The following is a 72,089-nucleotide window of genomic DNA, read 5'->3' as shown; positions in this document are numbered from 1 at the left end:
GATCACCTACTACTGCTGCTGCTGCTCCGGAAACTCCCCGTCTGTAATTCCCACAATATACTTAATCATACACTGCTAACTGTCCTTTGGGTAAAAAGACCATTTTACCCCTGGTCTAGCCCTAAGTCAATTCGAAGTCAACTTTTAGTTGACCCAACTCGCCGAGTGGATCACCACTCGTCGAGTCCCTGTCCAGACTATTGTCCTGGGTCCCTGATTCTACTCGTCGAGTTGGGCTATGACTCGACGAGCTCACCTTCTAATCTGTCATTCAACTCCTTCATCCTACTCGCCGAGTTGTATGAACAGCTCGTCGAGTTCATCTTCATCCGAAGAACACATATGCTAAGACTCGCCGAGTTGTATGAACAACTCGCCGAGTCCGTTCTTGATCTATGAAGATTGCCTTGGACTCGCCGAGTCAAGGCATTGACTCGCCGAGTCCTAGCATGGGTGAGTTCAGCTCCCAACTCACCGAGTCACCCCCTGTGACTCACGGCTCAACTCGACACATCATGAAGGGACCAGTCCAGTAACTCGCGACCAGACTCGTCGAGTCACATATACGACTCGCCGAGTCGCAACCATGCATCCATCAAATACGCCGATTTGCTCAATTCCAGTCCATGCCATTCACAGATCTGGGCTTCTAGGACACAAATCACACGTAAAGTTTCCAACTTTACGTGTAGATATTCACCAATATGGATTTTAAGGCTCAAAGTGTACCAAAAGAGGTAGATCTAGGGCTTTCATGCAATATGACCCCATAAAGGCATTAGATCCAAGTTCCAGGGACTAAATCATGCCTAGATCTAAAGGCTAACAACTTATTACAACCCACAAAGCACAAACAAGCTTGGGGAAGAGCCCAAGAAGGACTCCTATGAAGCTAAAAGAGATTACAAGCTTGAAAACAGGGGGAAAACGAGCTATACCTCAAGGAAAACGTTGGGATGACACAAAGATGCCTGGTCTTCTTCTCCTCTTCTTGATCTACTCTTCTTTCTCCTCAAAATCTTCAAGAACACTCCAAAAACACTTCAATCTCTCAAGGAAATAAGGGAAAAGCGAGGTTGGGAGTTCTGGGGGTGAATGGGGACGAGGTTGGGGGGAATGAGGGTTTAAATAGGGTGCAAACCCTTGAAATTTAGGGTTTCATCAAACAGCGGTGACTCACCGAGTCCGGGATATGGACTCGCCGAGTCGCCAACTTAAACGTGTCCTGAGTCTCGTCCCTACTCGGCGAGTCGGACCTTATGACTCGCCGAGTCCAAGGCTAAAATGGGGAAATGCTCAAATAAAATTCACATACCGGAAACCAAGTGCTACAAATCTCCCCCACTTATTTTAGACTTTGTCCTCGAAGTCTGCTGCTCGATCCTGAAACAGCTCAGGGTAATGCTCCATCATCTCGTCCTTCGGTTCCCAAGTCCATTCCGAACCCTTGCGGTGCTGCCATTGCACCTTTACTAGTTCTACCCTCTTGTTTCTCAAAGCCTTTGACTTCCTGTCAAGTATTGCGACTCGGCGCTCAATGTAATTCAAGCTGTCATCAACCTGAATATCCTCTAACGGTACTACCGCTGAATCGTCCACCAGGCACTTCCGCAGCTGCGAAACATGGAAAGTGTTGTGGATCTGACTGAGCTCGGCTGGCAGATCCAGCCTATACGCCACCTTGCCCACCCGGGCTACAACCCTGAACGGCCCGATGAATCTTGGGCCCAACTTGCCCCGCTTCCTGAATCGAATGACACCTTTCCAAGGTGAGACTTTCAGAAGAACCATATCTCCCACCTGGAACTCCAAGTCCGAACGCCTCCTGTCGGCGTAGCTCTTCTGCCGACTCTGCGCAGTCTGCAGCCTACTACGGACCTGCTGGATCAACTCAGTCGTCTTGAGCACCACTTCGGTGCTCCCTATGACTCGCTGACCGACCTCGCCCCAACAAATCGGGGTCCTGCACTTCCTGCCATATAACATCTCAAAAGGAGGTCGATCAATGCTCGCATGATAGCTGTTGTTATACGAGAATTCCGCTAACGGAAGATACGTATCCCAACTGCCCCCAAAATCTAGAACACATGCCCTAAGCATGTCCTCAAGAGTCTGAATCGTCCTCTCGCTCTGCCCGTCAGTCTGAGGGTGGAAAGCGGTGCTGAAATGGAGACGAGTACCCATCTCGTCGTGGAACCGCTTCCAGAATCTAGACGTGAAACGAACATCTCGGTCCGACACCACCGATACCGGCACTCCATGACGTGCCACAATCTCCCGCACATAGATATCGGCTAACTTTTCCGCCGATATACTCTCCTGAATCGGAATAAAATGAGCACTCTTTGTCAACCGATCCACTACTACCCATATTGAGTCCACTCCACGTGCGGTCCTGGGGAGTTTGGTGACAAAATCCATGGTGATATCCTCCCATTTCCACACGGGAATGTCTAACGGCTGCATCTTGCCGTGAGGTCTCTGGTGCTCCGCCTTGACCTTCCGGCAGGTCAAGCATCTCTCAACATACCAAGCGACGTCCCGCTTCATGCAGGGCCACCAATAATCAGGTCGAAGATCTCGATACATCTTCGTTGCTCCTGGGTGGATAGAAAATCGAGACTTATGAGCCTCGTCCATCAATACTTGTCGTACCCCACCCCATTACGGTACCCACACCCTACCATGAAGCGTCAACAAACCCCGACTGTCGTAATCAAATGAAGCTACTCGGCCCACTATCCTCTCACACTTCTGCCTCTCCTCCTTGAGGCCCTCCATCTGAGCCTCCTTGATCCGCTCTAATAACGGAGTGATCACTGTCATCCTCTTACACAGATCTCTGATAGGGGTCGTCGACACCTTGCGGCTCAGGGCGTCGGCCACCACATTGGCCTTCCCTGGATGATAAAGGATCTCACAGTCATAGTCCTTCAGCACGTCCAACCACCTCCTCTGCCTCATGTTCAAACTCGGCTTATCCATAAGATATCGCAAACTCTTGTGATCCGTGTATATAGTACAGCGGACCCCATAAAGGTAATGTCTCCAAATCTTGAGGGCAAATACAACTGCCCCCAGCTCCAAGTCGTGGGTAGGATAATTAGCCTCGTGAGGCTTCAACTGTCTCGAGGCATAAGCTACCACATGGTCTCGCTGCATTAATACTGCTCCCATACCTGTGATCGAAGCATCACAATAGACTACGAAGTCCTCTACTCCCTCTGGCAAGGTAAGGATCGGAGCCTCGCACAATCTCTGTCTGAGAGTCTCGAACGCCGCCTGCTGTTTAGGCCCCCAACGAAAAACCACCGACTTCTTGGTTAGTCGGGTGAGCAGCACTGCTATCTTGGAGAATTCCTGAATGAATCTCCGATAATACCCTGCCAGCCCTAGGAAGCTTCGAATCTCAGATGGAGACCTCGGGACCTCCCACTGCATCACGGCCTCAATCTTGGCCGGATCTACCAAAATACCCTTCTGGTTGACGAGATGACCAAGAAACTGCACCTCGCGCAACCAGAACTCACACTTGGAGAACTTTGCAAAAAGTCTTTCCCTCCTCAAAGTCTCCAACACCTCCCGCAGGTGCTCCTCGTGCTGCCCCTGTGTCTTGGAATATACCAAGATGTCATCTATGAATACTATCACCGACCGATCCAGCATCGGTCTGCACACGCGGTTCATGAGATCCATGAACGCGGCTGGGGCATTGGTGAGCCCAAATGGCATCACCACGAACTCATAATGACCATACCGGGTCCTAAAAGCAGTCTTCTGTACATCCTCATCTCTAACCCTCATCTGATGATAACCGGAGCGTAGATCGATCTTGGAGAACCAAGACGCTCCCTGAAGCTGATCAAACAAGTCATCTATCCTCGGAAGTGGGTAACGGTTCTTCACCGTTACTTTGTTCAACTCCCGGTAATCAATGCACATACGATGCGACCCATCCTTCTTCCTCACAAATAAGATCGGCGCTCCCCAAGGCGAACTGCTTGGCCGAATGAAACCCTTGTCTAACAGCTCCTGAAGCTGTGTAGACAACTCCTGCATCTCAGGGGGAGCAAGTCGATACGGTGCTTTGGCTATCGGAGCCGCACCAGGAACTAGGTCGATCCTGAACTCAACCTGCCTCTCTGGAGGTATCCCCGGCAAATCCTCGGGAAACACATCCGGGTAGTCACGAACAATAGGAACATCATCAATCGTCGTCTTGCCCTTCACTCGGGCATCCAAGACGTAAGCTACACAACCGGCGCAACCCTGCTGAACGTAGCGCCTTGCCCTTGCGGCGAAACAAAAGGTCGGTCCTCGCTGGGGCCTCTCTCCCTGAATCACTATCTCTCCCCCGCTTGGGGTCCTGACCCGTACTAGCTGCTGCGCACAATCTATCACCGCCCCATTGGGGCTCAGCCAATCCATGCCTATAATCACCTTGTTCCCATGCAACAGAATGGGAACCAAATCTACCAAATAGCGCTCCTCGAACAAACGCAGCACACAATCTCGGAATATCATCGATGCACGCACCGATCGATCGTCAGCGATCTCCACTTCCAAAGGGCAATCTAACTTGCCCGATGGCTCATGAAACTTCTTGCTAAGTGCAAGGGAAACGAATGATCGGGATGCTCCTGAATCAAATAACACTTGAACTGGGAGGCCGTTCACATGGAACGATCCCGTCACCACATCGGGTGCGGCGCGTGCCTCCTCGGCAGTCAACTGAAATGCCCGACTCCTCACCACTGGAGCCTCTGCCTTGCCCTGCCGACCATCCGTGATCCACAGGGTCGCTGGAGCTGGCGCCTTTACTGGCGCCGCAACTGTCAACTGGGGGCAATTGGCCTTCTTGTGGCCCCTCTGGTTGCAGTGAAAACACAGCAACTCGGATGTCTGAATAGCTGAAACTGGAGCAGTACAATCCCTGCTAAAGTGCCCTGTCTTGCCGCACTTGTAACAGCCTCCTGATCCCATCCTACATATCCCCACATACGTCCTGCCGCATTTCCCGCAACGGCTCGATCCTGAATGACCTTTCGGCCTACCGTCTGATCCCTTGGGCTTCTTCCCCGAAGCCCCTCCTGCCTGACCGTCCTCTAGTTTCCGTTTCCGGATGTGCTCCAAATCTATCTCCCTCTCCCTAGCCCTGGCAATCATAGAGTCCAGGGTAGGGCAAGCCGAAAAGCTAACATGCTCCCGAATGTCAGCTTGTAGCATATCATGGTAACGAGTCCTCCTCATGTCCTCGTCACCAGCATACTGGGGCACCAATAAAGCCCTCTCCCAGAACTTGGCGGTGATCTCCGCCACAGTCTCCATCGTCTGCCTCATGTCTAGAAACTCTCTGGCCATCTGCTGAAGCTCGACCGCCGGTGCAAACTCTGCCCTGAACCTAGTCACAAAGTCCGACCAGGTCATTGCCTCGATAGCTGAGGCTCCCAACGAGTCACCCACTGACTCCCACCAATCCCGGGCTCGGTCTCGTAAACACCCTGCTGCGTACCTCACCTTCGACCCCTCGGGGCAGAAGCTAGTCAACTGGGCAGACTCGATATCTGCAATCCACCGCCTGGCGACAATGGGGTCCTTCACCCCATGGAAATCTGGCGCACCACTGCCCCTGAAGTCCTTGAAGGACAGTGTGCGAGATCCCGACTGGCTAGAGGCTAAATCGCTCCTGAATGCCCGTAGGCGATCCTCCATCAACTCTATGATCCCTTCCTTGATCGACCCAAAGAGAATGGGGGTCGACTCAAGGATGCCCCTGGTGATCTCCGACGTGATGAACTCACGTAGCCTCTCGTCAATCGGCTCGGAGCCTGATCCCGAACCTGACCCCTCTCCTGAACCGCCATCTGTCGGTCTCGGTCGAAGTACCACCATTCTGCAAAACATCATAATAATCATTAGTGATACCGCTACTTTCTGAGGGATCTCAACTACTTACAGGTTCCCTGGTCTCATCTTGGCCTTCCTTGGTTCGGGTACGGATCCTCTACTTTCAGTAGTACGGGCCCATACTACCTTCCACATCTATCCGTACCTTCTCCAAGGAATTCCTCGACTCCACCAGATCCCCTTCACTACTGCTGATCAAAGCTATACTCATCCTAGGCTTGCCCTAGGGAGATCTCTAATTCTACTCTAACCAGCCCTCAGCTGCTGCAGGCCTCATTATGATGCCAATTGGCCATTACTCGAATGCCATCACACGTGACGAGGCTCAGATAATCCTTCGAGTACCGGACTCGTCCCTACAACGGTTGGACTCAAACAAGAGCTACACAGTAGGATCAAATTCGGCACTCTAAGATTATCCAATCCTGATTACATGTGATGTGACGCATTCGACTAATGGCTAACTCCCATTATTCAGAGTCCCACGAAGCACGAAGCAAGCAGCATTCAGACTAGGGTAACAGTCTCACTTAACTCTATCCACTGTCAGGAACTGAGCTAGCATATAGTGCGAAGCTCATACTACCAGGCATAACCTATTCAGGCTATCCTACTTACTGTCTACTCCTTAACTGGCATGCAATTTCTCACACAACTGAAACACAAATAGTAGGCACATAAGGCATCACTCCTAGATCCTTAGTCCTATTCTAGCATGCGGTTCTACGAAAGCTGATAAACATAACATAAACTTGTATGGGTACTATGGGGAATACTTACTTGAGCTAGGCCGATCGCGCACGTCACACACTTCGCTCTTTCTTATGACTCTTTTCCAGGTTTTAGAGAACATTTTCTTTTAGAAATTCTTTCAATCCCTCGATTTGAGTTCAGACACTCCCGAAGGCGTGTCCGAATCCCTCAAACCAGGGCTCTGATACCAACTTGTAACGACCCAATTTTCATATAAAAAATTTTTTTGTTTAAAAACATTACTTTAGAAAATATTAATAACTAAAACATCATCCGATCATCCATAATATAACTGAACCATGTCCGAAAACCAAAACATACAACTAATCGGAATATCAGAGTATCAATCCCAGAAAGCTCGTAAATGCGGAAACCGAAGAGAGTGTGTGTGTGTGTGACATGCTGCTACCGCGCCGGCTCCTTTCCCCTAGCTGAGGAAGTACCTGAAACCAAAACTGAAACCGTAAGCGCAAAGCTTAGTGAGCTCCCCCATAATACCCCATACCATACAAGCATTTAACAAATACCATGCAATTAGGAGATACGGGCCCCGCCCACACTCGTGAAGATACGGGCCCCGCCCACACCTCACTTTCTGAGAGATACGGGCCCCGCCCACACTCGTGAAGATACGGGCCCCGCCCACACTTCGCTATCTGGGAGATACGGTCCTAGCCCACACTCCGTTCTCGGAGAGATACGGGCCTCGCCCACACTCAACCGCCAACTCTTATCATGCAAGTATCGCACAGACAACAAGTGTAAACAATGCTATCATACTGGCATATATCATAATCAACTCAACTAATAGATACGGGCTCGGCCCACACTATAATACTAACTTCTCATCTATACGGGCCGGCCTTGGTGCCTTAGACCCGTTACTACTGGAAGGAAACTCACCTCGAAATAGCTGCTGGTCTGTGTGGGAATTGATCACCTACTACTGTTGCTGCTGCTCCGGAAACTCCCCGTCTGTAATTCCCACAATATACTTAATCATACACTGCTAACTGTCCTTTGGGTAAAAAGACCATTTTACCCCTGGTCTAGCCCTAAGTCAATTCGAAGTCAACCTTTAGTTGACCCAACTCGCCGAGTGGATCACCACTCGCCGAGTCCCTGTCCAGACTATTGTCCTGGGTCCCTGATTCTACTCGTCGAGTTGGGCTATGACTCGACGAGCTCACCTTCTAATCTATCATTCAACTCCTTCATCCTACTCTCCGAGTTGTATGAACAGCTCGTCGAGTTCATCTTCATCCGAAGAACACATATGCTAAGACTCGCCGAGTTGTATGAACAACTCGCCGAGTCCGTTCTTGATCTATGAAGATTGCCTTGGACTCGCCGAGTCAAGGCATTGACTCGCCGAGTCCTAGCATGGGTGAGTTCAGCTCCCAACTCACCGAGTCACCCCCTGTGACTCACGGCTCAACTCGACACATCATGAAGGGACCAGTCCAGTGACTCGCGACCAGACTCGTCGAGTCACATATACGACTCGCCGAGTCGCAGCCATGCATCCATCAAATACGCCGATTTGCTCAATTCCAGTCCATGCCATTCACAGATCTGGGCTTCTAGGACACAAATCACACGTAAAGTTTCCAACTTTACGTGTAGATACCCACCAATATGGATTTTAAGGCTCAAAGTGCACCAAAAGAGGTAGATCTAGGGCTTTCATGCAATATGACCCCATAAAGGCATTAGATCCAAGTTCCAGGGACTAAATCATGCCTAGATCTAAAGGCTAACAACTTATTACAACCCACAAAGCACAAAAAAGCTTGGGGAAGAGCCCAAGAAGGACTCCTATGAAGCTAAAAGAGATTACAAGCTTGAAAATAGGGGGAAAACGAGCTATACCTCAAGGAAAACGTTGGGATGACACAAAGATGCCTGGTCTCCTTCTCCTCTTCTTGATCTACTCTTCTTTCTCCTCAAAATCTTCAAGAACACTCCAAAAACACTTCAATCTCTCAAGGAAATAAGGGAAAAACGAGGTTGGGAGTTCTGGGGGGTGAATGGGGACGAGGTTGGGCGGAATGAGGGTTTAAATAAGGTGCAAACCCTTGAAATTTAGGGTTTCATCCAACAGCGGTGACTCACCGAGTCCGGGATATGGACTCGCCGAGTCGCCAACTTAAACGTGTCCTGAGTCTCGTCCCTACTCGGCGAGTCAGATCTTATGACTCGCCGAGTCCAAGGCTAAAATGGGGAAATGCTCAAATAAAATTCACATACCGGAAACCAAGTGCTACATAAGGGATCATATATTCCTCCATTCTAGATATCATATGGACTGAGACATGGATTATAATCATTCTCTCTGTCCATTTGTTGTTTCCCGATTTCCGATTTATGACGACTGACTAATTGAACAAATCAAATCAGTCCTGGCCCGGCCGAGCACTTCCATTTGTCATCATCAAATCATCGAGGGGCCCACAGATATCGCTTTTATCCCGAAGGTAAAAGGAATGGATAAACTTCGACTCATACGGCTTGTTCTACTACTTGTTGAATCATACACAAAGGCACGTTTTATAGCACCGAGTTACCAAATGCGTTTTCGTGCAATCAATGTACAACCAACTCATAGTAACAACTCATATCTCTAGGTTTGAAGAATATAAGATATTATCGTCTCATGATCACTCGTGATAAAATCCATGAAGTGATTCCAATGAGCGCGGGTTGAATCCAATACTCAGAACTTATGAGCACTCATGAGTGTTGTAGCCCTTTGTCCAACACCTTAGACCTCTACAAGCCAACCCATGACAGTCTTAATTCATATCTACTTCCAACATATGACTGACTGTGGATGGTTTAAATAACTTAGTCATTCCGTAAGAATAACCTAGTTTATTCGGGAAGTCAAAACATGCAAAGTGAAACACAATAATAATTGAATCCAATATGGTATCAAAACCTATGAACATAAATAAAACACCTTTTATTTATCACCATATGATTACACATTATTCATTGTATACTGTTTCAGCTATCAACTTTATTCTTGAATTTAAAACAATAGTTGTCCCATGCTTCAAGCATGTACACTATGTTTTCTAAACACTAGTCATGCCATACACCAAGTATGCATACTATGTTTGTCTATGATCTTTACTTTGTGAACTAGATCAATTGAACATAACTTCAATGATTCTCTTTTCACACTCCCAAATCCTTACTGCAAATGTAAGAATTCCAAATTCATGCCATTTACTGAAATCTGTTAGATTCTAAACTTATATGCATTGATCCTCTTGTAACGATTATGCACAAATTCACAAAGACTTGGCAACAATCATTACAGAGTATTCCAAAGGAGATCAACTCCTTGGAAACATCCTTCTTGCATTAAGTTTCCTTAATCTTACACAGATTGAAAATTCTAACTTTGAAACATTTCCAGATTCCATTTTGACTATCACTTCTGAACAAGAGTTGCTTCCTTACAGATTATGTCAATATGGTCCTTCTAGAATTATCACTATACTTCCAGCTGTCCTTGAGCAACCAATCTTTGGTAAACCTTAGATTGTCCTCGACAATTGTTTAATCCTTTTAGTCATATCCAGTTCTAAACCTTTTCCCTTCTTAATGCCCCAGGTACTTGGAAACTTTTAGAACGGATAACTATAGCACATGTAATCGATCCTATATCCGAAGCATATGGGACACGATTCATGATGTCTCACATAAAGACTAAACCCGTCTTTTGCTATAACATTTCCATTTCAATTTGCCAAGTTCTCATAATTCAGATTATGAAAAGGGATGCCGTAATCATAATCGAATTTAAGAACGCAAATAATGGACCCATATACAGAATTTCCTTGGGTTTTGAGCCATTCCAACATGAAATTCATATATATATATATATCCTTGACTAAATGATTATAGCCTCATGATCTAAGCTTATAGATTTGAGATGAAGTATAGTTTCCTCTCCCTTAATTATAGCAAAACAACTTTTCCCAATTGAAACCTTTTGTTTTCTATAATTAACATTGCTAACTTGCAATACTTATCATAATTATCATGCTCCCACTAACATGATGATTATTAGCACAACACTTATGCTCCCACTAGCTTTGATATGTACTCAGAAATCAACTGACTTTCTTACCAAAGTTCAGATTTCTAATACCAGATTGTTTTGATAAAACTTTATCAAAAACATACACCTTCCCTTAGATAGCACACTTGTGTGTCTAAGCATTTATGAAGAGGGATGCCGTAATCATAATGGTTAGACCTTTTTGCCACTTCTCACAAGTCCAGGTTAGTGTGCCGGTAAACCACACACGCTCCACTAACGACTTTAAGAATGCAAATATCACAATTGCTATCTAGCTAAAATCTACTTAGTGAAAGTGTTTCCTCACCATCATTTTCATGAATCGGAGAGAAACCTTATGACACTTAGATTTAATGGTGTATGTGTTCTTATCCATGTGAATTATCAAAACCATAGTCACAAGACAAGGATAATGACAAATCCAAACTCATATGGACTAAACTCAATCTTAATTTCTTGCCACTTGGCATCTCAAGGGCCTGCCATTGCTTCCAAGTTGTTGTGCAACAAGTTGAGAACTCTAAGAACTCATATGCAAAGCCAACTTTGATTGGAATGGGCACAGAATATGTCAACACGATACGCTATAAACATTAAGTCGTGTGCTAGTGAAGAACTTCAGGTTTTATTCTTGCTTAGTTCTTGAGACTTTCAAGACCTTTAAGACTCCCACTGTCCTCTTGACCTATAAGACTCCCTTGTCAAACATCCAAGAGATAGTGTGGATTCTAACCAAGACAAACACTTCACACAATTGGCCTAAGTTGGTCTTTGTTTTATCCAAAACATCACAACTTACCAATTTCAAATGTACAAGAGTAGAAAACTTTTACTCTTACATTTGACTCGTGTTTTTAAACCTTCTTTAAGACATGTCACTCAAGTTACAATCTTGGAGTATGACTCTAAAAATTGTTTTGGAACGAAGTATGACTCATCTTCTTGATTTAACCATTTCAACAATTCAAGTCCCTCTTCTTAGTCATAAGAATGCACTAAGATTTCCTTAGAGAACTAATTGTTCTATGGTTTCTTAATCATTAAGATGATCACAAAAACTGATACTAAAGTACTCTCCCATCTTTTCAGATTTGAGAAACTTTTATCCTTCTACCTAATTTGATTCTTCTTATTCGCTCTGCCTTACATTGGAACCTTTTCCAATGTCTCAGAGTTACACTTAAGCTTGTAAGTATAACCATATTTACTAAGCTTTAGTAAACTATGACGAATAGTCTTATCGATCTTTTGTGGTGGACTTGACCAGTGCACAAGAATGTGTACTCAATCCCTTAGTCCTTCACATTACTCACACATCCATGTGAACAAGTAATTAGTCTTAATTTTCCAATACTTGAAAGTTCTCATTCATCATGCTATACACCTTGCATGATTCCAAGTTCCGGTCTAATTGAGACCTGGGTGATGAGAATCTTTCCTTTATTTGGTAAATTTAGACATTACCACAAATGAAAGAATCAATTTCATATTTCCACTCTTGCTATTCATGGAATCATATAAACAACAATTTTTCCTCAAATGCCATTGTAAGGATATTTTAAAATAAATAAAATCAAAAAATTTCCTTTTATTGTAAAATTCTGCGGAAAAACTTATCCTTACAATCCATATGAAAACTTGTTGTTATCTATTCCTAAGCAATATCTCATAACTCCTAAGAAGTAGCTCAAGAATCCGATCTTCAAACTACGCGATAGAAATCCATCTACGCGATCAGATTCAACATATTCTTTCTTTAAGTTTCTTCACTTTTCTTTGATTCTTAAACATCACCATGTGACCCAGTCTCATCATGTATCAAGAATCTCAGAATAGAAACTTAACAGAGTTAGATAGTGGACTTTACCTGAAGTAGAGTCAAACTTATTGACTTTAACATCCTTAGGTAAACTTGGCAGCTTCGCAACCAATGTCCCTTCCTTTGGCAATATAAACATATGGACCTTTTGATAATGGTACATGAGACTATCACAGACTTAGTTTTTTCTCTTTACCATTTGGTCAACCGAGTTGACTATGGCCGATCCCTTTCCACTGGGAAGAGAATGCTTTTCTGGATTTCCTGTGTCACTATTGTCTATGTCCATCAAGTTTTAAGGAAGTTGATCTTAACAAATAGATAAGATCATTAAGGGTCTTGTCATAGTATATTTCATAGGTGTCCCAAAGGAACTCACTATGTGACTTAGAAAGTGATTGAACCACCAACTTTCTCAAGACTTTGACACCCAACTCTCCCGGATTGTCAATATGTGACTACATCTCCAAGATGTGATCACACCTAGACCTTGCCTTGCCAATAGTGCTTGAGTAACCTTAAACTTTTCAAGAACTTGTGGGTTAGGGAGAATAATAGGAGGAGGAGAAAGAAGTATGATATCCATGGGACATCATCTTCATTAGGAAAGCTTGTTTCAAGAGATTTGGGAAGATCATAAATGTCTAAACCAGACATGTTTTGGGAGATATTCAAGATAGTTGATTTTAAGTCCTTAACATACACCCAATATGAAATATTAAGGCTAGGACCCAACAACCTATTTTATAACTTAGAAGAGGGATGCCGTAATCCAAGCTATAAAATATTTGAAGGTAGGTGAATGACGATTCACCAATTTCCACCAAGATAAACGAAATGTATTATTAGGTTTTAATTGTTTTTGAAACTCCTAGATCTTTTGAGATTCATTGAACTGTTCAATGGCATGTTTCAATCTCGAGTGTGCCCTTCAGGTTTTGTGACTGGGATGCCGAGGATCACAAAACAAGGTGTGAAGTAACCATGCAAATTACTTGGTACCCTTAAGTGTTTACCCCTTAATCGATGTGCCGGTTAACCACACATGCTCCATCGATACTATGATAAATATTAAGTCACCCTTTACCTACCTTGTTAAGTCTAAGTTAGTGTGCCGGTTAACCACACACGCTCCACTAACGACTTAGACAAAGTGTAAAGTGTAATTTCATGGATTAGCACCTTATTCACATTTTTCCTAAGTAACTAAGATTGGGAATTATTAACAGTTTAGTTACTTAGTATTTATCATTAATACTTTTAATGAAGGAAGAATTATAGTCCTGTCAAACCCGTTCGGCTAACGACCCTCCACCAGTCAAGCAAGCGGTGGGTGAGAGTGGAAACCCATTAAGTTGCCATTTTATAAGCAACAACCTTATACCCACCTTATAGACCGGCTTCATGAACGAGGCGTACTAGCGGTAAGACTGACTTTACTCTTATACATATATACATTATTAACTTATAGTATTATAAAGTATAAGGGTTGAATTTTAACTCTTAAAATTCTAAGGGCTAACTTGGAATTAAAGTATTCATAAGAGAAAACTTTACAAACTCCAAAAATTGAGGGCAAGTTTTAAAACTATTAAAAACTAATTAATTCCATAACTTATGTGTTTAAAGTAGTTTTAATCCAAAAACTCTTCAAGTTCCATAACTTGAGGACAAGTTATGGAAGACTTTAAACTAATAAAAGAATTATCTTTTCTTTATTTTATAACTTATGGAATTAAATAAGGTTATACTTTTTTTATTATTATTATTTAATTAAGAGACTCTTGGTCCTCCATAACTTGAGGACAAATTATGGAGTCATAACTCCAATTAATTAGAACTAGACTCTTCATTTTGTAACCTTTGCCAACTTTTATGAGTTTTATGAAAGTTAAATGTGACTCTTCATATAACTTGAGGACAAGTTACAAAAACACATTTTAGAATCAACTCTTAGATTAATTTGGATTGAAAACAACTATTTCACTCAAATTTTCTATTAATCTAAGCAACTCATAAGAACGAGATAATTCAAATCAAACTTTTTCATGTAATTAGTCTAAACCTTAAACTAATACAAAACATGAATCTATTGACAATTATCTTTGAAATTGGATTAGCATGAACATTACCTCTTCAAAAAACAAGTTTATAAGTTCAAAACAACTTAGGATAATGTTCCTAGTCCATTTCTAGCCAAAAACCTCGAAAATATGCTGTCTGGGGGTCCAACTCGTCGAGTGCATGAACCAACTCAGCGAGTTGGATCGATTTGATCACTTTTTAGGCATGGACTCGCCGAGTCTGATGATCAGACAACAACAATTTCGATTTTTTAAGCAGTTTTGCAAGTGTAACAAGAAAACAAACCTAGGCTCTGATACCACTGTTGGGTTATGAGCACTCTAACACTCCTATGGTGTACATGCAACCCTATAAACCTTGGATCTATGTTTTCTCTATTATACATGCAAATAAGAACATCCAAGGTATTATCCTAATCTAGCATACAAAACAATGACTATAGCAAGATAGAATACATACCTCTTGATGTAGCTTGATGTCTTCAAGCTTTAAGAGCTTAGCCCTAATAGTGTGGAAGCCTCAAGTGGAATCACAAATCACCAAAACACCTTGGAAGACTTTAGAGAATATGGATACTTGGTTCTCTCTAGTGAAATCGACTAGCCCTTCATAGTGTACCACACTAGTGCCAATTTCACCAACCAAGGACATCTTTATATAGTATGGAAACTAGGGTTAAACCCATGACCTTTCATTTCATATGATCCATGGGTTAAACACTCCATGGACTATCCATGAAAGCTTAGCCCAACCTAAATGAACTTGGCCCATTCCATATATACAAGAGTCCATATTTAATTAGTTCATTTTGATCACTTAATTAATTCTAAATTAATTCTTGATCAATACTAATTAAATAATATGATTCCATATTTAAATAATATGATTCCATATTAACATATTAGAACTTATAATATATTAATATTAATCATAAACATACTATTCTCAAAAGATTATCCATATAAATTGTGTCGATGAAGTGCAACCCAAATGGACCATGCCGGGTTGGGTCAAGTACATACCAAATATAGTTATGGACTTAGACATTAATCCAACACTACCATCATATGTTGACATATAAACAATCAACTCACTAACCACCTACTAGTCCTCATAACGTACACTGTCCCGCTACCATCTACCCTCCATGAAATGCATAACCATTAGTAACTAGAGGTGAGATAGCCACGCGAACAAATGATCCTACTCTAGAGCCACAACTAAACAAAGAACAAGCAAGAAGTCCTAGATCAAGAGTTCTCAAGCTACCTACACGACAACATACAGTCCCTAGGGCACTCCACTATATGATAACCAACAAGAACAGGTAGACATACAAATCTACAGATCACTACTCCATAGCAACATACTAAATACCAGGATATAGATCTAACAAATCACTATAGCATAGAAACATACTAAATACCAATAATCTAATGAATACATAACTGCATATACTCAGTGGTGAGATAGACACCCATACAGGTGATCCTACTCTAGAGACACAACCAAACAGGAAATAGACAAGAAATCCTAGATCAAGAGTCCTCAATCTATCCAACATGACTATATATAGTCCCTATGACATCCCTCTACTAAAAGATAACAAAAACTAGTGGGCCGAAATTGGTATCATCGACCCACGTGTACAATGAGGCAAAACTCACTTGAATCGAAGAACCTTGATATACTGTGATATACTCCCTTTTACACTGCTTGCTCCCACGAATCTACTAACACACAAGAACCAAATAAAATCTTAATCAATAGCCCAAAATCCTCAAGTTTGACCTATGGTCAAACTTGGTCAATAAGTCAACATTCAACAAAAGTCAAAGTCCAAGGCAGTTAAGTACACCCAGTGTACTCAACATACGCCCAACATACACAGCCTGATCCCACTCCTTATTTAAGAACTTAATCCCTTAAGGAATGTTCACCCAAACTCAGGTCTAGCCTCAAAACATTGTCTTAAGTCATAAAGTTTCCACCTTTATGACTTTCCATGGCATTTGGCACGAAGTTAACTTCATCCCTGGAGAAACCTGTTTTTGACATAACACTCTATCGTCAAATGATAGGGTCTCTTATGTATCTAACGGCTAGTAGAACAGACATTATGTTCTATGTTTGTTATTGTGATAGCTTTCAAGCAAATCCAAGAGAACCTCACATGGTAGCAGTGAAAAACATTTTTTGCTATCTGAAGCGAACCTTGTCTCTCGGTCTTTGGTACCCTGCTAGATCTGGATTATTTGTTCAAGCCTTCTCTGACGCCGATATTGGAGGATGCGGTCTAGAACGAAAGAGCATAACTGGTGGATTCCAATTCCTTGATGGCAAACTCGTTAGCTGGCAGTCTAAGAAGCAAACTTGTGTGTCTCTTTCAACAGCTGAAGCTGAGTAAATAGTTGCAGCATCCTGTACCTCACAAGTAATCTGGATATAAAGCCAATTAAGGGACTACGGATTAAGTATGAAGAAAATACCTCTCTACCGTGACTCTGAAAGCGCAATAAAGATGGAAACGTGGAAACGTGAATCTGGTGCAACACTCAAAGACGAAGCATATTGCACTAAGATACCATTTCATCAAGGACCATGTTGAAGATGGAAACGTGGAAGTTCATTTCGTTCATTCCTCTGATCAACTCGCTGACATCTTCACTAAATCCTTACTAAAAACAACCTTACGTAAAATTTTACAAGGTTTGGGGATGATGGAAGCTGAGTCGGTACCGAAACCGCAAACCTCTTACTAAAAATTAGACAAGCGAAATGGAGCGAACGTTCGGTCTATTTCGGTTTTGGATTTTTCAGGGTCCGAAATGAACCAAACACTCGGCTTATTTCGGCTCCGGAATTTTCGGGGACCGAAATGAACCGAACGCTCGGCTTGTTTCGCTTCAGTTCTGTAAAGGTTTGGTTTCAGCTGTATACTTTGTAAACTTTCTTTTACGCCTTTTATTTGATTTATTTTCCCTTTTATCTTTATTTCTAGAGTTTCTAAAACTAATTTCATTTATTCTTGTTTATTTTTCTATTTTTATTATTTTTCAGAAAATTAAAAATACCAAAAAGATTTTATCTTTTATTTTTCGTTATTATATTTGTTTTGCTTGTGTGTGGCTTGTTTGTCTTCATTTCTTTACTAGGTACCAAGGATATTGTTGCAACATGATCTGGAACTAAGGTAGGTATGATAATTCTAATTTGAACTAGTTAAGTATCCCTAGAAGCATGTTGCTGCATGTAGACTGAAGCCTCTAAGACTATGAGTGAGGCCTTAATGATTTGATCTATGCCTATCGTTTCTTCCCAATCAGGCTGCTACATTCACTCAAGTCATGAGCTACCCTACTCTTCTCAAATGAGTTACGAGTTTTCTACTTTATCACTTTTATATAGCTTGGGTACTTTTGGTTCTTAACTACATCCTCTACATTCTCCATCAAATTTCATTTCACCAATGTAACCCTTGAGACTCTCAGCTATTACCACTGAGGTTTGTGGTTACACAAAATATGTGTCTATGATCGTCGATGCATACACCACGTGCTAAGTGAGACCCTAAATCCAACACCTATAAATCATTGACGGTGAATTTTAAAATTCAAGATCTCACTTGTTACCTATCGAAATCTCTTTTTATCTTTGCGTGATCTTTATGAAATTGTCTAACACCAAGGCATTTCTTCCTAAAAGATCCAGATTAGTTTCTGTTTTGAGATTTCCATTCCATACTCAGTCACAACAAATGATATCCAACCCACTTGTTCAACAAACCACATCGGTCTCACAAGTGCTTCACTCAACTTTCGATCTTATATTAAGTATCAAAGTTCGGTTGAAGATAAGCCACCCTTAAAGCCATTATATAAAAAGAAGTCTTTCGATGTTTCTTAACAAACTCTCGATCGTATTTTTCGGGGAACCATAAAAGCACTTCAAGTATTTCTTGACTTTTAAGGAAAAGATCGTATGCTTCATGTCATACTTGACATCACTCACATCTGATACACATTTTGTTCTATTTATTTATCTTTGGCACACTCTCGCACAAAAACTCTTTGTAATTTTCCAAAATTTTGTTTCATGTTACTAATGACTTATTTTGTTGTCAAATGGAGCGAAAGTGGTCACTTTGAAGCGAATGACTGAGTTATGTTTTGCTTGGGACGAAAGTTGAAGATTGTTTTGGAGCAACAATATATGGATAAGAATTTTCATCGAGTCATCAGATAAGGATTAAATTTGGGCGTGTGAATTTGAAACGGTTCCTATACCCACGCGTGATAACGTCTATCTAGGGAACCCAAGCTATCACATCGTGATTTTTCAGGCGACGTTTTAGCGATTGTATACTCATTACAAATGATTTGCTCTCTCTCCTGGAAATGGTATAAAATAGGATTCTCACACCTCTTGTACATCACTACCTTCTTGATACAACATGCGATTGTTGCTGTTCATCTTCTTCTTAACATCAACAATGGTGGAATCATCATCTCTTCAAGATCAAACTGCATCATCGTCATTTCTTGCCATCAAACCTAATCAGAATATGATCATTCAACTTACTCCATTCTTATATGATTCCTTTATGTTACATGTCGTTGAATGTCTCAAGTACTCCCCACTGGTAATTGCTCTTACACAGGTCAAATCAGTTCCCATGTCCCTGCTGTCTCAAGTGTATTCTACTGTGACGTACGACAAGAACAATGAGAGGATCTACTTTCAAATTTTTAATCATAGGGCATCAATCTCAAAAGGCCAATTTTGTTCTATGGTTAGGGCTTGTTGTCGATGCTTCAGTTATCTCTCCGAATTTCATCACCACGACTCAGCTGTTTACAATGTTCTATGAAATGGGTTATACTGAGGTACTTACCCCTTTCACAAAGTTCAAGAAATCTTGTTTACCTCCACAATGGAATGGGTTACTTAATATTCTTCACAATGGGCTCTTTGAACGGGTCGGTGGGTCTGATGGATCAAACAAGTGTTTCATGTCTATTCTATATGGTCTTTACAATGGAATCAACTTGGATTATGGTTCCTTGATCTGGTCTCAACCAGTGCAGAGTTTAAACTCCTCGACCAAACACTTTGAAATTTCTTGTGGTCACTTCTAGACCCTTGTCACTCGTCGGGCAATTAACTCTCTCTCCAGATCCCTGTCATGAAGGATGCTGTGCTTTCTTCTGTAGCAACCTTTCACACCAAGAAGATTATTGTTGTTGATCTGACAAAATTTCCTCACATTGGTTCAATTCTTGAAACAATGTATCGATGTGTCTCTATAGAAAGTAATGTGATGGTTGAGTACCAATTGCTTCCTCCCAAGAATCCACAACAATTGACTCTTAAAATGAAAGCTACTCTGGATGATGTTGAGAAGCCAGAAAAGCGAGGAAAGAAAGCAGATTCCAAGAAGGTGGAAACCGAAGGGCCTTCTTCTAAGCCAGTTAAATCCAAGAAGCGAAAAGCTAAAAAAGATGCTTCCTCGGCTCCTAAGAAAGTTAAGAAGATGGCCCGAAGACTAAATACTCTGTCACCTTCTAGCTGTAGTAATTATGAGGAGCAGTATGCTGATGAGGAAGAGGAAGATCAGCGTGAAGGTTCTCCTAGGGATAATACACCACCTCGGTCTCCAACTCCAGAAGGCACTCTTAATGATTATGATCCCACTCCTCCTCCATCACCACCGAAGACTACTGTTCAAGTTTTGGTTGCCCGAATTCCTCCATTTCCTACAACTCTAACTACTACCACTGTTCCACCACCTCCACCTGTCAGATCAATACCCTTATCTACAACCCCATTACCACCTCCCATTATTTCCCAAGCAACTATCACCTCTACAACGATCATAACAACCACCACTGAATCTCCAGGACAAGTCAACACATCTGATGTGGGGGCGAAGAATGAAGATAATCCTAAAGTTACAACCGATCCTATTTCCCCAACTCATTCTAGTGAATCCGGTCCTGTTCTTGGAGGCGCTAATTTTGAGTTTGATTCCACCTACTACAATCGATACATAATTCCAAGTGATGAAGATGAAGCTGCTCTGATGACCAAGCAACAACTGAACAGTGTTCATGAAAAGCTAGATTCGCTGATCGGCTCAACAAAGAAGTATAATGATGTCGTTTTGAAAGCGTTCATGGATACAACCCTGCAACAATATCATGATTCCATTGCTAAATCCACACCTGCTGTGGATGACTCTACTTCTTTATGCAAAAGTGCAACATCCGATATCAAAGACCTTATTCATGATTCCAAGATTTTCTTAGAATCTCTAAAAGGTCATTTCGATACAAATGCTGCCAAGGTGAATGCCTCAGTTGATTCTCTTTCACATTCACTTCAAGGGGAGCAAGTCAAGCTTGAGACGATTCGTTCTGATATTCTAACTGATAATAAGTCTTTTCTGTCGATCGTTGATTCTCGATTAAGGATACTTCAAGCTGATTTGGAATTGGAACGCAAACTGCAAGAAGATCTTGCTCAACAGACCACTACCATTGAAGTACAAAAGGTTGAACTTGATACAACAGAACGGGAGATTGCTTTGTTGAAAACCGAGCGTAAGGTTTTTCGAAGCTGTGCTGGTGATATTCTCAAGATGCTGAACAATGTGATTCATGCTCATGCTCCGATTCTTACTCTTACCATCAGGAATCAGCTAACATCCAATCTCCTTCCAGCGATTGAACTTTTACGTGAGAGAAAGGGTGTTTCAGAGAAGATTGTTCCTCCACAACAAGGGGAGAAGGTAGGTCACAAGCTCCTCCTGTTCAACCTACTGTTAAACCGAAGGTGATTGTCAAAACCGAACTGAAGGATAATGTAGCTTCATATTCTGGTAATCAAGAGAAGAAGAAAGGTGTCAGTGATGAAAATAATGATAGTGATGAAGACAAAGAGACTATTGCTGATGCCCTAAAACACAAGAAAAAGGATAAGGAGATAGATGAAAATCTTCGGGTTGCAAGGGAAGAAGAAGAAAGGGAACAAAAGAAGAAAGAAGAGCATGATGCTCTGGTTTGTAAGAAGGCTATGTTTCCTCCCTAGACTAGGGATGGACTGATCAAAGAAGCAATTGAGTTTCCAAGCATGTATTGGTTGGAACCTGTTGTCTCTTTTGATTGTGACAACACGAAGGACTCTCAATTCGATATGCTTATAACCAGAAAGGCATTTGTATTTCACTGTTTTGATTCAACAGTTGAAGTTCCCTCTCCCCATCCTCGGGTTGATCGTGATCTTATTGACTACTATCTCAAGTTCGGTCAACCTCAATATCTGACGTGGAGTGCTCAGAATATAACCACTGTCAAGGTGATGAAACCCTCACTTGTTGGAAAAAAAAATTCAATATTCAGTTTAAAATAACCATAGGATTGGGCAACTCAGTCCATACGATTTCTTTGGCGAATCTTCCTAACCTAAATCCTCACGATTGAATTTTACTGTTTAATATTTTGCTCACAAATTCAAAGGAGTATGAGCCGATCTTTGGTCATCTTAAGAGGATGCTAGCCTCTTATATTCTTGAAGTTGCAAAAATGGATCAAGAGGTGGCTCATGTTATGAGGAAGAGACCGACAGTGAAGCCTACTGCAAAGCCAGGAGATGTCAACAAAATGAGTCTCAGCCAAATTGATTCCACTCATCTTACTGTCATGTTCACAAGAGCCAAAGGTGAAAAATTTCTGTTTTCTCTTGTTGACAAGCACTTGTTCTCCACCAATTGCTTGGAACACATTCTCAATCTTATTCATCAGTGTAAGGAGAACTCTGAATCATACAAGAAGAATTTTATGGACATGATTCGGTGGCACATCACTTTTAGACAAACTCTTTTGGCCATTATACCGTGTGTGTTCAAGACTATCAAGAAGTCTACTATAGCTCAACCGACTTGAGCTCTCGACTCCATTTACGCAAAGGGGGAGATTGTTGGGTATTTAGTGTTGCGTCATGGGCTCGTTTTTGTATATTCGGATTTGGCCTGTCCATCTGTGGTTATAGATTAGGGTAACGTTATTTATAGTTCATGCATGTATGACTTAGAAATGTGGTCATTATTATCATCATTATTGCTTTGTAACCCAAAACACCTCTACAGTCGAAGTTCTTAATCGAGCTCTTCTGAGGTGTTAAAGTTTAATCATTCGACACCAGTTAAACCATTATTGTGTTCTTTATTGTATTATCTATTATGTTGTCGTTTATTATTTTGCTTGAATCTATCAATCATTAAGGAATATTATTCCAACACAGTCCCTATGGAATCCCTATACTAAAAGATAACCAAAACTAGTGGACTGACATCGGTGTCGTCGACCTATGGGTACAATGAGGCAAAACTCACATGCATCGAAGAACCTTGAAACAATGTGATATATCCATTTTGCACTTGTTGCTCCCATAAATCCAATAACACCAGAACCAGATAATGTAACACCCGATTCTGAATCATTTCGTTACTCGAGTCCATGGCCCGGTTATCGGTTATTATAAGGCGTAGGGCCTTGGGGAAGAAGAGATTTATCTTTTTGGTCATGGGTATTATATATTAGGTGATCTGATAGTTCGGTTGTGTTTCAGAACCTTGGGGAATAATCGTAATTTAGCAACGGAAGATCTTTAGGTGAGGGTGTGTTGATAGAAGTGAAGGGCTTCTCGTCACCTTTCCATGGATATAAAGTTCATCAAAAATGGACTTAGAATGAAGGAGTTATGGTCAAATGAAATTTAAGTGTTGTAGAGGTTCATCAAGTACGCGGGGCATAATCATCATGTACACAGGGAGTAATGGGTGATCAGATCGTAGAGGCCTTTTATGTACGTCGGGCATACTAAGGGGTAAACGAGGTGTACTCCATTCAGATAGAAACTATAATTTCTAGGGTTTTACCCATATTTAAGCTTCATTTATTTTTTAAGCCTTGCCTCTTATCAGCCTCCATAGCTCCTAAACACTAATCTCAACCCCTAGCCACCATCTTGGAGTTCTTAAGCTCCCATGAGGGATTTTGGAGTGTTCGTGAGCATTTTGAAGAGATTAAAGGTTTTTGAAGGATCATCACTTGGATTAGGGCTTGTAGATTCAAAAGGTATTCGCCTTTTACAACCTATTGAAGGTAAAAAAGTTTTCATCGTGGCTTCTCTTTGGATAGATCTTGTTTGGGGTGGTTTATGGCACATTAGTGGTTTATGGCACATTTTGGTCCCTTTGGTTTGTCTTTATGAGGTTGAGCATCCCCCAAGAGTTTAGGCACTAGATCTGGATGTTTTTGGTGTCCCAAATGCATAAAAATGTTATCTTGATAGTTAATATCAACCCATGCATGTGTACTAGCCTCTTTGTTGAAGTTGTAAAGTAAGAACTTGGATTTGGGACTCATTAAGCCATGCAAAAGTTCAAAGTTAATGTCTTTATGGATTAAGGCATGTTTCAGAACTAGAACTGAGCATTGGATGTTTTGGCATAAGGGATTAAGACATTTTCTAAGTGGATTATGGACATAGTGAGTACGTGGGGCATACCTCCTAGTACGCAACACATATTTAGTCAAGCCGAGGTACGTTGAGCGTACCAACTGAGTGCCCAGGGCGTACTCAGTCTGTTGGGGTTTTCTCGATATGTTGAATTTTTTGACCATGTACCACTGACCAAAAGTTTGATCTGGGTTGATCATTGGATATTTTGTGTCTTTTAGGATATTAGGCCTTCTCGGATTAGGCCCATGATGGGTTTGGGCCCAATTTGGATATTGGGCCTTATTGGGTCGTGCGGTGTCATTTAAGGATTGGGCTTATGATGCTAGTTGATTAGTCTTTGGATTTTAACAAAGTAATGCAAGGGGTACAATGGAGTTTTACCAAGAAGGTTGGTCATTGGGCTAGAATTCTTGTTTGATTCGAGAATCAATTATTGATGGAATGTTATTTTATGATTGATAGCGCGGGGATTTTAGCGAGCCATCAACCAAAGTGTAACGACGAAATTTTCAAAACAAATTTTTTCATTTTTCAACAACCAAATTTTAAATATAAAACATTCTCAAAAAGTATTCCACAATAGTTATCAAATCAAACATATCCCAAGATCACAAATCAAATCTCCTATCTATGTGTACGGTTCACGCTGGCACCTTTCCACAGTCCTCGCTAGTACCGGAAACACATAACACAACAACTGTAACATAAATGCTTAGTGAGCTCCCCAAAATACCACATACAACACATACGCCACTCGAGGCTACTGTACGACCCTCCGGCCGATGTGTCTCAGTGGGACCCTCCAGTCCCGTAACTCGTTGGACCCTCTGGTCCGGTCATAGCTCGTTGGGCCCTCCGCCCCGGTCTGAATCGTTGGACCCTTCGGTCCGGTCTATACAATTATATATCATACTTACATCACATAGCACATAATCTCATACATGGCACGCAATCTCATACATAGCACATAAGACCTTCCGGTCAACTCATAATACCACTCTAGGTAACGTATAGTGAGAAGACTCACCTCGTGTAACTCGGTAACTCGAAAATCTCGGACTCCGTGAAATAGGATCTAGCCTCCGCCTAATCATATGAAAATAAACACTCGGCATCAACACATTTCCCAAGGCTAGACCATTCCCTCTCTTAGCACTCTCAGGAGGGTAAAAAACCATTTTACCCGTCTCAAGGCTCAAATACTCTAAAGTTGACCAAACCCTAAAAGTCAACAAAAGTCAACGGTCAACCCTTTAAACAGACTCGCCGAGTGCACAATTGTGACTCGGCGAGTTCAGTTATGAAATCATGTCCTCAAAATCCCCAATGACTCACTGAGTCACTTCCCCAACTCAGCGAGTTACCATCTGCGTGATTTATGGGGGAAAAATCATCCTACTCGCCGAGTCTGTTCTTGGACTTGGCGAGTTCAAGCCATGCTCAAACTCAAATAACCTCCTGAGGTCAGATCCGTTCCTCTAACCTATAGATCTGGCCTCCTTAAGCAAAATAAACACGTAAAGTTTCGATCTTGATGCTCATGCAAAGACCTAATGGCTCTATTTGAAGAAATGGCCCCAATATGCCATCCCAAACTCTTATCTCCTAAAAACACTCTTAAAGATCGAGGAGTTAAGGTCTCTGGACCACTTTGGATCCAGATCCAAAGTCTCAACACAAGAAGGGACCATTTGCACCACAATCCATACTCTAAAGGGGCTAGAAACCCTAACTCTCAAAGATTAACACCAAACTGAAGAAGGATCAAAATATATACCTCAGAACGAAGTCCTTAGCCTCTGAAATCCACAGAATATCGCCCTCTTTAGTTCCCTGTTGCCTTGGTCACCTTCTTGTTGCAAAAACACCCACACAAAGATCAACATGATCTCTTCTTCCTCACAAACGCTCTAGATTTCTTAGGGTTCCTCCCAGGGGTTTGGTAGCCGAAATAGTGGCTATAAGCCCCTTTAAATAGGTCCCAAACCCCGGGGATTAGGGTTTCATTAAACAACGTGGACTCGCCGAGTCAGCCATTAAATCAGTCCGACCATCCGCGATCCTACTCGGCGAGTCTGAGCGCCTACTTGTTGAGTCTCTCTCCAAAAACTCAATATAAATGCATAAAATAAGATACCTGAGAGTCTGGATGTTACACAAAGATTCATCTGTGAGATTCGACAGTGCGTGGTGAGTTTCCTCACCATGTTTAGTGGATCTAAGGTACCAATTCCGACCCATGGTTTGTTATGTAGGATGCTAGCTGTCTACTCCAATAACAAGTTTTATTGATAACGAAAAGCTATCAATAATATTTTTACCGGCTATGAAAGCCTATTGTTCTTCACTAGCTATAGTTCCTATCACCAACTTGAATCTATTTGCAAGAACATCTTTGTATCAACAACCGATTATGCTGTATTTCGATTTTTATCATTCTTATCACACTTCCATTATGCTGTATTTCGATTTTTATCATCATGGTTTATAGAAAAATTGAGGTATTCGCTTGGAAGAATAATACAATTTACACCAGAGTTAAACTAAAAGATTACAGTCTTCCATATAACCAGATACACCCTATGAATTGTTATTTTAGAAATTCAAGACATAGAAAACAGTAGAGATAAGCAAATTCAAAATATTATCTGATTATTTTTTTGCCATATACCTCGTAAAAGAAAACAATATGACGTGTAGGATTGTAATTGGAGTTGGGTATGGTAGGCGTTATTTTAATTCTAATCTCATAGATATTTATAAATTTTAATACTTGAAATATCAGAAAGTATAATGATATAAAAATAAACGAAAGAGAGTGGGGCAGATGCATGTATATTGTGTGTTTCTGTGTGTATTTGAATATTGGACGGCAAATTATTTAAAGGAAACGAATAATGAAAGTGGAAACGTGTAGGGAGATAGATGAAGAAAGATCCACGTCAGTAGATGAAACACGTGTCGTGGAACAGGGGGCTTTCAAGGGCTTCTGATATTCCGAGAGCCCGTCAATCAACCTTGATAACCGGTCCCACATGTGTCCCCACTTTCCAACTTGTTCAACTTCTATACACTATTAATGTCTCCTGTTACATTATTTATAGTTTTTATAAATTTTTAGACCTTTTCATCGAAAAAGAAATCCTTATACACTTTATTTTATTAAAATTATATGTATTTCATTTTTATTAAGATCACAAACTAAAATTTTGTTAATAGCCGATAAAGTGAGAAACATTAGCCACATATTTGAATATGGTCATAAAAAAGTATGTATATATATTTCAAATAATAACGTACCTTTTGTCTGTTCAAAACTTATATAATGATATATTAGAAATTTTATGCATACTTAATTGAACAATTGAAAGAAGATACATAAATCTCATTTCATATTGATTTTTTTGGATAAAAGATTTTATTTGATTGAAATGGATACGGGTAGATCTTACCAACTTATCAAGAAGCAATCAAGTCTTACTAAAGGAGAAACGGATAGAATATCGGGTTCGGGTGCCCATAGTTTTGGACCACATCCGTGTCATAAAAGGTAGCTTATTTGTTATTTGTCTGAAGTAAACCGTGTTGGGTGCTGATTGGGCCACGTATTGGTCACCTGTAAACTTCCCACGTGGTGGTCTAAGAATATCACAGCATAAAGATTTTATGAGGCGATCAACGGCTGAGATTCCATGTTGGTGTTCAGATTTCTACGTCATACCAACTATACATGTCGGATGGGTCTTCCCGTGACGGTGACGGGCAGCTGTCCGTCCCTACCACTGCTCCAGCAGGTATAATATGATCTCTTCTCCATCCTCCTTCTCACAAAACTTATTATATATTTTTTTTCTAATCCCTCTCTATCTATTCTAGTGTTGTTCGTTTCATTAAAAGATTTCTCGTATCTCATCTTCTTCAGCTTTAATCACTCCAGTACTTCTTTGCAGAGACTGAAATTGATTGGATTTTTGGAAGTTTTGAAAACATTTGATATAGATGGCTGGTATGTGTTGTGGCGTTGTAGGTGAGACAAAGACGACATCGCCGGTTGAGCCTAGCGGTGGTCGTCAAGGGAGGCGTCGACGGATGGAAATTCAACAGCTTAAGTTCCTAGCGGCTGCGGCATCTGACGTGGTGATGCCTCCGCCTGATACTAGTACTAGGAAGCGAAGAAAGGTTGGAAGTATCGAGACGATTGAAACTACTACTGGTGGTGATTTTGGTTTACCTAACCCGAAAGAATTCCAGAAAGCAGTCCAATCTAGTGATATGAAAACGGTGGAAATCGATCCTTGTGGTCGTGGAGCATGTGGAACGTCGTCGGAAACTTTGGGAGAGGATGTGTTGGATAAGGAAAACTCTAGATTTGGTCTCACTGTTGTTTGTGGAAGGAGGAGAGATTTGGAAGATGCTGTTGCTGTAAAACCTTCGTTTTGTAGAACAAGTTCTCGTAGTTCCGACGATCTACACTTTTATGGCGTTTACGATGGCCATGGTTGCTCACATGTGAGTAATTAATCCGATTTCCCAAACAAATTTACTTGTAGAACACACTTTCTTTGTATACTGAATTACTTTTTGTTTTTTTTAGGTGGCAATGAAGTGCAAAGACAGAATGCATGAAATAGTGAAGGAAGAAGTAGTGAGTTGCGAGAAATCCATGGAATGGAGAGAGGCGATGGTAAAGAGTTTCTCACGAATGGACAAGGACATAACCGACTGGAGCAATTCTGCATCAAGATCAAACTGTAGATGCGAACTTCAAACTCCACAGTGCGACGCCGTCGGATCTACCGCCGTCGTTGCGGTAGTTACACCAGAAAAGATCGTCGTCTCCAACTGCGGAGATTCGCGTGCAGTGCTTTGCCGGAACGGCGTTGCCATTCCTCTCTCCGTAGATCATAAGGTAGTACTATATATATCGTCTATCTTACCCGTTGATTCAGGATCTATGTATCGTTGATTATTGTACGATTCCTTAACATATATATTGTTTGCTGAATGTATAGCCTGATCGACCCGATGAGCTTGCGAGAATAGAAGAAGCCGGTGGTCGTGTTATATATTGGGATGGCGCTAGAGTTCTCGGCGTTCTAGCCATGTCTAGAGCAATCGGTATGTTCCTGTTATTCGTCAAAATTCCCTTTGATACAATATATGAGATCTGGAATTCGATCGACTAAATACTTTGTGTTGCTCGTTTGTTTTCAGGCGACAACTATCTGAAGCCGTACGTGATACCGGAACCGGAAGTAACCGTAACGGAGCGGACGGCCGACGATGAGTGCCTTATCCTTGCAAGCGACGGCCTGTGGGATGTTGTATCAAACGACGTAGCATGTAGTGTGGCCAGCATGTGCCTGAGGTCACAGGAGGTTCCATCTCCGCCGCGGTCTCCCGGAAGTGAGTTGAATGTTGCCCGTGGTGAGAGCTCCGACAAGGCATGCTCCGATGCATCGGTGCTTCTGACGAAATTAGCCTTGGCTAGACGGAGCACGGATAACGTCAGCGTGGTGGTGGTTGATCTACGGAGGAACTTATAACCTCTTTTACCAGATTCTTATTTTTATTTTAAAATTCGAAGGATTCGATGTCTTGTTAACGATATAATATAAAATGTATATAGTTAAAGAAGTAATATACATATTATTTGAATCAGTTATTTTCCAGAAAAAATGATTAATCATTTATCAACCCAATAAAGTTTTAAACCGTTTAAAAACACCAATCATATTTTCTTTGTTCAAAAAAACTCAACGAACTAAGTTACACTTCCTTAAAGTTAAATAAGAGAAAGAGATGACGTGACTGATTACCGTATCGGAAAAACGACTGTTAGATCAACGAAGTTTCTGAAACGTTTAAAAAATTACAATCATGTTTTACTGTTAAAAAGAAAACCTAACGAACTTAAACAATACAAAATTGAGATTTTTTGAACAGTTTAGAACTTTGTTGAACTTTTTAAACAAAATATTTAGTTCGTTGAATTTGTTTTGAACACATAAAATATGATTGAGGTCTTTTGAATTTTGTTGAACTTTTTAAAGAAAATGTTAAGTTCGTGAGTTTTTTTGAACAGACAAAAATTATTGACGTTTTTTGAATGGTTTGGAAACTTCGTTGGACTTTTCATCTTTTCACATCGAAATTACTGTACATGGTTCAGAACAGCTTACATCAATCGCAAGGATTTACGTAAATATATTTATATGAATAAAATCATAAGAATATTAATTATATGATGTTTATAATTAAGGCCGTTCGGTGTACCGGGAACGAAGGCCTCCGTGGTCTAGCTAGCCACGGATCACGTTCGTGCACACCACCCCACTGCCTCGTGGTGGCTTGTGGTCGGGCGATTCGTGTTGGGGACGACGGAGGCGGACGACCAATCAGACCGCTTCTCCTCTCTTCTTCTCTCTTCCTATCTTCTTCTTTCTTGCAAACCACGAGGAAGTGACCATCCCGTTAGGTTGAGGAATAGTTGTGGTGGTGACGTGGAGGTGGAAGACGGTGGTGGTCGTGAAGACCATAACGGATGGTCTAAGTTTGTGTAATTCATTGGGTTTTATTGTAAATTAACACGGAATGACTCAAAGATGATAGACTGTGACGGCCCGACAACACGAGGTACGTGTCCGATGGGGAAAAAAATCAAGTATAGCTTTGAAGTTTTAGAGTTTTGACTTACATAAAAAAGAAAAAGAGATTTTTTTTTCAAGGATAATTTGGTAATTTACCCATCGAGTGATGCAAAAAAGAGAAAGGAAGCATAAATGCAAAACTTAAACTCATGATGCAAAGAGAGAAAGGAGGAAACGTGGTATGGGACACGTTGACATGTCCCCACATGAGAAATTTCATGCATAAGGAAACTTTTTTCCGAGTGTTGGTAATCTTCGACATTTTCATCATGTTTTTTTGTATGATTATAGGAAGAGCCGAAGAGGAATGTGTATGCATTATCGTTTCATTTTTCTAATTCTACACCGTTTTCTCTATATTTCCGCACGAAATTGCAACCTGCTATGCTATCTATACAACAATCTTAAAGGTATACAACTGAACATCAATTGCTGAAGTGGAAGTTGAGTGTTCGTCTATAGAGTTAATGAATCATGAAGGACGATATTGGCTGATTCCAAACACACGAAATTGAGGATTTAAATTTAAGAAATTGAGTAATCTAACCATTTTTTAATGTTTATTTGAAATAACTAGAATTTTTTTTAACAAAAATAACCAATTTTCAAGAACTCCGAAATCCAAAGAACAATTTCAAAAAAACATATCAATTTCTCCACATTTATCCTAGAGGAGTCTGTTCCAATTCTCTATTTTTACTTTTATGTTCTTTAATTGTTTTAACATGCAATGCAGACATTGTGTAAATTAAGTGTGGGGTAGAGTGTTGATTACATTAGTTACATTAGAATCCTATGCACAAAAAGTAAAAATAAATAAATAAAAAAAAAATAAAAAAAAAAAAATTGCTAGGTTAATTTAGAAAATTTTTATAAAGCAATTAAAATTTCATGCTAATATTGTGTTTGATGATTCTTTAAGGATCTAAATGTTTAGTTGAGCCAAGATATGTTATAGTGTATTTGTAGCTCACTTTATTCTAGTGAAATCATGGAACAAAAACACAACATTGTTTAGTTTGAGGGACGCAACATGTTTAGCATCGTGTACTTGAAATGTATCCAAAAAAACTTAAGTAGTCATTACACATAAGACTAATATCTTTAATCAATAAATGATGAAGTTAAAACCTCTTGTGTAAGCATATGTTTTTCTAGGTTTTAGTTTGAATGAAAAAAATGTTGAAATGTTTGAAAGAATCTACAAGTATGAATGAAAAAGAACTACAAAGCATCAAAGATTCAAAGCAAAAGTTGTATTTTTTTATTGTAATTTTCTTTTCCACGTTATTTTTTTGTATGTGTGCTTAGGGGTTTAACAAAATACACCTTGAGGTTAAGAAAGTGTTATGCGGATGGATTCAGAGGGATGCATAAAATGAACGTTGTTCAAAAAAAGTGAGCGAATGTTTATGAAGATTGTGAGTATTTAGGCAGGACCGGTCCTAGACGATTTGAGGCCTGGAGCAAAATAAAATATGAGGCGCAATGAATTTTTTTGGTAAAAAAGTGTGACACCTCGCAAAAAATTTATTAATTAAAATAATTAATACAATTAAACTTCTTTATGCATTTAACTTCATTATGTGCAATTCGTTTCAAAATCAACAATTAGTACAATTAACAAATCTAGTTTGCATCTGCAAGTCTGTAAGAGATATACATACAATATGGACGCTAACTTGCAAATTCTTCGATACAAGAAGTTCCTAAGCATTTGATTGAATTATAGAACCCAAATTAACAAAATAGTGGTAATATGTAAAACCAACATTAGGACATTTTAGCAACAATACTAATACTATAGGAAGAAAAAGAATTGCATAGATTTTACAACATACCTTGTTTTACCATGGTGACTGGTATCTTCTTGAACCCATGTTGGATGATGATGTTAGACCAAACAACGAGATTCATTCATAACAAAAACAATAACAACGTTAACTGTAAATGTGTGAAACTCTAAACACAGTCAATCCACGCCAAACATAATATATCAGTAACAATAAGAAAACGAATATTACAAAACTTATTGTTTCAAATCGATAGATAGAAGATGTATAAATGGCATATCGATAAACTCTAATATTCTATCAAATAACTCAATTAACTCTGATAAATCCATTAATATGGCTTCAAAACACCCTAAAGTGAATACTTAAAGGAAAACGATCATTAATTTAATGTAAAGAAAGATCGGACAATTGAACTTCAAAAATCAAAATACAAAAATCGATTTCTGATTTGAACAATCGAAATTAATAGGTATGATTACATTAAAAACGACCTGACCATACTTGGAAGGAGTTGAAATGACGATTTCAGAAATCACTTGAAGATTGTTGGCATTGGATAACTGTCTCCTTGTGTTCTCTTTTATGCTCCAGGGTATTAGACTTCAAAATAATTAAAAACAGAGAAATCGTTTGGGAGAACGCATCAAACCACAAATATGAGCAAAAAAAAATCACTATAGTTGTTGGGTCATTTAGTGTTATGAGTAAAATATTAAAAAATATATGGTGTACTTGTTGGGCCTTAGCTTTATTAGAAAAAAAATACGGCAAAAAAAGAAAAATAATTACATGCTAGTTGGTATATGCAAGGCTCGATCTCCGGACGCTTAGTACAAACACCACTACTATAAGAGCCTTGGATCTTTTTAAGGCATAATATATTTTATATCATTTGAAAACTATATATACAAATTGATATTCGGAGGGGCCCCGAGCTTTGTCGAGACCCAGGACGGCCGCCCAGCTTGCCCTCCCCCTAGGGTCGGCCTTGAATGGGGAGCAGGGGATGGGGTAAAACGGTCTCATGCCAGAGGTGGACACAGCATCACTACACACCGGTCGGAGTGGTGTTCACCACAATATCACAGTGACAAATCATCAAACTGCAGTATGCACAACAAGAAATAAGACTTTTAGGGACGATAGTTTTTGCGACGACATAAGGCTTTAGCGGCGACATAAGAGAATGCCGTCACTAAAGGTCCTTGTCGTCTCTAAAGTTGTCGTCGCTAAAGGAGTTCCACCGTCGATCCACCCCGAGCACATGTCATTTAATCGTGACCGTTGGTAGCTATAGAGATCCATCGGTTAGGGTTTCATCAAGTGGAAAGTAATAGCGGCGACATCATTTGCGACGACGCGTCGCCGCTATGGATAGCGATCCGGGTGAATTTGATCCTGACCCTCCATTTGTTTTTAGATCGGACAGCTACTAGGCACCAAAGAATGGCCTGTGTTTTTCCCTCCAACTTGTCGCCGCAATTGGTAGGGCATTGACACTAAAGGTGTCGTGTCCTTTTGGCTACCCCTTCGTCCCAGACGGCTCATTTTGTACAAATGCTTCATTCGGGAGGTTGGGAGCTACATGTGGCGGGACATTGGTTTTGATAAGAATACATGGAATGATGTTTCTGAAGCAGAAAGGGTTGGTATGTTCCAATATTTTTTGGTAATTATTTATAAAGTTATATATTTCATATTGTTTAATTTGATTTATTTTTAATTTCTCTATTTTTTTGTAGTCATGGTTTGATTTTTCAGCGATTACAAATGATCCTATGGCTACAACTTATTGGGCATTGCGGAACAATCGGGTATGTGAGCGGTATAGAGGCTTTAAAAATCTGGCAAAAAATCGTTTCATTGATTTTGCAAGGGATGTGGAGGCAGCAAGGGCTCAAGCCCCTACGGGTATGGATCTGCAGCGTTGGAATGCTGCTATTGACCGCTTCTTAACAAAAAAAAACATCAAAATCGATCCGCTGAAAACAAAGAATGTCGGAAGAAGCAAGTAGTTGAGAATCGTGGAGGGACTTGCAGTTACGGTAGTGTTTGTTTTAAGAAATTAAGTTACGTTAATGCTTATTCAGCCATAACATATTTTTTAATGTTTATTCAACTATAACATATTTCATAATGTTAAACAAAATTTGAATAGATTTGAAGCATTTCATCGTGCGCACGTGAATAAAAAAAAAAAAAGACGAATTTGTTGATCCTTTGGTTGAAGATCAATATGTAAGTTATTATTACTTAAAAATGATGTAAATTGTTTTTTTTTTTTTTTTTTTTTTTTTTTTTTTTTTAGTTTTAACGTATATAACAATCTTTGTGAAATACAGAATGCCGTGGTTGCTGAGGTTGTTCTACAGACTCATCACATAGCCGACTCTGGTGGTGATCCAGACAACATTGATTGGATCGCAATATTTGAGAATGTGTTGGGTACACGAAGGAGGCACGTGAGAGGCATTGGGCCTAAACCTTCTTCAGCTGATATATGCGGGTACAAGTGTTTCATCTCAATGGCAGTCACAGTCACAAGCACCGCAACCAACACATGTAGTTTTGTTAAATTGTTAAAGACTTAATGTATTTGTAGTAATATTTTGTAGCTTGGTAGTTTTGTTAAATTGTTAAAGACTTAATTGATTTTGTGCTTTGATGGTTTGATAGTTTGTTGAATTTTTAATGACTTAATGTGCTTGTGACTTAATTGTAGGATGTTGATGTGAATACTTTTATTCAAAATCCGACATTTGTGACGACCATTGGAGACATTATTCACTCGTTTAAAAACCAAGTCAATGAGGAAAACAACGATGCGAAGGACGATGGGGAAGATGAAGATAACTAGTATTTCTTGTTTTAGGATATGGAGGATGTTATTTTGGATTTTGAAGATAGTTTATGTATAATATATATTAGATGTTTATTTGAGATTTATTAGATATTTTATGGAATATGGTATGTTTGATGTTTTTATATAATGTGGTATGTATTTATTTATATATTTTTATCAAAACTGTATTTTAAAATATATATATATATATATATATATATATATATATATATAAGTTAATATTATAAAAAAATATGTTTTTTCTAAAAAAAATAAAAAAAAATAAATTAAAAAAAACATTTAAAGCGACGCCTTTAGGGACGACTACCAATTGCGACGACACACACCTCCGGGGAAGTTTATCGGAAAAACTCCAACCGATAGCCGGAATATTAATAGAGACGATGTTATTTGCGACGACAATCGTGTATTAGAGACGACAAGTATTAAAGACGACAACCGGCTATTAGCTACGAGTCAATTGCGGCGACTCGTTAGTGACGACATGTCGTCGCTAATAACTTTAGCGACGACAAACGTGATCAATTGCGACGTTTTGGTCGCCTCTAAAGGTTAGTTTTTTTGTTGTGATGACGTGGTGGTGCTCCAATCAGTGTAAATTTTCATATACAACTCAAGGATCACATTGTTAGAGCACAACTTCTGACATAAAGCGAATATGACGTCACGTGTTTTTATGTCACTTACGTGTCCAATCATATTATGAATTTTTGCTGATAAATTACAATATGAAATCAAAATTTAGGTTTCCAGATGTTTATTAAATGGTAAATATGTATATAGAAAGTGAAATGTTTATACATAAAACTAAAAATCCGAGGTGGTGCGCATGTGAATGGATAATGGTGAACATAGTCCACCCAGGAGGATGGTGATTAGGACACAAGTCAGCATCAGGTGCACCCACGTCTACCGGTTCAACCCCACGGTGTCACTCTCTGTGTGCTGGATTACAATCGGAAAACTAGTCATCATTCCATGTGGACTCCACATATACACACATCATATTCTTCCAAGTCAATATTACCTTTATCAATATTGATTTTCAACCACGAGAACTAGAATAAGGTTTGATTCTACATTTGTAATATTTTATTTTCTTCTTAGTTTGATTAAATACTGTTTTTCTTAAAAAAGTTGAAAATCTAATTTACTGAATTTTTTGGCATGTTTTAGTTAGATTATTAAATATACAAAACATAAAACAGCAAAATTTGGTATTTGTCTTCTTTGAAAATTTTGGGCATATGATAATTTGATGGGTTAGTTTTTAAAATATATATATTTTAATACAATCTAAAAAAGTGTTATGAAAAATAAACTAAACTAGTATTTAATTCATTCCCTGCATTGTGCCGGAGAACTCTTTTTTTAAATAATAAAAACGAAAACTATAAAAAAATTATGTAAGAGATCAAAACATTACTTTGATGTACGGATTAATTCATATATACGATGTGATTTACGAATATCAATAGTCCACGTATAGCATGAAATGATTAAAATATCTAAGATGGACCACAAAAGTATCAAAATAAAGTTTAGAGACCGACAAATATAAAGTTGAAAGTATATCTTAAGAAAATTAATAAAACGGAAACTATAAAAAAATTATACGACTGATTAAAACGTATATTTGATGCGTGGGGTAACTCCTTCACAATTTGTGTATGGATTGTAATTTACAAATGTTAACAATCCACGTATATCATGGTAACGATTATACAAACACAAAAGTATGTGAATATAGTTTTGATCCGAAAAATTATATATAAAGAAGGTGGACGAAAATAATATTGTTAAATGTATTTTCATGAAATTAATAAAAACTAAGACAAAAAATAATGTAAGTGGTCAAAAGTATATACATTCTAATATGCTTCTAAAATTACTCACTAATTCTATATATATATATATATATATATATATATATATATATATATATATATATATATATATATATATATATATATATATAGGGTAAAGTGAATATACCTAACAACCTTATATAAGCTTAGATACCTAACCGCATTATACTACATCGTTTTGCATTATATTTCCATTGCAATCGTCTAAGGTTTTTAAACTTCAACCCTTAACTTGATTTACTTCCAAGATTTTCAGACATTCACCATTATATTCCTCCTACACCATTTGATTTGTAACGGTAGTATATGAAGCCAATCAAGGGGTCTCCGATAGAAAGACATCATTTGAAGGAAGATAATTGTGAAACTCCAAAGATTTTGGAAGTAATCAAGTTATGAGGTTCAATTTTAAGAACTTTGGGTGATTACAATGCAAATATGATACAAAATTACGTAGTATGATGTGGTTAGGTACCTAAGCTTATATAATGTTATTTTATATATATATATATATATATATATATATATATATATATATATATATATATATATATATATATATATATATATATATATATATATATATATGAGACTTAAATATTAACCTTAAAGATACCATTAACCCAAAAATACATTGGTCAAGTTTTCATTTACTTGATACAAATTTTAATGTTAAATGTTTAAAATAGTTTGTGAACTATCCAAATAAAAGTGAAGAGTATCATATACATAAAATTCTTCCTTCAGTATATTTTTATTTTTAAAATTTAATGTCATTTATGAAAAATAAACTTAAAAAAATAAAATTTAGATTTTACAGAAATATCTATTTTATAATGAATTTGTTATGTTTATAGTAGCCATCTTCATAATCTATCGATAAAACATAATATTCTTAAACAAAAATTAAACATTAAACTATTTGAAACCTTAATACTATAAACATAATTTTTTATTTATAAATTTTAAATAAATAACAAATTAATTGGAGTTTAAATAAAAATATAAAATGTTAAGGGTGTGTTTTGAAATAGTTTTATTACATAATGAATCCAACGAAGCATGAGTTGTACTAAAGCATGGGTTGTACTGTTCACAGACTTCACAAAATAAAATTGTTCGTTATATTAAATAAATAGACGATTTACCATCTATATTATGTTTAGAAAAATAGTATATATTAAAGTATTCTTGGCTAAATAATTATAGCACTGCAGTATTTCCATGAAGGTCCTAGTTCGATTCCCTTAGGATCGACGGAATCGTCCCCGTCCTTCCCACTACCCACCAAACCCTTTGTGGAGGGAGCCGAACCTGCCTAAACCCCATCCCTCCCAACCCATCTTCCCCATGTTCCTTCTCTTTCAGCGGTTTGAGGAACCCTCAATACCCTCTCTTTCTCTCTTGCTCTCCTCCCGCTCATCCCTCTCCTCCTGTTTGGTCAAACCCGCTCACTCCAACCCTCTACGATTCACTCCTCCCTTTAGTAAGCATTTTCTCATTACGTATCTTCATTTTTATTATCTGACATCACAACCACGTCATCCCAATTAATAAAATGAAAGGAAAAAAGAAAACCTAAAAAATATTTATGTGAAAATAATCAGAAAATTACATATGTAAAAAAAAACCTAAAAAATATTTATGTGAAAATAATCAGAAAATTACATATGTCGAAATCAAGTCTGTCCATGAGGCTATCACTTGTTGGCAACAGGACAACCAAAATGACTACCCCTCCAGACGGCCCAATCCCCGTGATTAGCAATGCCAAGCCCACATAGCTCAAGCAACCAGTCCATGTATTGTTATCGACCCAAACTAGTACTTTGATAACAGTGTCATCGATCATGTATCCCCTGAACTCAACAAGCTACAACTTACAGAACCATAGGTCGGGGATGACAAACTTCAAGTTGGTAATGGTAACAATCTTCTTATTACTCATTCTGGCTCATTATCATCACTGCATTTACCATAAGTTTTTATTGTCCCTCGCTTAACCAAAAATCTCATCAATGTTTCACAACTAACAAAAGATAACAATGTGTACATGGAGTTTAGACCTAACCATTTCCTTGTTAAGACATTTCAGGGACAACCTCTCATTTGCAGGCACGTTCAACAAGGACTGTATCGATTGTCACCATCAACAAATAACTCAACATTTACAATGGCTCTATATGGTGTGCGTATATCCATGACTGGTTGGTACAATCGGCTTGCACATCCACGTGAAGCTATTCTTCGAAGATTGATATCTACCTTTAATCTTCCCACATCCACAAATGACTTACCATTTGTCTGTAAACCATGCTAGTTAGGCAAAGTCACAAACTTCCCTTTTCTACTGCTCATGTTTCTTGTACTCAACCTTTTGAACTAATCTATTCAGATGTATGGGGTCCTTCACCCATGTTTTCAATAAATGGCAATCATTACTTCGTTTTATTCATTGATGACTTCACTAAATTTGTCTGGATTTATTTTATCTCTAACAAATCTCAGGCTTTGCAAACATTTATCACATTCAAAACCATGATCAAAATGCAGTTTGGATGTGACATTAAAAGATTTCAATCAGACTAGGGAGGTGAATACCGGTCTGTCTCCTCTTATCTTCAGTCATGTGGCATTGAACATCGCATCACCTGTCCCTACACCCCTGAATAGAATGGGGCATACAAACGTAGAAACTGCATAATCATCAAAAAAAGGTTGTCTCCTCTCGCTCAATCCTCTCTCCCACATGATTTTTTGGAACACGCTTTTAAATCTGCAACATATCTCCACAACCGCACAATCATAGCTACTCTAAACTACGTATCCCCTTACTCTAGAGTCTATAAACACACACCTGATTATGCTTTCCTACGAACATTTGGATGTCTGTGTTATCCATTCTTATGACCCTACAACTCCAACACGATTGACTTCCACTCTCTCCTATGTGTCTTTATAGGCTACAACGCCTCTCACAAAGGTTATTTTTGTCTATATCGCCCAACCTCACGAATTTACATCTCACGTCATGTCATCTTCAATGAATCAGTATTCCCATATAACACAGATAATTCACTTCCTCCATCCATTCCTTCCTTTTCTCCACCCACATGATCAGACATTAATTTCCTCACTCATGCTCCTCCTTCACCGACACCACCACCTATATCCCCACCTATATCTCACACCACAGCCCCCATACCACCAAACTTATCCTCCCCTTCCTCCTCTAGCCTATCTTATCAACGACCCACCATAAGCTCCCACACCAAACAACATGCCCCTCGTTATTTCCATCCTGCTGAAAAGACTCGACACCAAATGGTGACTCATGCTCACACCAACTCCCTCAAACCACATACCTTAGTCCATCTCATCACATCTCCACCCCACACTGAACCAAGTAATATCCCACAAGCTCTCCAAAATCCCACTTGGTTAAATGCAATGCGATGTGAATTTGATGCTTTAATGTGTAATAAGACATGGACCCTTTTCCCAAAACCCTCTAACAGTAACATTTTTTGTTGTAAATGGCTTTTCAGGATCAAGTGACACTCCAATGGTACCATTGAAAGGTACAAGGTTCGTCTAGTTGCCAAAGGGTTCAGCCAAGAGGAGGGTATTGGATTTTTTTGAGACATTCAACCCTGTAATAAAACCAACAACCATCCGTCTCGTGATCTTTATGGCTCTATCTCACGGTTAGTTCATACGTCAAATCGACATCAACAATGCTTTCTTGCATGGTGTCTTATCCGAAGAGGTATATATGCAATAACCTCGTGGTTTTGAAGACAGGTCTCGACCAAATCACATTTGAAAACTCCATAAGGTGTTGTATGGTCTAAAACAAGCTCTGAGAGCTTGGTTCAATCAACTCAAAACACACTTGAGCACCCATGGGTTTCGCGCATGCCATTCAGACACTTCCCTATTTGTTCACAAATCAAAAAGTGTAACTGTCTATGTCTTGGTGTACGTTGATGACTTAATCATTACAGATACAACCCCCAGTTCATCCAACAAATCATTCAAAATCTACATCAAATGTTTGCACTTAAAGATCTCAGTAATATCCATTACTTCTTAGGAGTGCAAATTACCAAAACAACTTATGGGCTCACTATTTCGCAAAAAAAAATACATATAGGATCTTCTCACACAGACCAAAATGCTTGACTCCAAGTCTGTGTCGATACCTGCAAATCCATCCACCAAGCTTGTTTTCCGTGGCGACTCGTTTCCGGACCTAAAATTGTACCGTCAAATTGTAGGATCACTCCAATATGCTAATATAAACCAGACCCGACATTGCCTATGCAGTGAATCGCGTGTGCCAATTCATGCATGCTCCAACAACTCTTCATTGGCAAGCCGTCAAACGTATATTAAGATATCTCAATGGTACCATGCATCATTGTCTTCACTTTAAACCTCACAAACCGGAGTGCTTACTAGCCTATTCCGACTCTGACTATAAGTTGGACTCTAATGACAACCATTCGCAATACGGATTTGCAGTTTTCCATGGTCCGAACCTCGTCAATTGGACATCTAGGAAACAACGTGTTGTTGCTAGATCGAGCACTCAAGCGGAATATAGAGCTCTTGCATACACAACTGCCGAACTCATCTGGATACAACAACTTCTCCAAGACTTGCATATTCCACTTCTAAAACCTCCAATCTTCTTATGTGATAACTTTGGGGCCACATTCATGTGCAAGAATCCTGTGATACGCACAAGATCAAAACACATCACCCTTGATTTTCTTTTTGTTCGTGAACAGGTCGACTTCGGAAACCTCAACATCTGCCAAGTATCTTCTCTAGACCAGTTGGTTGACATATTTACTAAACCATTGGGCAAAGATCGAGTTACTCAATTACGACACAAGCTCCAAGTCCAACCTGCACTTGAGCTTGTCGGGGGGTAATAACGACTACTTAATCAAGTCAATTAATCAATAGGAATTAGTCATTAAAATTGGTATTGTTAGTCCTAGTCTTAAGGATGTGTTCATCACATGCCTTGTACTTGTGGAAATTAGGTTAGCCTACAATTCTTTCTTTGTATATAAATATTTGTATCATTCTTCAATATAATACAATTGAAATCATTCTCAATCAAATAAGCTTCTCTATAACATGTTTATGAAATATTTGTATCATTCTTCAATATAATACAATTGAAATCATTCTCAATCAAATAAGCTTCTCTATAACATGTTTATGGCTAATCTGAGTAACAGTTGAGCAAGACGACACAAATATTTATATGATTCGTGTCCGACTTAAGCTTTTGTGATCCATCAACCAATCAACCTGAATACAACACGATTGTCACTCCACCCCACCCCATCCTAGGAACCAACCATCGATAACCTAGATAATGGGTTTCTGTTAGAGAGAGTGTTTTTTTTTTTTTTTTTTGATCTCTTATACGTGTATATTTTGAATTTGGATTTCCTACTTTATTCTATGTTGTGTTGTGTCTGCTGACCATATCTTGTTGGAGAATAAAACTTATTTTATTCTCTATTGTAAAAAAATATTCTATTCTTACAACAAATATCTATTGCAAGATATAGAAATTGACATGTCATTTTGCAAAATGTCAAACACGTTGATATGCATAGAATCTCTCATTATCAACTTACGATGCTATTATAACACTAAGAGAAAATGTTCCATTAATATGTCGGGTTTGAACGACCAAAGAAGCAACATGATCTTATCCAAAGCTAATGTTTGGCAATTTTGATCAAATTAATCTCTCATAACAAAGACTACTTTTCCTTTTCCATCGTACGTGGCATACATTCAATTTGAACTTTTCTGTTGTGTTGCATCATACAAAATATTGACCACTGAGGTTCAGGTTCCCATCAAATCAGATAAAATCATTTTAAAAGTTAAACTTCAAAGTAATATTATTAACAGTAATTTTCTTTTTTCTTTTCAAATAGCAAATTAAGTATTAGCCTGTCAGGTGTCCTTCGATAATGGAATACAGTATTATACCATTATACCTTTTCATTCAAATATAGAATTAAGGAATATGTTCTTAACTTTTAAAAGTTATTGTCAGGTTTTGCTCATAAAATTAATGGAAAATTGTTAAAGATTTAATGGTAAAAATTACATTTCATCAATTACGATCTTTTAAGTTCTTTAAAACAAATTCAGAAATTTGATGTAGACTTTTGACAATACAGAATGTTGATCGTTGTTGCACGTCTCTAGCCGCTACAATAAAATTGTGATCAAAACTGCTATGTCATCCGCTGTATTATGCTATAAACAGTATAAACCCTTTTAAATTATAGAGTAAATTACATGAATGGTCCCTATGGTTTGGGGTAATTTGCTCGTTTGGTCTCTAACTTATTTTTTTAATTCGGAATGTCCATATAGTTTGTTTTTATTACATGTTTGGTCCCTACTATTTATTTTTGTTACATGCTTGGTCCTTGTTTTATCTAAAAATACTATTATTTAAATAGGAAAAAAATCGTAGGGTGGGTAAGGTAAGGTGAGGGGGTGAGGTTAGGGTTGTGTTTATTTAAATAAGTAAATAAAATCAATGGCAAAATAGTTTTTTTAGGTAAGATAGGGATCAAGTGCGTAAGAAAAACAAGCAATAGAGACCTTCAGAGTTATAAAAAAAAAAGTTAGAGACCAAACGTACAAATTGCTCTAAACCATAGGGACCATTCGTGTAATTTACTCTAAATTATATTACCTATGTTCCATATTGACTTACATATTTACGGTAGAGTTTTTATTTTTGAAATCTTTATTTTTCATAATTAATCCTAAATATTTTTATTTGTATGTTAAACTACTTGATGAAACTTATAACATTCAAAACACAATCTATTAATATATTTTGTAAGTATTATACATCAAAATCAAAAATATTTAAGATCAAAGTTAAAGAATAAAGATTTTAAAAATCAAAAGTATAGAATAAATATGAAACAGAAGGAGTATTTATTTATTTATTATTATTTTTTTTTGGAGAAAAACTGTTTGTTTTTTTTTTTTTTTTTTTTTTTTTTTTGGTAAAAATAGCCATTTAGTTATATATACATTACCACCCTAAATAACCCATCTTCTTCGCAACTTTCCTCTTCATAATCTATAACTTGTGTTTCCTCTGATTCAAAAGGAAAAATGATGATATGCTTTGGACTTGAAGATCCATGAAGACTTTTTTGGGGTTAATCCAACATTTGGGTCCAATAGCGACTTCATTGGATGGGTTGATCCATAATTGTACCCTACACCGAAATTTATCGTAACAGGAAAAATGATGATATGTTTTGTACTTCCCGCTAAATGGCCTAGAATGTGTGGAAAGGGGCTGATTTTGTTACCTATTGTATTGTCTTTTTTTGTTAAAAAATAAAAATAAATAAATAAATAAATAAAAAAGAAGATCAATGCTTGTTAACCTTTATGACGATGTAACTGTTTAACTTGTAATTATGTGCCTTGAGAACATATGTAGAAGTAGAACCCTATCCTAAAAGGTAACAAAACGACATTCCCTTTCACCTTCCATTCAATCCCAAATCAGCAAATAATTTGTAATATCATACATAACATAACTATTAACCACAAAATGAAAATATAATACACAAGACCTCATTATGCTACACTTTAAAACCCGTAAAAATAAATAAATAAAACCCTGAACCTTTATCTGTTTATCCTATGTAGTTTTTTTACCCGAAATAAATAGAACAACAAGCACTTTGCTTTCAAAAAAAAAAAAAAAAATCACCTCGGCAGATTTTTGTCACATGTCAAAACTCTATAACTTGCATGGGGCCCTTCCGCCGTATCCCTAACTGCCACACGCCACCCAATGGCCTTCCCGATTTCTTCAAGCTCATCCATAACCGAAACCGAATCACGAATGTAAGCACGTCCCCCAGGTCTCAAAATTCTATCCATCTCAATCATTATGCTACTAATATTGCACCTAATAATCACAATAACAATAATACAACATTCACATTACTCTATTTATTTTAACCAAAAAGAAAAATTATGGTGGTGACTAGTAAAGTAGTAAGTAGTAAGTACCTTTTTTGCTCAATTGAGAAGAGGCCAGCTGCATGTAACAGATCATAGGTTCTTGGGTATGTATCAAATGGCTCACACCTGTCATTCAAGGTCATCAATATCATTATTATTATTATTATTTATTGAATAATTTTACAAGTATTTTATAGTTTTATACCAATCATGCATAACTCCAATGAGTCCACGATCATAGATGACAGGCAATGTATTTGGACCACTAACAGGAACCACATTCATCACCCAACAATCTAGTTGGTTGCCAATTAACGCGGCTGCAAAACTGCAAATTAAAAATGGAATTAAGGAGAGTTATACAAATGAAAGGAAAAGTTAAAAAGACGGAAATACCCTCCATAGCCGGCTCTCATGTCCATCACGTTTCTAAGTTTGTAAGTATTCCAGCGTAAAGCTCGTACATAGCTTTCTATTATTTCTTTCCAGTATTTTGATTCCGCTTTAAAAAGATCATTTCTTGACACGTAAGCATCAAGTTTTAAGCTTTGGAGTCTTGCGGGTGGATTGTTTAATCGATCGGGCCAATCCGTAATATTTGCTCCGGATCCATCTTCTGGTAGTCGAGAAATACACGGCTTTAACTCAACATACCTTAAAGTCAAAATAAGTAACCACGGTCAGGTCAACTTTGATCTTGATCAAGAAAAAAATAAAAGAGAAAAGAAAAATTACCAAACATCGTCTGGATCGTCTTTTTTATCACATAATGGTGGTAGGGTCCCCAATTCACGACTTAAATAGCAAGTATTGTTCAGTGGTTTTTGCCATATAGCAATGTACCCTTCTTTCTTCACAAGATTCCAGCATAAACGAGTTGTAAGGTTCATCATCTCTGTGAGTATGTATAAAAATGAAATTAAACAAAAAATATATATAGAGACAAAAAAAGGTTCATTATTACCTTCCCATTGTTGTTCAAGAAGTGGTTCGTGTTTATAAACAGGCTGTGCAGCCCAAGCAAAATACCCTCCTGATCTCAGCAATCTGTTGACCTCAATTAGCAAAATCCCATCTTCATCATCGAATGTAAACAAGTGAAAGAAATTAAAGTACGCCCAGATTGATTGTTGTTCAGTAATCTAATTCAAGAAAGTTATACCATCACGTGTCCAATTGACTCTACATCTTGAGCAATGAATCAAGTCAAAAGCTTGACTTGGATATAAAAGTCTTCTTGTTGCAAAAGCTGCTATCATTGCAGGGACACCACGTTCAAGTGCAAATTGGATTTGATTCTCGTGTACATCTTTTGGGGCAACAGACATTGTGAGTACGTTTCTTGAATATAGATATGCACCAAAACTTGCTACACCACATCCAACATCTAATGCAACACGGGTGTGATTTCCAAATGCAATTTCAGGGATCATCTATACAGATACAAGTCTGTTAGTTTCATTATAAAAAGATGAAACAAGAGTGGGATTTCTTTATTGTTATTATACCTGTGAAATTTGATCCAAGTACTTGTCTGCACCATGAATGAACTGTGTGCCACCTCCAGGAAACTTAAATTTATCTTTGTCTACAGTGATCCAGTTTTGACCACCCTTGTATTCAGCAAGCTGTGCATGTGGGACATTACTGTACCACACCTGTGTTCAAGTGCAAAACAGACGAATATCCTTCATAAGGAAAAAGAAGATGGAAACAGAAACAGAAACAGAAACGGAGACCTCATGTGAAATTGTATGTAGAATTTTAGATTCACAGCATGTTATGCAAATCAGAAAACTAAAGAACAAGATTACCTCATCACGACTTGTTGGCCAAGGAATGGGGGCTTTGTAACCCTTGGGCGGAGGTACTAAGCAATTTAATCCCTTATCTTTCTCTGGGCAATGTCGCTCGAATCTCTCCCCTTTCTCAGTTGATTTCAACTCCTTAATCGCATCCACGTTGTCCAAACATGGTATATACTCCCTCATACTCACCGGACAAATCTCAAATTTTAGAACCCTAACAGTCCCTTGATCATCTTCCACCGCTTTCGTTTCATTATTGCGGTTCTCTACCACATCGGGATCATACTCCCCTACCTCAAACTCATCCTTCATCACCCCATTCTCATCCACTACACCTAGCCTCTGCACCGCCGGCGGAGAAAGCAATGGTTGTGGTGGAATTGCAGGTAACGTATGATCTGCTACTGTTTCTACCTCTTTTGTGTCGTTGATTAAAGACTTGATATCAAAGCTTTTGTTATAGTTTGGCGAAATTGAAATCGAAGGGATTTTTGCATTTGGGTTGGAGTTCGAACTGAAAAAGATTAATTGCTGATAAGTATCATCGGACCAATGCTTACCTAGGTAGAAAAAAGCTAGCGCGACGAAGGCAAATCCAGCCGTTTTCACAAAAATTGGCGATTTTAACGAACCAAATCCCTTCATCTTTGTAAGCATTATCCTCAGATCTAAGCCCCTCCCCTACCTGTGAGTTTAATACATGTAAACGTAGACTAAAAGCTCAAAGATCTATGTGTGTGATGAACGCTTTTTGGTCAACATAATCTAGAGCTTCGACTGTGCCATCAATTCAGTGAAGTGTTGAAGTCGCTTTCCCTCTCTTTCTCTCTCTCCTTCTGTATAATATATGTATATATATTTCTGTGTCAATAGTCAATGAAGTGCCTTAAACGACGCCTGAATGTATGTATAGGTGTCTGTGCATATGTGATTTTGATCCCGCTGCGTAGCTCTCTGTGTAGTGCCAGGAAGACGAGGAAGACGGCGAATGAATCCACTGGGTGCATCAACATTAAGAAGATCGCATCTAGACTAGCTAAAAACAAACTAATCATAATTATTAATTATCAACTAGATTTATACATCTTGGACCCCGAAACTCTTACTACACTTCATTTAAGGCCCTTTAGTTTATTGCTTAGGCCTTAGGACTTATGAGTGTTTAAAAAAAATGATACTATAATTAAAAAATTGGTTTATTAAAGTAGATGAAAATAACTTCATATTAATCTCAATAATTAATTGCATATTTTTCTTCACATTTTATTATTTTGACTAGTTTATAACCCGTGGAAACCACGGTTACAAATTAAAATTGATAATATAAATTAGAAAATTAAATTATTAAAATAAACATATATTATTAAAAAATAAGGAATTATAAAAGAAAAATATAAACATAATAAGTGTAAACAAATTTGGTAAATATCCTTTAATGGGTGGGTAATATTGACATATTTTGATATATTTTATTACTATATAAAAATATAAAAATTTATGAGTATTTATGAATATGAGTGGTAAAATGAAATTCAAATTGGAGAACCAAAATAATGACATGTGCGTATTATTGATTTAATGGCTTGACACATGGCGGAATGAGATTAACCCTATTCATTTATTAGATAGGGAGATTATATATATTGAAAATCAAATTCTATTATTACTTGTTCAAGTAACATCTTTACAAAACATCCTTTTAGTCTTTTTATTTAGTTATACGTTTTTTTTTAGGTTTTTAAATGGTTTCGTTTAGGTTGGTTGAAGATCCATTAAATACTATACATGAGATTGAATATTTTGTATATAACACTATACATGAAGTGCTTAATCCAAATTTCGTGCCCAAAATTTAAAGCATAACCATGTTTAATTTTTTTTAATGAAGTTAAGTTCAATATTAAAAACCTTTAAATCAATAAACAACTTAGTTTTCGCAGTATAACAAGTGAAAAAACAAATAAGAATCAAGTTGTGTCGCTAAACCTTTTTGTATGGTAAAAAACCAATTCTTTTGAATACTATATCCATAGATCTACAGGATATAACATTGTTATGCATGATCTGTTCTACCCAATTAAAAAGTTTCACCACATTTGGCGTGGGAAACCAAACATATCAGACACAAATGGTATGAACACATGTTGATTTTCCATGCATGATTTTTCATGTTCTGTAACTTTGCGTGTAACAGCTTTTAAAGCATCTTGTCTCGCCTTGAAACCCCCATCCCTCAAGCCCACGAGATGGGATACCCTGGTAAGGTCCACACATGCATGTTCCCTCAAACTCATCTGAAAATCAAAACGTCAGTTGATCTAAGATTGACATTCCTTCTATTGGGTCGATTAAGAAATTCACAGGTACCTCTTTCTTAGCGAAAACTCAGGCACACTTAAATATGTCAAAAAAAACATCCATAACCATATGGTGCTTGTATTTAAACCCCGAGAGTTCTTTACAATGAACTGCATGCTCTCCGAAAATGTTCAAACATGCCTTGCGGCACACCAGACATATCTCGTCAGTTGGGAATCTTGGGATCATGAGCTGATATTTTAGGATAGTATGATACTCCATATGGAACATATGTTGGCCAAGCCCATCTATAGGGATAGGTAGAAGAAAATCTTGAGGTTGTGGTGCTTGTAAACACTGCAAAATTGCTTTCTGCCGAGCCAACATGTCGAAATGCACTTCCATATCCTTGACAATTTTACTAAAAATGGCACTCGCCAGTGTATTCTGGGATTTATAGGGGACGGTGTCCTTAGTAGTAAAACTGCTAACTTCAATATTCGGAAGCTTGTTACGAAGAAAAGCCAAGACACAATCATAATCAGAATCCATACTATATATACCGCTATCCCATAAGTTGTGGTATTGCAATATCCACGATTGGGCCATTAAGGCAACAAAAACTTATTGTTGGCCAAACCCATCAATATGTTTTACTTCTAGTGTGAAGCATTAAACTTCCTATTTATCGTGATGGAAAGAATGGTTAAATGTGAGAGCATAACATTAGTTTAATTTATTGTGTTTTTACAATAATTTTACATAGTAAATGAAGTAACAAACAAGATAATTTATTTTTATTTTTATTGAATGTTTATGTGATCTAAGGTTTTTTTAGTACCTTTTTATAATAAAAATGTGAGTTAAAGGCCAAGTGTAACATCCCGATTTCTAGGAATGAAGTTCTACGGATTTTAAGTAGTTTAGATAGCCTACTCGACGAGTTGAGAGGCCCAACTCGTCGTATTGACACTAAGAAGGCTGCGTGAATTATATAACATGGACAAAATAGTTGGTTATGCCAATCAATTTCGAAGTTTCTTGATCTAATCAACTATGTCTTCTAGTCTGTTTGGAAGGAGAACTCATTTTCATTTCATCTTGTGACTCGTTCTCTTCGATCTTCTCTTTGATTGCTTTTGAAAACGTCTTTTTAACCTACTCGACGAGTTGAAGGTTAAAGATGAAACCCTAATTTTTAGGGTTTTGCACCCTATTCAAAGGCCTTAACTCTCATTGTTGGCCTCCCTCATCGTCCCTTCAATCCAGAGAAACCCTAAATCGTGCCTCATCTTCCATTTTGAGTGTGTGAGAGTTTAAAGAGTGTTGCTTGGTGTTTTTCTTGAAGGGGTTGAAGTTGGTGGTGCATAGCTGAAGAGAGAAGTTTTAGATTCGAGATTTTCAGTGTTGTTGCAGCCACTTGGAGGTATAAAGGTGTTATCTTGATCATCCCCTTGTCTAGATCTCATTATTTGAAAGTTTATGGCCATTATTAGCTTATTTTGGGGTCAGTATTGCATTTGAGCATGTCATGAAGCTAAGACTTCAGATCTGGACATCTCATGGCCTCCATAGACTTAAAGTTTCCAACTTTATCAAGTTTTGGCCCTCCTACATGTCCTAAGTACCTTGATAAGCCTTATTTGAGTGTTTTAGCCTTCTTGATGCCATGCATGGACGTAAACCTAGCAACTTTACATGGTATTTCAGTCCTAAGGGACCATATATATAGTTTGGGGCTTTGGTTTTGCTTGGAAGTGTCTGAATGCATTAAGGCTAGGAAAACTCGACGAGTTGGATCGGGTTTCCCACCTTTTGGATACTGAGTGAACTTGGCGAGTTGATGAGATAAATCGACGAGTTAGCTAGGGTTTTTCCCGGTTTTATGAACACTAAAGGAACTCGAGGAGTTGCAAGATGCACTCGACAAGTTGGGTCAACATGGACTATTGACCTTGACTGTTGACTTTGACTTTAACCATGGTTTACCAAGTTTGACTTTAAGGGTATTTTGGTATTTCGATATTTTGATGGAGTAGTCACATGGTAGTTGTAGGCGGTTCAGTTCGGAGCCGTGATTCGAGAGTTGGATTCTGTCAGTCACCGGTACTTGCGAGGTGAGTTTTCCTCACTGTACTTACAAAGTCAAAGGCACCAAGGCCGAACCTTTTTGGATTGTTATGCTGGCTTATCTTATGATTGATTACTATTATCATCTGTTAGATTGGTATATTGGTTGATAAGATGTTGCCATGATTTTATGATCTGTTAGATCGGTATCCTGGTAGATAGGATGATGTTATGCTTAGTGATTTGTTAGATAGGTATCCTGGTAGATAGGATGTTGCCATGTTGTTATGATCTGTTAGATCGGTATCCTGATAGATGGGATGATGTTATGCTTAGTAATCTGTTAGATCTGTCTGTTATATGTCCTGATCGTATGTTTTCGAGTAGCATGTGTTAATGTATTATGGTTGGGTTGAGACTTGATTGCTTTGTGCTACCAATCAATAAACCCGATAATGTTTATATCGGTACATTATATGTATGCTTATTTGTTATATTGTCACAACTAGCATTTTTGCTAGGAAATTCTACTTTCATGCAATCATTCACCTAGTGTGATAACTTGTACTCTAAGTGAATACAATACTCTATCCTCGTTCAAAATACACCTCATATGTTTAACTAAGGGTTGGAAACCTTAGTAATCCCATTCCAAGTTCCTTATGAACTAAAAATTCTCCTATTGGGCCTAGAAGCCCTAATTGGGCTCTAAATAGACCACATTCATAAAACTTTAGCATTTTGGGCCATGTGGGCCTAAAATAATCCATCTTACCTCTAATGAGCCTTGTTGGGCCATAAAAGATTTCATTTGCCCCAATGGGCCGAAAATTTATTTTTGGGCTTCATAAATTCGAGTGTGGGCCCAAGATGATTTCTTTCCTTTCTCTTTAGCCCAAATCGGCCCATGTTTATTAAATACAAAAAAAAATGGATAAATGAAGACCAAGCATGCATGTGACAACTCATGTTTAACCACCATATATCTATGGTAGCATCTCATGTTTCAAGACTAACTATTACCTCACAAATAACAAGGTTATGATCTCTCTATACCTTCTCTCCATATTCTCGGCCAACCCTCTCACCACCTTCATTTTTATTTCAAAAACTCTCTTAAACACTCTCAAAAACCTCTTCCCTCTTCCATCAAAAATCTCGAGTTGGTGTGTGCTTTCAAGAGGACTCTTCACCAAAAATCATCATCCTAGGTAAGTTTTTACTTATATCCATGGTTTAGCTTCTTGATTTCTTCAAAATCTCCTCTTAACCCTTTCCATTTCGTGAATCATACATCTTAGAGCCATCTAAGTTGTAAAGCTCCTCAAGAAGCTTGCTAGGGCCAAAAACCTCTTCACTTCTTCTTCAAAAACCGAAACAACAAATCAAGGTGAGCTTCATACCCCCTTATTTTCAGTTTTTATAAGTTTTTGTGGGGGAGAATACAAGCAAAGGTGTAGATCTATCATTATGTGTATGCTTTGTATGATTTCTATGCTTATATGTGTGTTTGGTATGATTATGATGTTGGATCTAGTCATAAATCACTAAAAACCGAGATATACTTTATGTTAAATGATACTAACATAAAACATACTACTACATACAAAGTATACCAAGAAAAATAGCTAAGTGGCTTAACAATACATACTTTGGGCTAAAAACTCATTTTTTTGACATAAATGTTAAAAATACAAAGTTGAAGGGCCCAAAATGAAATATTTCGAAATCTGATGGGTGAGATGAGTCAAAACAGTTTCCATAATGTATTTTCTGAAAAATATACTCTTTTGGAGGATTAAAAACATAAATTTCAAGCTTAATGGGCTAAAAATGACAATTTCGGCCCAATAGGGCCCATTATGCGAAATTTTCTGTTTTGGAGGGCCAAAACTGTGTTTTTCTGTAAAACAGTGGACTACTAGTGTTACAAGTACTTTTCAAAGGTTTAAAATGCTTTTCAAATTTAAAAAGGACCAAAGTTGCAAAAAATTTTCCAATTGGGGCCAAAATTGTAAAAACTGCGAAAAAGAGGGGTTATAATCGAGAAAACTGCAATTTCAGGGACTTAAACTGTTTTCAATGAAAAATATGCTGAAAAATATTAATTTCAATAATTTTTGGTGTTAAAATGTCAAGAAAAATGATTTAAGGACCAAACCGGAAAGTTATATAATTAGAGGGTTGAAAAAGTAAATTTTACAAACAATGAGGGGCTGAAAACATAAAACTTTCAAGGCTAATTCAATACACGCAACTTGATCGAATATTGGCACCGCGACTACCAACACAATACACAACAATACCAAAAATCGTTGTTAAACGAATTGATTCGGTCTCGAATCAATAACAAATCCAAAACTACTAACACTACAACGCTCAATACACATATGGAACTCTCGGAACTCTATACTCTCGTGGAATTACTCAATACGTCGATGTACACTCCTTAGGCCCAAAAGTTGCAAATCATGCTTGTTGAGCCCAGCTAGCCCGATGACATGATCTTTAGGCCCAAAGGATACTTGCTTACATGTAGTTGGGTCTAATACGACTTAACCGCGTGTAAAAGGACTTTCAATGGCAAACGTGCTGCTGGTCCCCAAGGGTCCTTCGGTGCTGCTAGTAAAGTCGGGAACTCACGATTGCGGGTTGGGCTTCGGGCCCTTCGCAATTGCAATGGTCTTGAACGACGTAGGGAAATACCGAGGGTTTCGCACCTTCTCTTTTTCTCTTCGGTCGTGGGACTACACAAGTCCGGGAGGATTGAGTTGTGTGAATAAGTGAGAGTGACGCCTAAGGGATCGCTAGTACGGTTGTCGACTGGACGTTTTCATTAACGGACATTACAACAATTCACCACCCACTGTATACTCAATGCCTCCGGAGCTCAACGAATACCTCTAATGTAACGAAACAACAACACATAAACTAATTAAAGCAAAGTGATAGGAAAACGTCGGGTTTTCCTAGGGTTTTCAACTAATACACTTACGAATTACATGCCGAATTTTACAACTCGTACGCTTACATCTATAGAAAACAAACAAGCATACTCACGGATCTTCACACTTTTTTTTACGCTATACTACTTTCAGAAAATATCGGATTTTCTGGTGGTTTTCGAAACAATACAAACATTGGATTTCAAACATTACTTATGAACTCACCAACATTTCATATGTTGACGTTTTTCAAAATACTTGTATTCTCAGGTAACAGATAAGACGAAGGGATAAGTGTACTCAGTGACGTTTTGCTGCTTGTTTAATTAGCACCGAACAATCTACTTTTTGGGCATGTAATGTTAGGGAACAATGTACTAAATGTAAACGCTACCAGTTGTATTATTCCAATGCTTGGTGATGTATGATGTTATGTTTCATGTATATTCATTGTGATGGTATTCAATTGAGTCACGACAGCCCTCGGACATTTCCGCTGTCTGGTTCGGGGGTGTGACATATATGCCTACATGGCTTGTGTGTGTGTGGCTGGGTTAAGGTGGGCCTACTTTGTGTTGAAGGCCAACATACCCAGGGTGGCCCGGATAGACTGAAGGCCCATCAGGGCATACCAATCAGGCCGAAATCCCGCAGAATGGTCCAGACAGGTTGATGGCCAAGCGAGGCGAACTAGACATGTTGAAGGTTCTGAGAGCGGCCCAGACAGGCTGAAGCCCCGTTGAGGTAATCGAGACATGTTGAAGGCTCTGAGAGTGGTCCAGATAGGTTGAAGGCTCGATGAGGCGGTCCAGTCATGTTGATGACTTTGTATGCATGTTGTATATTTGTATATGTGTTGTTGTTTGTATGTTGGTACTTTGGGGGAACTCACTAAGCTCTGTGCTTACATTTTTGGTTTATGGTTTCAGGTACTTCAGATGTTTTGGCAAGGTGAAGACGTGACCATACACATCCTCGCGTTTTGGGTTTATGGTTTCTAGGAAACTCTGATAATGTGATTGTTTTGAAAACTATGTGTAAATGATTCCGGTTTTAAATAAATGTTTTCGAAACAATGATTTTGTAAACACTTCTAATAAAAAAGGAATGTTTTGGAAAGTTTAAATTTTACCGAAAATTTATGGATGTAATAAGTTGGTATTAGAACCTTGGTTTGAGTGAATTAGAGGAACATTCATTCGAATCCAGTCTCAAACTAAGGAAAAAGGGTTTTCAAACAAGTTTTCAAATGGTTTTCAAAATAATTAAAGAGGATGTGATGTGTACGATTAGCCGGAGCCAGTAAGTAGACCCAAAATTACCACATAGTTATTTGAGCTGATGATATGTTAGAATAGCATGTTAGCAATAGGCTAGGGATCTTTCAGGAATTGCATGGTAGAATTGTCTGATTATGTTATGCCTTAGTTCCTATAGAGTTTCCTTGTTTGGATGATATGTGACTCTTTTGCGTGTGAACTAGCTATTGAGTAGATACGCTAAGTCACATATCTCATGGTTTAAAGGATCTTAGGCTGAGAGGTTTAGTCCTACTGCGCAGCTCTCGTCTGAGTCCAACCGTTGTGGTATTGAATCTTTTAGCCTAAGATTGTTTAAACGATGGGGCGTGTGATTGTATTCATGTAATATTTATCTGGCACCAATGGAGGGTCGTGTGGCTGCTTAGTCATAGGGATGGGCCTGGTATGTGAGCCCAGTGGCATTTTGGATTTTGTATTGTGTGCTACAGACCTAGTGAGTTGTGTTTGGGGCCTCGAAGGTTTTGCTCGACGTTGGGAATACGAGTCGCGTAACTTAGGAAGGGAGCGATGATTATGGTCGTCTTAAGTTTTACAGTTGGAAGTAGGATGGTTGATTAACAGATTGGAATTTCGTTATCTATTGCAAGGGTTGTACCCTTTTAGTTTTCTGAGTTTGAAGGAAGGAGCACGCTTGTGACCCCAGGGTCAGGTTGTATCTCCAGCTCGGGGTCAGTTGATCGTAGTAGTTGGCGGCAGTATTTTAGTGTTGGTGAGCACATGTGGATTGATGTGACATGAGTATCTTGTGAGGCAAGTAAGATCCCTAATCTCGGGAGATGGGAAAGTTTGGTGTCAGAATGACATTGGGATTGCAAGCGGGGAAGGGAATCATGTTTATTAGTTAATTTCACCTGGGATCAAAGGGGAGTCTTCCAGCGTACTCTCAGGTTGGTCAGGGTAACTCACGACGAGGAGGTCAGGATTTCTTCAGATGCCTTGAGGGCGTGTCATCCCCTGCATTCTTTAGGAATTGTATTGTGTTGGAATTATGTTGGATTGGGTAAGTTATATCCCAGATTGACTTTCTGCTATTTTTAAGGTTATTTAGGGTCGTTATATGCCATTCTGCATGTTGGATATGTCCAGCCGAAATTCAAGTTTCTCTTGGGCTCTGATTGATCTGTAGCGGAAGTATCATTTTGCGTATTTTATTCATTCCATGGTAAGGAATGATCGTACTGGTTAAGCTGGTTTGAGTGTGAGTTTATTTTTAACTGTTGCGTGGTAGTTAGAACCCTAAGTGGAAGAGAATGGGAATTCTCAGGTGGAGTATCAGGCATTGGAGGTGTCACAACTAGAAATTTTGTGTCTTGTAATCACTATACTCAAGTAAATGTTGAATTCAAAAACTCAAAAGCATGTATGATGCTTACTCAATGGAAAACTAAACCCCAATTCACTACATCAAGCAATTGGAAACCCTAGAAGTTCTTGATTAGGTCCATTTTGGACTAGGACTTCCTTATTGGACCTAAATGGACCAATAAGCTTCCAATTTGACTATCATGGGCTTAGAACCCTTAAATGGGCTCTAATTGGACCCACATTTACTTATTTCAATATTTTGGGCCATAATGGGCCTAGAATGAAATGAATTAAAAGCTTTGATCCATGATTAACTTAAACTACCCCAACCAAGTATGAAGATCATAATATGTTTCTTTTAGATCAAAACTCATCCAACTTAACTTCTATATGGGCTTGAGGGCTTTAAAGCCCAAATCTTTCCTTTTCCATCCAAACTCTCGGCCCAAGGCCCAAATCCAAGAAGAAATGAAGAAGGTTGACTAATGCATGCCACCTCTTTATTATATGGTGGTTATCCATGCATTACCCTCCAAACCTCCATGCCATCTCATTTCTCCATGCAACTCTACCTCTCTCTTTCCCTCTTCTTGTTCGGCCGAGAGTAGCACACACACATACACCTCACAAATTCTCTCTAGATTACTCAAGAAATTCTCCTTCCTCTCCACATAAAAATATCGAAAATTAGGAGGCTTCAAGAGGAAAATTCTCCACTAAAATCATCATCTAAGGTAAGGCTATACTTGGATCCATGCTTTGGACTCTTTCTTATCTTCAAAAAATCTCTTCTTAACTCTCATGAAATCATAAACTTGTGTCTTAGAACTCCATAAACTCGAAATCTTCATCAAAGGGTACTAGGGTCAAAAATCACCAAGCCTTCTTCCATCTTCTCTTCAAGAACCGAAACTACCCCCTAAGGTGAGCTTCATAGCCCCTTATTTTCGGTTTTTATAAGTTTTTGTGGGGGAGAATACAAGCAAAGGTGTAGATCCATCATTATGTGTATTGTTTTGGTTGATTTCTATGCTTATATGTATGTTTTGTATGATTTTGATGCTAGATCTAGTTATGAATTGCTAAAAACCGAGATATATTTTATACTAGCATAAAATATACTACTACATGCAAAGTATACCAAGAAAAATAGCAAAATGGCTTGACAACACTTATTTTGGGCTAAAAACTCTTTTTTTTTGACATAAAATGTTAAAAATACAAAGTTGAAGGGCCTAAAATGAAATATTTCGAAATATGATGGGTGAGATGAGTCAAAACAGTTTCCATAATGTATTTTCTGAAAATATACTATTTGGAGGATTAAAAACATAAATTTCAAGCTTAATGGGCTAAAAATGACAATTTCGGCCCAATAGGGCCCATTATGCAAAATTTTCTGTTTTGGAGGGCCAAAACTGTGTTTTTCTGTAAAACAATGGACTACTAGTGTTACAAGTACTTTTCAAAGGTTTAAAATGCTTTTCAATTTTAAAAAGGACCAAAGTTGCAAAATTTTTCCAATTTGGACCAAGAATGTAAAAATTGCGAAAAAAGGGGTTATAACCGAGAAAACTGCAATTTCGGGGACTTAAACTGTTTTCAATGAAAAATATGCTGAAAAATATTAATTTCAATAATTTTTGGTGTTAAAATGTCAAGAAAAATGGTTTAAGGACTAAACCGGAAATTATTTTACCTAAAGGGGTGAAAAAGTAAATTTACAAAATAAAGAGGGGTTGTAAACAGAAAATTTTCAATGATAATTCAATACACTCGTTGTGAACAAAGATTGACACTACGACTCTCGATGAATTACAATACACAATATCACCAACAATCGTTACTAAACGAATTGATTCGGTCTCGAATCAATAACAAATCCAAAACTACTAACACTACAACGCTCAATACACATATGGAACTTTCGGAACTCTTTACTCTCGTGGAATTACTCAATACGTCAACGTACACTCCTTAGGCCCAAAAGTTGCAAATCATGCTTGCCGAGCCTAGCTAGCCCGATGACATGATCTTTAGGCCAAAAGGACAGTTACTTACATGTAGTTGGGTCTAATACGACTCGACCGCGTGTAAAAGGACTTTCAATGGCAAACATGTTGCTGGTCCCCAAGGGTCCTTCAGTGCTGCTAGTAAATTCGGAAACTCACAATTGCGAGTTGGGCTTCGGGCCCTTTTCAATTGCAATGGTCTTGAACGACGCAGGGAAATACCGAGGGTTTCGCACCTTCTCTTTTTCCCTTCAGTCGTTGGACTACACAAGTCTGGGAGGATTGAGTTGTGTGAATAAGTGCGAGTGACGCCTAAGGGATCACTAGTACGGTTGTCAACTGGACGTTTTCATTAACGGACGTTACAACAATTCACCACCCACTGTATACTCATGCCTCCGGAGCTCAACAAATACCTCCAACGTAACGAAATAACAGTACACAAACTAAGTAAAGCAAAGTGATAGGAAAACGTCGGGTTTTCCTAGGGTTTTCAACAAGTACACTTATGAACTACATGTCGAATTTCACAACTCTTACGCTTACATCTATAGAATTCAAACAAGCATACTCACGGATCTTCACATATTTTTACGCTATTCTATTTTTAGAAAATATCGGATTTTCTGGTGGTTTTCAAACAATACAAAACATTGGATTTCAAACACTACTTATGAACTCACCAACATTTCATATGTTGACGTTTTTCAAAATACTTGTATTCTCAGGTAACAGATAAAGTGAAGGATGAATTGTACTCTATGACGTTTTGCTGTGGTTTAATTAGTATCGAACAGTTACTTTTGAGAATGTAATGTTTTGAGACAATGTAATGAATGTAAACACTACCAGTTGTATTATTCCAATGCTTGGTGATGTATGATGTTATGTTTCATGTATATTCATTGTGATGGTATTCAATTGAGTCACGACAGCCCCCGGACGTTTCCGCCGTCTGGTTCGGGGGTGTGACAGGTTGGTATCAGAGCTCTGTTTATAGTGAACTAGCATATCTAACCATACATTGATATGCAACTATAAACCAAAAGAGGGACTAACATAACTCTGAACAAAACAAGTAAAACATAACAATAAAACACCCTTGCTTGTATTAGGAATAGGAACATAACGCCGAACCAAACAAAAATAATACTAGTGTCTCGGTTAATTCAGGATTGTTCTTAGTGGTACCAAGGAGTGGATGTAGCCTGATCAACTACACTCTCTCCAAAGTATAACTAACACACGTCCTGATGAGATTAGGATAGCTAGGGAATCTAAAACTATACCCCTACCACCGAAAAGAGAACGCCTGTTTAGCTTGTGCAATAGCGGTAGAGTCATAGGAAAGTGATAGCTTATTCGTATACTTTCTCCCAGTCTTCATGGAGGGAGAGCATCAGGGCATTCAGTTTCACCAAGCCCTAGGGGCACACGGGATACTCGAAGACGAACCAGAGGGGAATCAGGAGGGAGTCCACGGCGTTGAACCTGACGAGTACATGGACACCGACTACGAGTTCGAGGAGACCGACGATGACATGGAGGAGGATCAGGCCTCGGACATAGATCACATCGCATCTCCTGTTAGCGAAGCGCAACAGGATCACCACGTCCCACCAGTGAATCCCGCGAGGGAGAATCGCTCCCCAGAAGCCGAGATTGCCGACTTGCGGCAACAACTGTTCGCCATGGAAGCACGTGCCGTGCAAGCAGAGCATGAGAGGGATGAGGTCATTATAGACATGACTGAGATGGCTCAGCTGTTGGCTCAGCACTTCGGCATATGATTTCACCGTTATAGTAGGACGCAGCTCATCGCGGTTAGGGATAGACTTATCTTAGTAGGTCGTTAGGAAATATGCTATGTACTCCGACTCTATGTTTAAGTGACTACACTACTCATAGAGTCTTTATGCTGTCAAACTAGTATCACTCATGTATGCTCTTACGAGCAAAATTTTCATGTATCAAATGCGGATAATATTAATAAATTTTTACGTGTTTTGTTACGATATTACAAATTGCTATGTGTTGAGAAATTATGATTGATTGGTCAATGGTAGTAGTGTTTAAGTTCGTACCATGCACCTAGTCAGTAGGATCACGACCTCACAGAAACAACATACCCTCAACATCTTTCCGTTTTGTGACAGAAAGATGCCTCCCCGACCTGCTCGCGGAAACCCAGGACCAACCCCACCTGAAGTTGATTCAGCCGCATTCCAGGCAGCTGTATCTGCAGCAGTCACTGCAGCGATTGCGCAAATTCATCAAGGGAACAATGGAGGAGTCAATGGGCAAGGAGCCGGAAGTTCGAACAACGGAATGAATCAAGGACCCACCAAGATATGTACCTACAAGGACTTCACAAACACCAAACCACGAACTTTTAATGACACTGGAAGGGTGATCACTCTGAAAAGATGGATCGAAAAGGTGGAGTCGGTATTCGAGATATGCGACTGCCCTGAGCACATGAAGGTGAAGTTCGCGGCCTGCACTTTTGTGGATCAAGCGCTCACCTGGTGGAACGGACATGTAGAATCCATGACGCTCCCTGTAGCCAACTCTATTCCGTGGACAGAGATGAAAGAAATGTTAATGGCTGAGTACTGCCCACGAGGCGAAATACAGAAGATGGAGCAAGAGCTATGGAACCTCACTGTGCAGAACGCGAATATCGATGCCTATATATCGAGATTTAGCGAACTATCTCTGCTGTGCCCGAGTATGATCACCTCGGAAGGAAAGAAGATTGAGCGATTCATCTGGGGACTCACATCACCAATTCAAGGGAATGTGATAGCTGCAAACCCCGAAACATTTGACAGTGCGAAAAGATTGGCAAAAAGGTTGTATGACCATAACAACAAGAAGGGAGAGAAGCCAGTGGAGACTGAGAAGATGAAGGAAAGTGATGGCAAGAGGGGAAAGAACAATAAGAGGAAGGGGCGCCAGGGCCCCAACACCTCCAAGAAGCAGCAAACAGTGGCGGTTAATGCTGTTACCGCATCGGTTCCAGCCGCACCACATGCTCCAACCTCAGCCACTTCAAATGCTTCCAGACCTTATTCCGGTAATCTTCCCAAATGCAACAAGTGCGGTTTCCATCACAATGGAGAATGCAAGGATTTTCAGTGCACCAGTTGCAACCGAAGGGGACACACTGCAAAGTACTGCAAGACTTACCCTCCCCAGAACCAAAATTAGGGAACCAACAATAACAACCATCGCAACAACAACAACACCCATGCCGGCGGCAATAACGCAGGGCCTAGCCACACCTGCTTCGGATGTGGGAGGACTGGACACATCCGCCGAGACTGTCCTAACAACAACAATTTAAGAAATGGAGGAACAGGAAGGATGTTGACCATGGGTCAGGGTGAGGCTATTCAAGACCCCTCTGTTGTTACCGGTACGTTTCCCTTAAACCATGCTTATGCATGCATCTTATTTGACACCGGAGCGGAGCGAAGTTTCGTAAGCAATAAGTTTAAGCATTTATTAAAACAACTGCCCCAAAAGCTAAATGAAACCTATATGGTGGAAATGGCCAATGGGAAAACCGAATCCACTGGGGAAATCTACACCGGATGTACCCTAACTCTTAATCAACACGTCTTTCGAATAGATCTAATGCCAGTGTCAATTAGGAGTTTCGATGTGATCATCGGCATGGACTGGTTAAGCCCCCACCATGCCGAAATTATGTGCCATGAGAAGGCCGTTCGTCTTCGTCTTCCAAATCACGAAACCCTAGTAATTTACGGAGACAAATCTAGCATGAACCTTCGCCTCGTTTCGTACATCAAAGCACAAAAATATCTACGAAGGAACAATCTGGCGTTCCTGGCTCACGTGGTGGATAAAACCAAGGAGGAGATTAACGTTCGAGACATTCCCGTAGCGTGTGAATTTCCGGACGTGTTTCCTGAAGATCTTCCGGGAGTACCCCCAGAGAGACAGGTTGAGTTTCGAATCGACCTTATCCCAGGAGCAACTCCTCTCGCTAAATCACCCTACCGGCTAGCTCCTGCCGAGATGCAGGAATTATCCAGCCAACTTAGCGAACTTTTGGACAAGGGATTTATTCGACCTAGTTACTCGCCATGGGGAGCTCCGGTGCTCTTTGTCAAAAAGAAAGATGGATCTTTTAGAATGTGCATCGATTACAGAGAGTTAAATAAACTCACAATCAAGAACTGCTACCCACTCCCACGAATCGACGACCTATTTGACCAGCTCCAAGGAGCTAGTTATTTTTCTAAAATAGATCTACGGTCCGGATACCACCAACTCAAAGTCCGGGAAGAGGATATTCCAAAAACCGCTTTCCGAACTCGCTACGGACATTATGAAATTGTCGTAATGCCCTTCGGTCTAACGAATGCCCCTGCCGCATTTATGGACCTAATGAATCGAATCTGCCGACCGTTCCTCGACAACTTTGTCATTGTTTTTATCGATGACATCCTCATCTATTCTCGAAGCAGGGAAGAGCATGGCCAACATCTTCGACAAGTCTTAGAAACTCTGCGATCAGAAAAACTTTACGCCAAACTCTCTAAGTGTGAGTTCTGCCTGCGGAGCGTGAACTTCCTAGGTCATGTAGTCAGCCAAGATGGAATCCATGTGGATCCCTCTAAGGTCAAAGCTGTAGAAGGATGGGCAATCCCGACAACGCCCACGGAAATTCGTCAATTCTTGGGTTTGGCAGGCTACTATAGGAGATTCATTCAAAACTTCTCTAAGATCGCCAAGCCACTTACCTCGCTTACGCAAAAGGGCGTACCATTCAAATGGACAGACAAACAAGAGATTGCGTTCCGAACCTTGAAACAAGCTCTCTGTAGCGCACCTGTACTATCTCTGCCTGAAGGAACGGAATATTTTGTAGTCTACTGCGACGCGTCAAATCAGGGCTTAGGTTGCGTTCTCATACAACGTGGGAGAGTGATAGCCTACGCATCCCTCCAACTAAAGACGAATGAAGTAAACTACACAACCCATGACCTAGAGTTGGGAGCTGTAGTCTTTGCCCTAAAGATTTGGAGGCATTACCTTTACGGTACAAAGTGCACCGTCTTCACGGATCACAAGAGTCTCCAACACATCTTAAACCAAAAGGAGTTGAACATGAGGCAACGAAGATGGGTTGAATTGCTAAACGATTATGAGTGTGAGATTAAGTACCACCCAGGCAAGGCCAACGTGGTAGCTGATGCATTAAGTCGGAAGGAGTACTCTAATCGTTGTACGAAAACTCTCTCGATAACCATTCAATCGCACCTGGCCACTCAAATTGCAGTAGTCCAGTCAGAGGCCATGATGACGGAAAATAGAGCAAGAGAAGTATTGCACGGAATGGATAAGAACCTGGAGGCAAAGGAGAATGGAGTATACTATTTCATGAACCGTATTTGGGTCCCTAAATTTGGAGGGTTTAGAGATGTTGTCATGAAGGAAGCCCACAAGACGCGATACTCCATTCATCCCGGTTCTGATAAGATGTATTTGGATATTAAACAACACTATTGGTGGCCTAACATGAAGGCGGAAATCGCGACCTACGTCAGTAAGTGCCTTACGTGCGCCAAAGTAAAGGTGGAATACCAGAAACCCTCAGGATTGTTACAACAACTGGCAATCCCTGAGTGGAAATGGGAGGGGATTTCTATGGATTTCGTGACCAAGCTACCCAAAACGTCGAATGGATTGGACACCATATGGGTAATAATCGACCGACTGACGAAATCTTCCCATTTCCTGTCAATTAAAGAATCGTACAAGATGGAGAGATTGACGCGTTTATACATTCGAGAGATCATGAGACTCCACGGAATACCAACATCTATCATCTCGGATAGGGATAGTAGGTTCACGTCACGATTTTGGCAATCACTTCATAAGGCGATGGGAACAAACCTCGATATGAGCACCGCTTATCATCCACAAACGGATGGTCAAAGCGAGCGAACCATCCAAACGCTCGAAGATATGCTCCGCGCATGCGTGATAGACTTTGGAAAGTCTTGGGATACCCACCTACCCTTAATCGAGTTCTCATACAACAATAGTTACCATTCGAGCATCAAGGTGGCTCCTTTCGAAGCACTGTACGAGCGTAAATGTAGATCACCGTTATGCTGGGCTGAAGTAGGTGACACCCAGCTAGCAAAAACCCATACGTCGGACAAAGCACTAACGGGACCGGAGATCATCCGTGAAACCACGGAAAAGATCGTTCAAATCAGAGCTCGATTGCAAGCATCGCGTGACCGACAAAAGAGCTACGCTGACAAATGGCGAAAACCCTTAGAATTTCAGGTCGGTGATCGAGTATTGTTAAAAGTCTCGCCCTGGAAAGGAGTCATTCGGTTTGGGAAGCGGGGAAAACTAAATCCACGATACATTGGACCTTTCGAAATCGTCGCCCGAATTGGTCCAGTAGCATACAGACTACAACTACCCACAGAGCTAAACGGTGTACACCCCGTGTTTCATGTCTCTAATCTGAAGAAGTGTCTCTCAGATGAAACACTCGTCATTCCTCTTGAAGAAATCGAAATCAATGAGAAACTCCTGTTCGTTGAGGAACCAATTGAAATCATGGACAGGGAGGTGAAGCGTACTAAGCAAAGTCGCATCCCGATCGTGAAAGTACGGTGGAACGCAAAGCGTGGGCCAGAATTCACGTGGGAACGCGAAGACCAAATGAAGAAAAAGTACCCTCACATATTCTAGCATTCTCAAATCTAGCTTTCAAACAGAATTTCAGGACGAAATTCCCTCTAACGGGGGGATGATGTCACAACTAGAAATTTTGTGTCTTGTAATCACTATACTCAAGTAAATGTTGAATTCAAAAACTCAAAAGCATGTATGATGCTTACTCAATGGAAAACTAAACCCCAATTCACTACATCAAGCAATTGGAAACCCTAGAAGTTCTTGATTAGGTCCATTTTGGACTAGGACTTCCTTATTGGACCTAAATGGACCAATAAGCTTCCAATTTGACTATCATGGGCTTAGAACCCTTAAATGGGCTCTAATTGGACCCACATTTACTTATTTCAATATTTTGGGCCATAATGGGCCTAGAATGAAATGAATTAAAAGCTTTGATCCATGATTAACTTAAACTACCCCAACCAAGTATGAAGATCATAATATGTTTCTTTTAGATCAAAACTCATCCAACTTAACTTCTATATGGGCTTGAGGGCTTTAAAGCCCAAATCTTTCCTTTTCCATCCAAACTCTCGGCCCAAGGCCCAAATCCAAGAAGAAATGAAGAAGGTTGACTAATGCATGCCACCTCTTTATTATATGGTGGTTATCCATGCATTACCCTCCAAACCTCCATGCCATCTCATTTCTCCATGCAACTCTACCTCTCTCTTTCCCTCTTCTTGTTCGGCCGAGAGTAGCACACACACATACACCTCACAAATTCTCTCTAGATTACTCAAGAAATTCTCCTTCCTCTCCACATAAAAATCTCGAAAATTAGGAGGCTTCAAGAGGAAAATTCTCCACTAAAATCATCATCTAAGGTAAGGATATACTTGGATCCATGCTTTGGACTCTTTCTTATCTTCAAAAATCTCTTCTTAACTCTCATGAAATCATAAACTTGTGTCTTAGAACTCCATAAACTCGAAATCTTTATCAAAGGGTACTAGGGTCAAAAATCACCAAGCCTTCTTCCATCTTCTCTTCAAGAACCGAAACTACCCCCTAAGGTGAGCTTCATACCCCCTTATTTTCAGTTTTTATAAGTTTTTGTGGGGGAGAATACAAGCAAAGGTGTAGATCCATCATTATGTGTATGTTTTGGTTGATTTCTATGCTTATATGTATGTTTTGTATGATTTTGATGCTAGATCTAGTTATGAATTGCTAAAAACCAAGATATATTTTATACTAGCATAAAATATACTACTACATGCAAAGTATACCAAGAAAAATAGCCAAATGGCTTGACAACACTTATTTTGGGCTAAAAACTCATTTTTTTTACATAAAATGTTAAAAATACAAAGTTGAAGGGCCTAAAATGAAATATTTCGAAATCTGATGGGTGAGATGAGTCAAAACAGTTTCCATAATGTATTTTCTGAAAATATACTATTTGGAGGATTAAAAACATAAATTTCAAGCTTAATGGGCTAAAAATGACAATTTCGGCCCAATAGGGCCCATTATGCGAAATTTTCTGTTTTGGAGGGCCAAAACTGTGTTTTTCTGTAAAACAATGGACTACTAGTGTTACAAGTACTTTTCAAAGGTTTAAAATGCTTTTCAATTTTAAAATGGACCAAAGTTGCAAAAATTTTCCAATTTGGGCCAAAAATGTAAAAATTGCGAAAAAGAGGGGTTATAACCGAGAAAACTGCAATTTCAGGGACTTAAACTGTTTTCAATGAAAAATATGCTGAAAAATATTAATTTCAATAATTTTGGTGTTAAAATGTCAAGAAAAATGGTTTAAGGACTAAACCGGAAATTATTTTACCTAAAGGGGTGAAAAAGTAAATTTACAAAATAAAGAGGGGTTGTAAACAGAAAATTTTCAATGATAACTCAATACACTCGTTGTGAACAAAGATTGACACTACGACTCTCGATGAATTACAATACACAATATCACCAACAATCGTTACTAAACGAATTGATTCGGTCTCGAATCAATAACAAATCCAAAACTACTAACACTACAACGCTCAATACACATATGGAACTCTTGGAACTCTTTACTCTCGTGGAATTACTCAATACGTCGACGTACACTCCTTAGGCCCAAAAGTTGCAAATCATGCTTGCCGAGCCTAGCTAGCCCGGTGACATGATCTTTAGGCCCAAAGGACACTTGCTTACATGTAGTTGGGTCTAATACGACTCGACCGCGTGTAAAAGGACTTTCAATGGCAAACATGCTGCTGGTCCCCAAGGGTCCTTCAGTGCTGCTAGTAAAGTCGGGAACTCACGATTGCGAGTTGGGCTTCGGGCCCTTCGGAATTGCAATGGTCTTGAACGACGCATGGAAATACCGAGGGTTTCGCACCTTCTCTTTTTCCCTTTGGTCGTGGGACTACACAAGTCTGGGAGGATTGAGTTGTGTGAATAAGTGCGAGTGACGCCTAAGGGATCACTAGTACGGTTGTCGACTGGACGTTTTCATTAACGGACGTTACAACAATTCACCACCCACTGTATACTCAATGCCTCCGGAGCTCAACAAATACCTCTAACGTAACGAAATAACAGTACACAAACTAAGTAAAGCAAAGTGATAGGAAAACGTCGGGTTTTCCTAGGGTTTTCAACAAGTACACTTATGAACTACATGTCGAATTTCACAACTCTTATGCTTACATCTATAGAATTCAAACAAGCATACTCACGGATCTTCACATATTTTTACGCTATTCTATTTTTAGAAAATATCGGATTTTCTGGTGGTTTTCAAACAATACAAAACATTGGATTTCAAACACTACTTATGAACTCACCAACATTTCATAAGTTGACATTTTTCAAAATACTTGTATTCTCAGGTAACAGATAAAGTGAAGGATGAATTGTTTTCTATGACGTTTTGCTGTGGTTTAATTAGTATCGAACAGTTACTTTTGAGAATGTAATGTTTTGAGACAATGTAATGAATGTAAACACTACCAGTTGTATTATTCCAATGCTTGGTGATGTATGATGTTATGTTTCATGTATATTCATTGTGATGGTATTCAATTGAGTCACGACAGCCCCCGGACGTTTCTGCCGTCTGGTTCGGGGGTGTGACAGGAGGTTTCGTCAGTTGCTGTTGGGCTGCTATTTTCAGATATGTTGGGTAGATATTGATCAATGAACCTCTCCAAAAGCGGGTATGTTTAGCTCCAGGTGGGTTTGTGATTCTCTGGTTTAGATGTCAGGATGTCCTCGACCATTGGTCATTGAGTTCGTTTTTCAGCGAAATTCCTAGAAGGATTCAATAGGTGATAGTTACGGAAGGAATGTGTCACCCACCCTCCAGTGCAGTGTGGTTATGTTTCCCTTGGTCCTTGGGTAAGTACGCCCTCAGTGGTAGAGTGTAATGTCTTATTCATAGCATACTCCGGTTTGGAAACCTTGAGATCACCTTGGAAGTCTTCTTGGGCTAGTTTCGTGTGGAGAGGATCCATCCAGTCTCAATCAAGAAGGGGACCTTGTTTTGATCGGTGATGTAGACGTCTTCTGTTATTGATGGAGGTGGTGTGTTGCTTTATCTATGGAAATCTTTCCTTTTGAATGAGGTTTGGGTTTTCCTAAGAATATGCATGGTTCTTTTGGGTTATAGCTTTCAATTTAGGTTAAGAGTTTGACCATTATCCTATCCTCAGGTTGGGTGCAACCACAGGTTCGTAAGTTTTTTCTAGGGTTGCAGTATAGTAGTGTGCGTATAGTGTTATGTGGGACAGTGATTATCCTATCCTCAGGTTGGGTGCAACCACAGGTTCGTAAGTTTTTTCTAGGGTTGCAGTATAGTAGTGCGCGTATAGTGTTATGTGGGACAGTGATTAGGTCCCCCCCCCCCCCAGACAGTGAAAGAAGGAAAGTATCATTAGGACCCATAAGTTTAGGCAATCAATGTAATACTGACAAGGTCGGTATGGGATCAGGAGCATTCCAGTCATCGGGTTGTGGACCTAATGGTTAGGATTATTCATTTAATCTATTTGTGATACTCTCGATAGTGACGCATTGATGGGGATCGGAGAACCCATAAATCAGCTAGTTTGGATAGGGAACGGTCAAGGGCCGTTGAGAATTTCAGTCATGTCTTCTAGTCTGTTTGGAAGGAGAACTCATTTTCATTTCATCTTGTGACTCGTTCTCTTTGATCTTCTCTTTGATTGCTTTTAAAAATGTCTTTTTAACCTACTCGACGAGTTGGAAGGTCCCAACTCGACGAGTTGAAGGTTAAAGATGAAACCCTAATTTTTAGGGTTTTGCACCCTATTCAAAGGCCTTAACTCTCGTTGTTGGCCTCCCTCATCGTCCCTTCAATCCAGAGAAACCCTAAATCGTGCCTCATCTTCCATTTTGAGTGTGTGAGGGTTTAAAGACTTTTGTTTGGTGTTTTTCTTGAAGGAGTTGAAGTTGATGGTGTATAGCTGAAGAGAGAAGTTTTAGATCCGAGATTTTCAGTGTTGTTGCAGCCACTTGGAGGTATAAAGGCGTTATCTTGATCATCCCCTTTTCTAGATCTCATTATTTCAAAGTTTATGGCCATTATTAGCTTATTTTGGGGTCAATCTTGGATTTGAGAATTTTATGAAGCTAAGACTTTAGATCTGGACATCTCATGGCCTCCATAGACTTAACGTTGCCAACTTTATCAAGTCTTGGCCCTCCTACATGTCCTAAGTACCTTGATAAGCCTTATTTGAGTGTTTTAGCCCTCTTAATTCCATGCATGGACGTAAACCTAGCAACTTTACACAATATTTCAGTCCTAAGGGACCAGATCTATAGTTTGGGGCTTTGGTTTTGCTTGGAAGTGTCTGAATGCTTTAAGGCTAGGAAAACTCTACGAGTTGCACTGCCAATTCAACAGGTTTGATCGGGTTTTCCCACCTTCTGGATACTGAGCGAACTCGGTGAGTTGAAGAGAGTAATCGGCGAGTTGGCTAGGGTTTTTCCCAATTTTCTGAACACTAAAGGAACTCGCCGAGTTGCTATATGCATTCGACGAGTTGGGTCAACATGGATTGTTGACCTTGACTACTGACTTTGACTTTAACCATGGTTTACCAAGTTTGACTTTAAGGGTATTTTGGTATTTCGATATTTTGATGGAGTAGTCACATGGTGGTTGTAGGCGGTTGAGTTCGGAGCCGTGATTCAAGAGTTGGATTATGTCAGTCAGCAATACTTGCGAGGTGAGTTTTCCTCACCGTACTAACAAGGTCGAAGGCACTGAGGCCGACCCTTTTTTGGATTGTTATGTTGGCTTATCTTATGATTTATTATTGTTATCATCTGTTAGATTGGTATCGTGGTTGATAAGATGTTGCCATGATGTTATGATCTGTTAGATCGGTATCCTGGTAGATGGGATGATGCTATGCTTAGTGATCGGTTAGATCTGCCTGTTATCAGTTGTAACATCCATAAAATTCGAGCCAATTTAAAACTTTTTAAATCATTTAAAACCATTCGGGTATTAGAATTTGTTTTCAAAATAGTTTAAACATTAGAGTTCCCCAAAAACATAATCATCAACTGAGGAAGTGTACGGTCACGCCTTCGCCTTCCCGCGGCCATCCGCTGAACCTGAAACAATAAACTGAAACTGTAAACCCGAAAGCTTAGTGAGTTACCCCCAAAATACCAACCTCATATAGCCATAATCATATCATATCAACAAATACAGAACATTCATGCATCTCGAGTCTATAGTGTGATTGGTCCACCCGTACCGAGACTTCAGTCCACCTGGTCCACTCTCTGAGTTTACAGTATAACTAGATCGCCCGCACCGGGCCTTCATTCTATCTGGCCCACTCTCCGAGCCTCGGCACATCTGGACCGCCGTCTAGGGGTCTTCAGCCTATCCGGACCGCTCGCTGGGCCTTCGGCCTGACCATGTGCCCTCCTGGGCCTGCAGTCTATCCGGTCCGCCCTAGGTATGTTGGCCTACAGCACGAAGCAGGACCCGCCTCAACCCAAACCCCATACCAATCAAACAATCATGTACACATTAATATCATACGCTAGCATATATATATATATATATATATATATATATATATATATATATATATATATATATATATATATATATATATATATATAGGTGATCACACCGATCTAACAGATCACTAACACAGCAACCATCCGATATCCATGATACCAACT

At 39.2% G+C, this 72,089-nt stretch overlaps 2 protein-coding genes across 2 annotated transcripts; one reads left to right on the top strand and one right to left on the bottom strand.

Moving 5' to 3' along the window:
- Nucleotides 1-28,009: 28,009 nt before the first annotated feature.
- On the top strand, nt 28,010-29,846 carry LOC145032915 (protein phosphatase 2C 37-like). The gene is made up of 4 exons (XM_078981874.1): nt 28,010-28,694; nt 28,780-29,094; nt 29,198-29,303; nt 29,400-29,846. The coding sequence occupies exons 1-4, from the start codon at nt 28,185-28,187 to the stop codon at nt 29,729-29,731; spliced, it is 1,263 nt and encodes a 420-aa protein (XP_078838000.1). The 5' UTR covers nt 28,010-28,184; the 3' UTR covers nt 29,732-29,846.
- A 15,091-nt stretch (nt 29,847-44,937) lies between these two features.
- On the bottom strand, nt 44,938-48,255 carry LOC145032914 (putative methyltransferase PMT11). Its single transcript, XM_078981873.1, has 9 exons — nt 47,232-48,255; nt 46,926-47,075; nt 46,580-46,850; nt 46,382-46,492; nt 46,153-46,312; nt 45,814-46,071; nt 45,623-45,745; nt 45,466-45,543; nt 44,938-45,361 (listed from the first exon to the last, which is right to left on the bottom strand). The coding sequence occupies exons 1-9, from the start codon at nt 47,880-47,882 to the stop codon at nt 45,157-45,159; spliced, it is 2,007 nt and encodes a 668-aa protein (XP_078837999.1). The 5' UTR covers nt 47,883-48,255; the 3' UTR covers nt 44,938-45,156.
- Between the last annotated feature and the right edge of the window lie 23,834 nt (nt 48,256-72,089).

Source organism: Lactuca saligna, chromosome 2, assembly GCF_052625555.1.
Source record: "Lactuca saligna cultivar CGN05327 chromosome 2, ASM5262555v1, whole genome shotgun sequence".
Classification (NCBI taxonomy): Eukaryota; Viridiplantae; Streptophyta; class Magnoliopsida; order Asterales; family Asteraceae; genus Lactuca; species Lactuca saligna.
This window is presented reverse-complemented; position numbering and strand designations above follow the sequence as displayed.

Bases quoted from the DNA above. Each gene is read 5' to 3' on its own strand.
- LOC145032914 (XM_078981873.1), bottom strand. From the start codon at position 47,882: ATGCTTACAAAGATGAAGGGATTTGGTTCGTTAAAATCGCCAATTTTT. The intron at 46,313-46,381 runs GTAATAATGAAC...ACATACTCACAG, and splicing joins TCTTGAACAACAATGGGAAG to AGATGATGAACCTTACAACT. The intron at 46,072-46,152 runs GTAATTTTTCTT...TTTGACTTTAAG, and splicing joins GACGATCCAGACGATGTTTG to GTATGTTGAGTTAAAGCCGT.
- LOC145032915 (XM_078981874.1), top strand. From the start codon at position 28,185: ATGGCTGGTATGTGTTGTGGCGTTGTAGGTGAGACAAAGACGACATCG. The intron at 28,695-28,779 runs GTGAGTAATTAA...TGTTTTTTTTAG, and splicing joins ATGGCCATGGTTGCTCACAT to GTGGCAATGAAGTGCAAAGA. The intron at 29,304-29,399 runs GTATGTTCCTGT...GTTTGTTTTCAG, and splicing joins AGCCATGTCTAGAGCAATCG to GCGACAACTATCTGAAGCCG.